The sequence below is a fragment of the Nelumbo nucifera genome, chromosome 2 (genome assembly GCF_055504915.1).
Source record: "Nelumbo nucifera cultivar China Antique chromosome 2, China Antique-T2T, whole genome shotgun sequence".
Lineage (NCBI taxonomy): Eukaryota > Viridiplantae > Streptophyta > Magnoliopsida > Proteales > Nelumbonaceae > Nelumbo > Nelumbo nucifera.
Window position 1 is genome coordinate 5,521,087 of NC_142650.1, and position 71,477 is coordinate 5,592,563.

Consider the following 71,477-nt stretch of genomic DNA (forward strand, 5'->3'; position numbering starts at 1 on the left):
TATTTAAATCTTACGTTTTTTTTTATAGATGAACAAAATAAAAAAGATACACAAAAAAGAAAAAACGCTACAAAAAAAATAATTTAGCCAAGTAGATAGGTCTCTCAATTATACTTGAAAATTCATAACTTAATATGATTATCACATATTTGAATGAAGTGTTTGTGTAATTAAATTTGGATTTTACAATTTGCATCTTATTAGTAATTAAAAACAAAAAATAAAAAATATTTAAAATTTATAAAAAATTTTGAATATATTATTACTATCATTATCAACATCTAAATTTCTACGTAAAAATCAAATACACGCTTACCAGTATATCTGATGGGCAAACCTTTGACAACCCGAAACGGTTAACCCGAACCCAACCAAATTGAGGTTTACCCGAAGGCCCGAAGCTAGCCGATCCAAGCCCAGTGTGAAGCCCGGGAATCGAAATTCGAAGCCCACCTCGTACAAAACCACGGGTTACACGCACTGGGCAACGGATGATGGTGGACACATAGAGCCTTTTTGGTCTTGGGCCACTATAGACCCATAGAAGTCCGCTTCTAACAACCGTTTGATCACATCACGATACATAGATTGATCAACTATCCTGAATGCCACCGATCGATGCAAGCGAGTATATTATAAGGCGTAGGGGAGCATGGAATAATCGTGTCCAGCGTAACATAGAATATAGAACCTGGGACTGGTCGCGCTCCCGAGAAGCTCAACAAAAGAGAAAAAGAACAGCGAAGATTTTTCATTTTTTCTGGTATCAATCGACATTGATTTACAGTGGACGTACACACTGCATCTCGCACCAGCACCGGCACAGGCTTCTTTAATGGCGACGACCGAGATGCCGAAACCAAAAGGGAAAGAACTCACGAAAAAAACCCTAGAAACAGTTCCTAACAAGGCACCGCTCACTGCACGTCTCGACGAGTCTCCTAATTCTCCCGCTCGGTCTTCTGATCCAGTACCAGATGCACCTAAACGCGAAGGAGAAGAGTCGAAAGAAAACATCTCTGTGAACGCTGAAGCTCCACTATCTTCTCCCACGGCCGCCGCCGGTCCAGTTTCCGATCTTCAGAAGAAGATCCGCCGCGCAGAGCGTTTCGGGATGCCCGTTCAGCTATCAGAGGAAGAAAAACGAAGTTCTCGAGCTGAAAGGTGCATTTATTTATTTTACTTACTGGCTTCATTTCAAGGTGCATTTGTTTGTGTATCGTTTGTTACTCTTCGTATACTCCATTCGCGGCGTTTCGGTGAACGAGGGCTTAGGGTATTCATGGTATATATTAGGGTTATTTCAGTTTTAAACCTCTGTTATGCTTGCCTTAGTGCACCCTCCGAGATATTGAAACCATATGGACTTGTGACAAGTTCTCATTTTGTTGTTTGATTATCTTGGGTGTCATGGGCATAATTAACGTGATTAATGTTACTTTATTATTGGCACCTGGTAGAATTTCCCCCTCATTTTAGATTTCTGAAAGCTCGGTATCTCCAAAATGTCGAAATGACTGGTTGAGTTTGTATATTTGGCAAAAAGATTGCCAGTGGGAAAGTATTGTTGCATACCGAGGACGGACGTTGGCAGATTGTTTAAAGATTGATGATAGCCTGGAGGTAGAGGATGTTCACTTAGGCAGAGTAGATTCAGAGTTTGGGTTAGGAAGTAGGATGTTCGAGGTTTGTGCAATTCATTCATGGGATTGCAATAATTGCATCCTGTTTACTTACACCTTCCTAAAGGATCATTGGTTCATGTGGAGATGCTGCTGCTAAATCGCTCTAAAGAGGCTGTGTTGATGATTCTATTAGAGTGAATTTCATCCCTTTTATCCCTCACCCGTAAATATAATTAATATGATACTTGATTTGTTTGATTCATCATAGTAGATGGGGCATAATTTTATTATCTCCGCTGTAGTAGATCCAGAGTCTAGGATTAGAAGTAGGATGTTTGAGGTTTGTGCACTTCAACTATGGGATTGCATCATGTGTACTTGCAACTTCCTAAAGGATCTTTGGTTCATGTGCAGGCTATGCTGCCAAATCCCTCTAAAGAGGTTATGCTGATGGTTTTATTAGAGCGAACCCCATCCTTCACCCTCACTCCCAAATATGATCAATAAGATAATTGAATTGTATGATTCATCATACTAGTTGGAACATAACTTTATTGACTGGTTTTCTTCATGAACAAAATCCTTATTATTCAGATTGTTCTTTGTTTTTAGTCATAGTGCTAGGGTATGTGATATCATTGCAGTGTAGTCCAGCCTACTTGTTTTGACCTCCCTAGACAAAGTATTGAAGAGTTGGTGCCTAGGCAATGAAGTTGATTGGATCATATTCTGGTCTCCCCTGTATTCTCCTTTTTCTTGTATATTTGTTTTGATTGGTAACTCATGCTCATATTTGAAAAAGAATAGGAAATATATATAAAACAGTTAACAGTTACAATGAGAGCCCAGCACTCCCTCCCATCCCTTTAGATTATCCTGATAGCCTACCTCTTTGTTGATCCCTCATCTACATTACAGGCACTAAGGGTGCAAGTTGGGTATCTTATTTACACTGCATCGACCTCTGTTGGGCCCATTCAAATTTTGACAAGTGTTCAACCTGAGCCTGCCCAAATTGCCTCTCCAACATGTTTCATTCCATGTCTCTGTCCGTGACCCCTCTCCAACAATTGATCTTCCCATTCAAAATTTTTTGAGGTAAAGTGATTAAAAGGCCCACATGAGATAAGCGAACTAAGTATTTACTTAAGGACTTCTCTTGGTCATTGCTAGTCATACCTCTTTGACCAGCTTGTGTGCACTGTTTGGCTGGTTGTCTAGTTGGGTATCAAGGTCCTTGCATGTGTAGAAGTGCATCAATTGCTTCTGAAAATCCTAATAGCAGTGCAGAAGTTATGACTACTAGTCATTTTTGGTTTCTCTAGTTGATGCAGTGACTATTCTGTGCTTAGGTGCTGGCTAGATGACCAGAGAAAAGGTGTGTTCTGAATTCAAGATATTGATTCTGTCTCATAAATAAATTAATATGGGTTGTAAATATGGAACAAAAGAATGATACTAAACATTTAATTTACAGTTATTGTTTTGCAAACAGACGAATAAAGTCAGGCTGGATAGGCTACTATAGGGAGTTAATCCTTTGTTTTTTCAAAGAAATAGTGCAGCCTTTGTCCATGTGATGTACCCCTTGTTTGTGGCAATTCCTTATCAGCACACCATTGATTGGAAGAAAACTTAAAAAACCCAACCTCCACTTTTATCTTTATGCCTTATTTCTATTTTATAAACCGTCAGCCAACCATATTCACAAATACTTGATGCAATATCATGCATATAGACAATGAAAACATATTCTTTTAAATAATTAGGGATAAAAACAAAGATACCTTGAAAGTAACTTTGTGATCAATCAACCTAGTTGATGTTTAGTCATCCTAGGCAACTTTATCATAAGTAGTGACTGACTATTAGTGATGCAATTGGTCTGACCCTCAATTCACTATTGACACTTTGACAAAACTGCCTAATAGATTAAAATTATATACATTATACTGAATTACAGGTTTTTGTGAGGTGCCTCTAGCAATGGGAAATCTTGACCTGACATTGAAGAATAAGAGGTCTTCATAGATATAACAATGTTAGTGGATGAACTGAATCCAAAATTCTGGGTGGAATTCATACTATAACTCTTTGCAAAGTTGATATATAGAAAGAGTTGCAATTGAATTTCTAGTTAAAATTCAAAAAAGATGTTTCATTTGTATTTAAAGGTATCTCTTAGATTAGTCTAAGAAGGCAACTTTGTTGCTATGCTTTTAAGGTGCTTCAGTTGATAATAGATCATTCCCTATGTTTCTGAGTGTTATGGGGATCTATCCCTTTGGGGTTGGCTGGGTTGGTTGCTACTTGCTAGGATTAGCATAATCTTTGAAGAGAGTTATCAACCATGTTACTTGGATACAGAAAATACAAATCAAACATCAAAGCCTTGCACACAGGCTAGAAAACTGGGGCCCCGTTTGCTTCAGAATCGGAATGGGCTATTCCGATTCCAACCGTTTGGTTGGGTGAAATCGGAATCCCGTTCCCATTCCTGCTGGAATGGCATTCCCCCATTTGAGTTAATGGCCATTCCCTATCCCTCCCTTGGGAATGAAATTCCATTCCTGCTGATTCCAATTTTCATTCCCATTCCTGTCTGAACCAAACGGACTATGGGAATAGACCATTCCGATTCCGATTCCGGCTGTGAACCGAACGAACCCTGGATTGAATTGACTTATCATATCGAAGGATTAAAATATCGATACGATACACTCGATATTGTTGTACCCAAATACGTTTGGATACACTGATACAAAGTTTTGTTTTTTTTTTTTTTTTGTTTTTAACGTTTAAACCATCCCAGCCCTCTTCCCCAACCACTTAATCATTATAACATAAAAAAAAGAAAAAAAAGATGAGTAACACATAGTTGTCAAGGCGATGACTAGGCGACAAGGCGCCCTTGGAGGCTTGCCTCGCCCAGTCGCCAAGCAGTTTTGTATACTGTCTTATAAAATACTTTTGTCTTGTTAATTTTTGATATTATAATTACAAAATAGACGTTATTAAACAAAAACATTCATTTTTTTTGTGTTTATAAACTAACTTCTTTTTATTATTTTCTTATTTGCTAGGGTTTAGTCAACACAAACACTGCTAACTGCTGTATTGAATCCTCAAAGACTTCAAAATCTGAATCAATAAGTAAGGGAAGAACTTAAAATTTTGTTAAATCAACACATTTCTTCTTCCACATCTTCTTCTTCTTCTTCTTCCACCTTTTCTTTTCTTCTTTTCCTATAACAAAAATAGGGGTTCAGCCCCTATATTTTTTTTTTATTTTTCTTTTCTTTCTTCGTTTTCTTCTCATAAATATGTTGATTTTCTAGACTTAAACATGAAGTTTATAATTTTCTTATGAAAATTATGGATGGTTATTAAGGAAAGATGGTTATGGAACCTAGGGAACTATCCTAGGATATGTGGTTTTTACTTAAAAAAAACATTGCCTAGGCGACAAGGCGCCCCCTTGTTGCCTAGCCTCATCTTGGCGCCTTGAAAACCATGGAGTAATTAATGGCCATATGGGTAACGGGCATATCGATATTTTAATCTTTGTTCATATCCAATTGGTCTAGAAAATACAAGGAAGCCAATTCGAAGTTGAAAGACACATGGAAGGATGTGTCTTATTGTTATTTGTGTCATAAATGTTCTCCTGTGCTGCCAAAGGTTAGGGTTTTTTGCTGGGAAGTAGCTCTTCAAAAGATCAGTACTATGGATGTACTTCAAAGAAAAAGGCCAGATTGGAGCCTTTCCCCACATGTCTGTTACCTTTGCTTAAGAGATGGACGGCGATTCATCTTTTGATTTCTTGTCCTTTTGCTTATTATTTGTGGGATTGGTTCTCTTCTTTGTTTGGTTATAGATGGAACCCCCCCCCCCTTCGGGTGTGCTGAACCTTTTTGACTCTAACTTCTTCTAACAACTAAGGAAAAGGGGCAGGGCAATGTGGAGAATAACAAGAGTTGCCATTCTATGGTCAATTTGGGAAGAGAGAAACAATAGGATTGTTAAAATGAGCCGAATAGGGGTAGTTTAGTCATCTTATGTTTGTTAAGTGGTTTGCTTATGTGGCAGTTTTATTAGAGACACTCTGCCCCACACTTAAGTAAGGGTAGTTTAGTCTTTGTAAGTGTCATTAGAATCTAATAACTATTAAGGGGGTTGACTGAATGGGATGACCATGAGATTTTGACAGACCCTTCTTTTCCTTATCTTCCTGGTTCGGGTTATTGTAGCAGCATTCGAAACATGGTATCAGAGCCATGTTCCTGACCTACTTCAGTTCGTAAAGCATCTCAGCAGTGTTCGTGACCCTTCTTCCTTCGTTTCTGGTCAGTCAATGGAGAGAATTGGTTCGCCCTAGGTCTGAAATATCACAGCTTGTCTCTCTCTGTTGCGCATAATCTTCTTCATCAAGAAAAGTGACTTCAGCAGTGAATGGTTGGTTGAGACTCTCAAAGGAAGGTCGATTATCTGGTATTTCTGGGTAGAAACCCTTCAAGAATCTGTTAGTACTGATGAGCCTAGAGAACTAGGTTCATTGTTGCCCTAGAACGGGCTGTGTGTACAGTAGCCGAATGGTGTAGGGGCTGCTGTAAGTGGCCGAGTGGTGTAAGGTGTAATGCATTGACCTAGCCGAGCTCTTTGTGGTTGTGTAATGCCCTCTTAAAAGGGTTAAACTAGTTTGAACTGGGTGTAACAGGTTTGCTTATGTGGTTCGTGGTGTTGTGAAATCAACAGTAGTGTGAATAAGAACAAGGCGTGTGTACCCACTGTTGTGTTTAGGGGCTGCTATAGGTGCTGGAACATCAAACTTTGAATAACAACAGTCAGCTTGTAGCTGAGAATTCAGGTTAGAGGCAACTGTGAAAGAGTACAATGGCAGCAATAGGAGATGGGTATAATGATCAGAAACCTAGTGTGGTGGTTTCCCCTGACTACCTAGGTGTACAGATGACCTCAATTAAACTGAATGGGGAGAACTATGTTCCATGGGCTAAATTAGTTGAAGTTTTCCTCAAGGCAAAGAGGAAAGTGAAGCATGTAAAAGATGATAAACCACCGGCTGACTCTCCAGGGTTTGATGATTGGGAACAAGAAGATGCTCAAATCATGACTTGGCTATGGAACCCAAAATTAGTGCCAACTTCATGTTTCTTGATATAGCTAAGGATATATGGGAACATGCTAAGAAGTTGTATTCTAGACAAGATAATACAACAAAAGTATATCAACTTTATCAGGAGTACTTTGATTTGCAACAAGGAAACAAAACACTAGAAGAGTACTATGCCTGCATGAAGAATATAAGGAATGAATTCAATGTCTATCATCCCCTCACTCCAGATATTAAAGTTCAGTAACAACAAAGGGAACAACTAGATGTTACAAGATTCTTGGTGGGGCTGGAATCGAAGTATGAACCAGTTAGAGCCCAAATATTAGGGAGCTCTACCCTTCCTACACTTGAGGAAGTATTCTCACGGCTTCGTAGAATTTCTTTGGGACAGACAGGCAATCCCACACAGTCTGATAGATCAGCACTTGTGACAGCTAGAGGAGGTGGACACAGTACAAGAGGGGGAGGACATGCCTCCCGAGGAGACCGTGGCAGTTCCATGATTGGTTGGGGTGGTCGTGACTCAGGGGGAGGCCGTGGTAGAGGGAAGAATAACTCTGCAAGAAAGTGTACTTATTGTGGCAGGGAAGGACACACAATAAATTTCTGTTATGACCTACATGGCCCTCCCTTTAAATGGGCTAATCATGCTGTAGCAGGTGAGGTTGATATCAGTGACGGTAAATAGGCAGACCGAACTCCTCCCACATCTACATCTACTTCTGGGAGGGAGATGGTGAGTGTACCGCGTGATGAGTATGAACGGTTCCTTCAAACCACTTCACAACATACCACTGCCACACTTGCCCACTCAGGTATTGCTTGCATTCCATCTAAAACCTCTCACTGGATTATTGACTCTGGAGCCTCTGATCACATGACTGGGACTCCAAGTGTGTTCTCTTCTCTTTCTGAAACTTCCACATCACAAACTGTTACACTTGCCAATGGGTCCTCATTTCCCATCTGTGGTGTTGGTAATGTTGACATGACTTCTCTGTCTTATCATCTGTTTTATATGTACCTAAGTTTCCATTCAATCTTATGTCTGTTAGTAAAATAACCAAATCTCTTAACTGTTCTGTTACATTCTTTCTTTCCACTTGTGTTTTCAGGATCTCACGATAGGGAAGAAGATTGGTGGGGGGCATGAAGCTGGTGGATTGTATTATCTTGACGGTGGTGGATCTTCAATTGCTCTTCAGACTTCACTTACTCCTCTACAATGGCATTGCCGACTGGGACATCCATCTCTCAAGGCTCTCAAGATATTTGTTCCATCTTTGAGTCATTGTCAGTTTTGCAATGCGAGTCATGTCAGTTTGGGAAACATCGTCGTGTGTCCTTCAGTTTAAGAGTTGAGAGTCGTATGTTGAGTCATTTTTCTTTGGTTCATTCAGATGTTTGGGGTCCAATCAAAATAGAGTCTTATAATGGGTACAAGTATTTTGTCTTCTTTATTGATGATTGTTCAAGAATGACATGGATTTACTTAATGAAAGAAGTGAATTATTTTCCATTTTTCAAAAATTCCATGCTGAAATACGCACACAATTTGGTGTTCCAATCAAAGTTCTCCGTTCAGATAATGGTCGTGAATACTTTCTTACTTCATTTCAACAGTATTTAGAACAACATGGCATTATTCATCAGACCTCATGTGCATTCACTCCTCAACAAAATGGGGTAGCTGAACGGAAGAACCATCAACTTCTTGAAACTGCTCGGTCTATTCTTCATCACATGAATGTTCCTAAACGGTTTTGGAGTGATGCTGTACTCACTGCATGTTTTCTCATTAATTGGATGCCCTCTTTCATTCTTCATGGTCGGTCCCCCTTCTCTATCTTGTTTCCCACTTTATCTCCATTTCCATTAATTTCTCGTGTCTTTGGTTGTGTGTGCTTTGTCCATAATCTGAGTCCTGGAATAGACAAGCTAGATGCATGCTCAATTAAATGTGTCTTCCTTGGCTACTCTCGGACTCAAAAAGGGTACAAGTGTTATAATCCCATTACCCGAAAGTGCTATGTCTGCCCTGATGTCACCTTTTTTGAGTCTGTCCCCTTCTTCTCAAGACCTGAAACACTTTCGTTTCCACCCTTACTTCCTCTTCCTCTTCCTATCAGTGATCCAGTTCCAGATGCTATTGTTGGAGTAGACTCATTACCTCATCCAGTGCAGATCACCACCGAACGACCACCGATCTGGCAAGTGTATACACGTCGAACGGCACCGGCCCCTCCTCCAGCTTCTACCTCATCTGCGGATCCTATCATGGCTCCTATTGCTGAACCTTCAGACCTTGACCTACCCATTGCCTTACGGAAAGGTAAACGCAGTTCTACCCTCCATCCCATTTCCAATTTTGTTTCATTATCTCGTCTTTCTATCTCACATCGCCAGTTTGTTTCACTTTTGTCCTCTATTTCCATACCTAACAATGTCCAAGAAGCTCATAGTTCACCTGGATGGCGGCAAGCAATGGAGGAGGAACTTTCTGCTCTTCAACATACTCAAACGTGGGAACTTACTACTCTCCCACCTGGTAAGCATGTTGTGGAGCGTCTGAAGGCTAGACTTGTTGCTAAAGGTTACTTGCATTTGTACGGAGTGGACTACATGGAGACATTCTCTCTGGTGGCTAAGATTGGCTTTGTTCGTGTACTAATTTCCCTGGCAGTTATGTATGATTGGCCTCTATTTCAGCTTGACATAAAAAATGCCTTCCTCCATGGTGATCTGGTGGAGGGGGTATTTATGGAGCAACCACCTGGGTTTGTTGCTCAGGGGGAGGATGGTAAGGTGTGCAGACTGAAGAAGGCAATTTATGGGTTGAAACAATCACCACGTGCTTGATTCGGGAAGTTCAGCGAAGTGGTGAAGAGTTTTGGAATGAAGCAATGCCAGGTTGATCACTTAGTGTTCAGCTATGACTCAAAAGTTGGGAAAATCTTATTAGTGGTCTATGTGGATGATATTGTCATTACTGGCAGTGATAAATTGGGGATTGGCAAACTAAAGGTATTTCTGCAAAATCATTTTCAAACAAAAGACCTTGGAACATTAAAGTATTTATTGGGAATAGAAGTTGCCAGGTCAAAACAAGGTGTAAATCTGTGCCAAAGAAATATGTTCTTGATCTACTGGAAGAAACAAGACTGTTAGGTGCAAAACCGACTGAGACCCCTATGGAACCAAATGTTAAGTTGAGCAGTGATACAGGAGAAGTATTTGAAGATCCCGGAAGGTATAGACGACTAGTGGGGAAATTGAACTATCTGACTATCACGAGACCCGACATCTCCTTTGCAGTCAGTGTGGTGAGCCAATTCATGCAGAACCCTCGTATACCTCACTGGGATGCAGTTCTTAGAATTGTAAGATATCTGAAAGGAGCTCCAGGCCGTGGACTATTGTATAAACCAGGAGGAAAACTTGAAGTAGTTGGGTATACAGATGCAGACTGGGCAGGCTCAGTGAATGACAAAAGATCTACTACAGGCTATTGCACATTTCTTGGAGGAAATCTTGTGATGTGGAAGAATAAAAAGCAGACGGTTGTGGCCAGGAGCAGTGCTGAAGCCGAGTATAGGGCCATGGCACACACTACCTGTGAATTAGTGTGGTTGAGGAATCTCCTACAAGAAATTGGGTTTCACATGGATAAACCTGAGTTGTACTGTGACAATCAAGCTGCACTCCATATCTCATTCAATTCTGTCTTTCATGAGATAACAAAGCACATAGAGGTTGATTGCCACTTTGTGAGGGAGAAGGTTCTTGCTGGAGAGATAAACACAGAACATGTGGGCTCGAATGATCAGTGGGCAGATTTGTTTACAAAAGCTCTAAGCTCAGGGAAAGTGAACTATCTATGTAACAAGCTGGGATTATATGACATATATTCTCCAGCTTGAGAGGGAGTGTTAAAGTGAGCCGAATAGGGGTAGTTTAGTCATCTTATGTTTGTTAAGTGGTTTGCTTATGTGGCAGTTTTATTAGAGACACTCTGCCCCACACTTAAGTAAGGGCAGTTTAGTCTTTGTAAATGTCATTAGAATCTAATAACTATTAAGGGGGTCGACTGAATGGGATGACCATGAGATTTTGATAGACCCTTCTTTTCCTTCTTCTTCTTCTTCTCTTCTTCTTCCTCTTCTTCTTCCTTCTCTTCCTGGTTCGGGTTATTGTAGCAGCATTTGAAACAAGGATCTTCCTAGAGCAAGAAAAATCCAGGGAAGCACTTGTGGAGGCTGTCACCATCAAGGTTATGCACTAGTTGAAAGTACATCATCTCTTCAAGGATTTCTCCTCAGCGGACTTAATTAGAAATTAGAGTGCTATAGCTATTTCCTCGCCTTCCTCCCCCGTGGTACAAGATTGTTGGGTACCACCGCCTCAGTTCAGGGTGAAGCTAAACTTTGATGGAAGCTCCTTGGGTAATCCAGGTTAGTCGGGAGTTGGGGGTGTGTACAGAAACGAGGAAGGAAAAGTCTTGGCCTTTTTACTCGGGCCCAATTGTGGTGGGAGATTCATTAAGGGCAGAAGTAATGGCCTTACTTCAAGGTTTGAAACTGGCGAAACAATGGGGAATGCAACAATTAGAAGTGGAAGGAGACTCCAAGAGAGATTATTAGCTGGGAGTGTGGTCTCTTAGACAGCCTCTAAGAGAGATTATTAGCTTAGCAAGGGAGATTGGGGTGTAGTTTAATTGGGTAAGAAGGTCAGCAAATGGAATGGTTGACACTTTAGCTAAGCAAGGAGTTACTAGGGAGGCTTTGTTTTGGGCCTGTTTGTAAGTTTTTGATTTTCTTTTCCATCCATTTTGTGGGTGGTAAGCCTGTAATCTTTTCAATTATCTAATGAAAGTTACCGTTTCCTATAAAAAAACTATAATAAGTTATATTGTTGATGAAAAGTTATAATAATTTATATTTTTGATGGGTAACAGTTGATGAATTTATTACATGGTGAAAAAAGAATGGAAAGTACATAGTAATGTGCCAAGAACCCTATTAGTTTGCCTGGTTGCTCTTTTCACCCACCTTTACACCCCCCCCCTCCACACACACACACAATTGATTCCTATCAACCCCATCATTTGCTAGGCCATCAACCAAAAAGTTGGCTGACCAAGGAATGCTTCTTGTCAATTATATTGTTCTTCATTTTATTACTTGGCATTGGCTGCAACCTTAGACAGATGCTTTGGAACCCAATTACGATTCATCTTTCAAAAAGAGGTGTTGGCTCCAAGATCTGTTATGTGTGCTATGTGGGCAAGAGTTGGAGGACAGTAGCCAGTCCACCTGTTTCTCTACTGTTCTGTCTCGACAAAGATCTGGAAGCTTTACTTTTCAGCTCTGGGTCTTAGCTGGGTTATGCCAGTGATGTAGGACCAGCTCAGTTCTAGTCCTTAGAGAATGTTGAATGGTCTTCTTAATCGGTTTTATGACTGTTGATGGCTGTAATGGCTTTTTGAAGGAATAAGAGAGAAAATACCTGGAATCACTCACAAGGTGCCTAGAATCACTCTAGGGCATGGGAATCACTCACCATAGCTTGCATAAGCTGAAGAAAACTCAATAAACTTCATTGCCTTTTGTGTAAAACGTCCATACATATTTATAGATTCTAAACTCATAATAATCCTAGGAGTCAAACTGTTAGACTCATAATAGTCTTAGGAGTTAAAACTGTTAGACTCATATTAGTCTTAGGAGTCAAACTGTTAGACAACTTGACTCAATAATCCTCCAACTAAACTGTCATTATCCTACTTCAATTCAAAGAAAACTCAATAACTCTAATCCTACTTATGCAATGACTCTGAAATTTTAAACATAAACAAACTATAACTAGACAAATTAAACCCCATAATTGGGCCCCACAGAAAATTGCAAATTGACAAAAATACCCCTACTGTGCAAAAATATAGAAATACATAAAATTCCAAATTTTACTCTTCAGCTCCTGCATCAGCCAGGCACTGTGAAGGATTTGCTGAGTTGTTGGGAGTTGCAGGGATTGTCAAAGCTTGCTAGAAGCCTGTGGGGGTGGGGGTCTATTCCACCTGCTATAATCAGCACTATTTGGACAGAGAGAAACAAAAGAATTTTCCGCAACAATTCCAAAGACACTGAAGATTTGATTGCATTTTCTTTTGAAAAATTACTGTCTTGGGTCTCAGCTGTAAAGGGGTATCAGGTCTCCCAACTCTCGTATTGGGGCTAGGCTGTACTCTAGGAATTTCTGGAGTTTGTAATGGTGTTCGATATCTTTGGTCCTTTTCCAAGAGCTGTTTTTGGGGGATCCTCTTGTATGATTGTTCCTGTTTTAATACAATCTTACCTTACCTTTTACAAAAAAAAAAATTGGTATGTTATAGGAGCACGGATATTCATACATGTATGTTATTGGTGAAGCCCATACAGTTGAAGGGCAGAGATTGAGGAAATTGGAAATTGTAAACACAAGAGTGGAGGTGAGCAAGATGTTAGGCTTGTTATTTTTTGGGGGTGAAGAGTTTGCAAGGAAGGTGTTCAAAGAATCGGAGAAAGATAAACTAGAGCCAGAAGTGGATGTCTTTAATTTAGGGGTAGAAGAAGCTCTAGAGAAGGAGAGAGAATCTAAAGTCGATGGGGTGCTGATAAAGGAAGTGAAGAGATGGATGCAATTCAGACCTTTGAGAAGAATGTGATGTTGGAGTTAGAAAGGATCAATGCTAACTCTAAGATTTTGATGGTTTTTCAGATGATTCTCAATGTAGTAAGACGTTTTAGAAGACAAATATTATTAGGCAATTTAGTATTGAAATTTGAAAGTATTTGTCAGATTGGGAGGAGGATTATTTGGGGTTGGATCTAATTAAAAGGCATAGAAAACAAAGACAACTATTAGGAGAAGTAAAGAGGTTCTAGTTTAAGCCAATTTTTTAAACTTGTCGTTGATTAGGAGGGTTGAACCGTTTGAACTGTCACCCGTTCCCATTTTGGGTCCAGTTTTCCTAAAACCAAAAAATTGGCCAAAAGCCATTCGATTTGGGTGGTTGAACCATTGACCCATTTGGCCCGGTCACCGGGTCAAGAGTTGTAACTTGTAATATACTATGTATTGAAAACTTCCAGAGGCCATATCTTTGTGCTCGGTTGTTCAATTGGGGTGATCTATTTCTGATTTTGGGTAACTTTTCAAGATCTATGCATTCCAAGGCACCAAAGGTGCTTGCCCTGCTATTTTTTTTCCAAAAAATCCCTTTTATGTCCTCAAATCCTAATTTTTAGCATTTTTTATAAATAAAAATTAAAAACTGAAATAAAAAATAAATTAGACATAAAAATACACATACACATATATTACATGTAGAATGCAATTATACATTATTTAAATGATATAATACATACACCTGGCTGGTTGAAGTACCTGTGACCCAGAGGCAAAAATGGTTCGGCCTCTGGGTCAGTTTTTAAAGCACTGTTTCAGTCCATTGAAGAAGCTGAGCTATTGGGTATAGTATGTGTGGTTTAAAAGTTGGAGTCTAGCATTGTTATGATGTTGGGGTGGTATTTGTTTATTGGGTTTTTTATAGAAGAGTAAAAAGAAAAATATTCATTGTGTTGTTATTTTAGGGAGGTTGTCTGTCTTTTGAGCTGGTGGGTTGAGGTCAAAAATGGCTTTGTAACTATCTCCAGGAGGTTAGGTCTTTGGTGTCTAGAGTGTCTTGTTCATATGTGTCTTAAGGTCAGTAAACACACTAGTGGATGCTCTTGCAGTCTTGCTAGAGGGAAGTATTGGGTTAGTTCAGTGTTTGAAAGTGAGAGGTGCAACAAATGCGAGGGGCTTCCAAGGGCTGAACTTTATGCTGTGCTTTATGGACTACAGAGAGCGAAAGAAATGAACCTCACTAATTTAGTTATAGAAGTAACTCTAAGGTCATAACTGAGTGGACAAAAAATAGTGAGAAAGCAGTATGGGGCTAAAGAAATGAACTAAAACAGATTGAATGGTTGGCAAGGAGCATGAATATAATAAAGACACAATGGGTACAGAGATCTGCAAATGGGTTGGCTGATGCTTTAGCTAAGCAAGGGGTTAACAGAAATCAATTGTATTGGGCTTGCTTGTAATTTGTATGATTCTGCTATGGTAGGGTAGTAATTGCTACCCTACCCAAGGGATTATTGTAATGCCTTGTACATTTCTGATATATCTTAATAAAATGTTTTTTTTTGATAAATATATCTTAATAAAATGTTCAGTTACTTATCAAAAAACAAAAAACAAAAAAGTGCAGGGGCTTCTAAATGCCTGAGGTACAAGCTGAGGCAAGTGACTGAATGAAGAGAGACCAACTTTTGAGTAAATGAAATAAAAACTTGACATTTAAGAATATGCAAATCTGGATTCTATATTAAAAATTACCTTTGCTGATAAAAAAGGTCTGGATTCTATATCAAATAAAAACATGTAAACTTCCATGATGGCTTGATGTAATTATCCATAATCATATTTGAATAAAAATATAGATAATTCTATATCTATAAAATGCTATAATTCAAATCCATTAAGGCATTAATAAGGTCAAAATCAAAGTTACTTCATAACCATAGATTATAGAATAAGTAAATCACAAAGGAGGAGCTGGGTGGACCCCTATTTCTGGGAGGAAATAGCGGCAAAGCCCTACTTTATGGATAGTTTAGTGAAGAAATAAAGAAGAAAAATTTATATGTACCTATTATAGATGTGGATTGCACAGGGCTTCTAGCATTCAACAATTCAAGCCTGTGAACTTGCAATGCGTTTGTCTGTTTCATAGTTGCATAACTTTAGGTATCCAAGGCTTCAGGTATTTAAAAGATCTCTATTTTTGGTTTGTTTTTTAAGTTAATAGACAAGTAGTGTACAAGCAACAATAAAATGTTATTTAGAAATCAATAGACCATCACAAAGGTGTTCTTTTGAAATTGGCCTTGCCTGGATTCAAGTAAGGTGCATGCCTCAAAGTGCCATTCAGCTCAAGGTTCAAAATATTGATACACCCTGATTCATATGACGAAAGGGATGTATCAAGACTTTACTTTGAACCTTCCGCTTTCTTTTGATTTTTCAAAATTGCATAGAATAGTATTATATTATATACTTATTAAAACACAAGATTTCTCAAAACTCCTTTTAAATAGGTGTATTGACACCTAAAAGATACGATACGATATGCCCGTTACAGGGTGTATTGTATCAAAATTTTGAACCTTGATTCAGCTATTAAGGAGCTCATAACTTGCTTAATGATTTATTTTCTAAAAGACAAAAGCAATTAAATCATTCAATAGCCACTTCAGCCATTATCAAATTGCCACTTAAATAAATTACTTATTGAGTTGGAGATCCAGATAAGCAAACAACATTCCTCATGCATTAGCAAGACAAGAGGTAAGGTAACAATGGAGAATCTGTTATTGGGGAAACCAGTTCTGGAGGTCATTCAAAAAAGAACCAGTTCTGGAGGTCAATTTGTGACAGGTGGCTGTCTGATTTTATGCGATGCCAGTCTATGGCTGTGCATATATCTTTTAATTAAGTGCTTCTCTTGACACATCAATAAAATGTTATTTTCAGTTTTTTTGATCAATAACAGAACCAATTTTATTAAAAGAAGAAATTTAGTACAAAGAAGGGGGAGGGCTAAAATGTTATTTTCAGTTGATGGTTAAAAAAGAGAAACTGGTGGAAAAGAAAAAGGAGGCAAAAGGAAGTCTTAGCTGTTCTGACTTCTGAGTATGGGTTTGTAAGGGGAGGGTTGGGTCTTAGTCGAGTTGGTTGTTTATTTACTGGTTTGTAAGATTATTCTGTGTGTGTGTGTGGTGGGGAAGGTTTTTCTGCATAGGATTGGATGTATGGCCTTTATGATTGCTGTTCTTTGACTTATCCTCTTTTTTTGGATTTGGATTTCAGCCATTTTGGCATTTTCCCCTTGTACATTTTTTTTTTCACTTTTCATTAGTAGTGAAGGAATTTGAGGTGAGCAATTTGTTGGGATGGGGAACTGGGGATTTTCATAGACTTTAATCATGTAATTCCATTTCCATGGGACAGTTGTTGATGCAGAATCTGAGGTTTGAAAAATGTATTATGAGATGAATGTTGTACCTTATTTCTGCTTTTCCTTTTACTCATCCATTGTTATTATTCATCAGTACTTTTTTGGTGATAATCATTATTACCTTTCAGGTTATATCTTCTAAGATATAATTGTCTAACTCTTTCTTCACTACCTTTATTCATGCCCTTTGACCTTTTGCTTGCATACAGGTCACACAATCTTACTAGTGTCATCATTGGCCCCCCATTTCATGTGTGACAGTCCATCTTAGTTCCTTTGCCTGTATATTGTCACCTATTGGCTATCCTTACTTTCCTTTTATGCTAGTACGGTTTTTTATTTTTTTATCAGTATTCTGAACTAGTAGAGTTTCTGTCAGGAAAATTCTTGCTGAAAAAGAAACTAGTAGAATTTCTTGGAAAATAAAAAATGGTTCTGTGAAAGAGTGGTCTACTTATGCAAGGAAAAAGAAAAGAAAAGAAAAGGGACCTGCTGATATAAGTTCTATCAATGTGAAGAGTTTGAAATAAGTCAATGACTAACACTTGCCACCTTAATCTGTCTGTTTCAATATGTAATTTGCAGGTTCGTACAATGCATATTTTGATGCATTAAACAGAATGGAATGGCAAAACAGGATTAATGTAGCCAACCCATATAGTTGGGATAAGGCTTGGATGACGATGATGATGTTTTGATGGTAACATGGTTGATTATTTTATTAATGAGAGAAGATTCAAAAAGAATGTGCAAAGCCATCATCCCCTTTAAGTGGCTGGACACACACACACACACATATATTATATATAATATATATCCATTTGATGGTAGTTCTCTTGGTAACTGTGGTCCATTAGGATTGAGAGGCCTATTATAATGCCTCTGTTTTGGTATTTTTATAGTCCAATTAGAGATTTTTATGCCATTAAAGCTGAAGTGTTGGTATCGGCTTACTGGGTTTAGGATTGGAGAACAGTCTCAACCTAATGTGCTGAATGCAAGGAGTAACTTGGCAAATGCTAGTTGGTAGGCTAATGGAGCTGGTTCAGTCCCATGGACCCTGACACATTATCTCAATGAGATTATATATTTTAAGCTCCTTTCTGATTGTTTTGCAATAGATTCCCAGAGATCTCAATGCCAAAGTAGATAATTTAGCAAGTAGGAGCATGGAAAAGGATTCTTTGTACAAGTAATTGCATTAATTCTCTATTAATGAATCTTTTCTCTTTACTCATAAAAAAAAGGATTCTTTGTACAATGGCAGCTCTTTTCGTACCTAGGGATTGTATTTGCTCTTTCTGTAAAGCTGTTATATTTCTTTTTGTTCTTAACAAAATAGTCACCTTCAATAAATAAATAAACAAGCACAAGGTAAAAAAACCAGCAGAGAACACAAAACCCTCAGGCTTCTAAATTGAGTTACCAGCCCAGTGTCCTATAGTATATCTGTCTGTCTCTCTCTCTCTCACCTCTATTACCTGAGGGGACCTGATTTTCCGGTAAATATCCATTGCAGTTTAATTTGATAGCTTAAGGGGTGGGGATCCATAGTGGGGGAGGAATGTCTCTAGAGTTGGAGGCTGGATGACCTTTCCTGATGTCTTCTGTAGATTATCAAGTGATAAATAGTCCTCCAAATCGTCAATGTGTTTTAGGAGGAATCTTTTTGATTGGGAGTTAGAAGAGATTGTGGAGCTGATGGCTCTTCTTCAGAAACAGAAGATAGACTTGCTCTCGGAAGACAAATGGTGCTGGAAATGGAATCCAGATGGTGAATTTACTGTTAAATCCCTTGCCTCCAAGCTTTGCAGATTGGGCCTCACTGATTTCCCAACTACACAGATCTGGAATTCTACAAGTCCTTCAAAGTCCAATTTTCTGATTTGGACGATGGCCCTTGACAAATGCCTTTCCAGATCTAATCTTGTGAGGCAGGGCATCCAAATTTTGGATTTATCTTGTGGTCTTTGTGGGTTCCTTACTGAATCGACAGATCATTTGTGTATTCATTGTCCATTCTCCTCTCAGGTTTGGGAACACTTTCTCAAATCCATGGATATCAGTTGGGTTATGCCTAGGTCGGTTAAGGAGCTTCTCTGCTGCTGGAATGTTAAAGGCCTAAGCAAGAAAGGGAAGTTGGTGTGGAGGACTATTCCTGCTGCTGTCTTGTGGCCCATTTGGGCTGAAAGGAATAGTAGGATTTTCTGTAATAGAGCTAAGAGCCCTGAAGATATAATACAGAGAGCAGTGGGCAAGCTGATCTCTTGGGTTTCTGTTTCTGAGGAGTTCAGAAGTCTGAATTTGTCTTTTTTACTTCGTTCTAATTCCTGGTGGAGATTGTAATTGCTGCAGTTTTCAGACTGCCTTTCTGGGTCTGAATCCAGCTTCTATGTGTTTTTGTTTTTGAATAAAATTACCTTACCTCTTTCCAAAAAAAAAAAATAAATAGTCCTTCAATGAGCTTTTGTAGTGGAGGCACACAAAGGGACCAGATGAATTCTATTACTAAGCTTGTCTAGAGTTCATTGATTTAAATGGCATAAAGCAACTGATTTTGCATGGAAATCCAATGCTCTTTGGGAATTTAGAAATTGACTTGTGAAAATTGCAGTATATTTGTTTTTGCTATGATTCGAACCAAATCCCATATATACCCAATGTTGATTTTTGAAGCAGATGAACCCTCATAAGCCAATGCAGAAGCAAGAGATCCATTTGCTGGTTTTTCTTGTTTGTTATTTTTTCCTCTCAATGAAGGCACCAGCTAGCTTGCTGGTAAAGTCTCTAGCTTCTTGTAGCAAAGACCTGGGATCAGTGGTTGAATCCCACCTTCACCAGGGTTAGTGGAGGTTAAGGGATTTGGGTGGGGGTCCTGGGGGATCTTTCATAACAAAGTTTTAAAAACTGACCTGGAAAAGAAACCGCTTTGGTCACCGGTTTCCAAGTCAGCGGTTCAACCATTTGGGTTGAATGGTCTGACATGTGATGCCATAAATATACTAATAAAAATATAAACTATTTATAAATAATGCAATATACCATAAAAAATTAAATATGTTGAAAACATCAAAATGGAAAAAACTAAAAAACCTAAATAGTGAAAAAATAAAAAACTAAAAAAATACTTTACCTTTTGTCAAAAAAAAACTAAAAACCAGAAAAATACAGAGCATTATGATTTACATGTTATAGAGCATTTGCACATATTTATTTGTAAAAAGGAGCTGATATTTAGCAGATCACTTGATTGCACAGATTATAGAACAAGTTTCAATTTTCAAAGAAAATAGAAAACTTGGTTAAGAGATAAGAGATAATAGATAGAGGGAGTTGCAGTACATACTACATACTTAACAGATCCCTGAATTGCCACTGCAATCCCTGGGTTGCTGCTGCAATTCCTGGGTTGCCGGTTGTTGGCACATAAAAATAAGAAATGGAAGGAGATGGTTGCAGCTGCAAGCCCAAGTCTTGGGTGACCCATCGCTAGCTCAAAAAAATAAGAAATGGAATGAGATGGTTGCTGCTGTAATTCCTAGGTCGTTGGTTGTTGACGCAAGAAGATAAGAAGTGGAAGGAAATGGTTGCCGTTGCAAATGGCGGTCACCAATGCAAGGTTGCCAAGGTATAAGAGATAGACTTGAGAGTGGTGACAGGGGGTTGATGGTCTCTTTTGTTGCCAAGACGTGGGTTGCTGTTGAGTCTCTTCTCTCTTCAGTCTTGAGAAAGAAGACTGTATTCAGTAAACCCTAAAAACCATCAAATGAGATTTGGTATTAAAACGTCCCTTATTTATTTATTTTTTATTCTTTTATATTAATTTAAATTAACTGTGTTGGGATAATGCATGGTCAATGATGATGATGATAATTTTAAATGCGACACAAACAGCTGCCCAGGTTGAATAGTTTGCCAGTTAAGCTGTCCAGTTCAGTGTTTTTTGACTTTTTCAATGTTTTTGCTTTTTTAAAAAGCAGCCCAGGGCATAACTGGAGGGTTGAATGTCTAACTGTCCAGGTCAACACCGTTTTAAAAACATTATTTTATAATGTGGTCCCATGCCCAGTGAGTATGTTGAACATCCCATTAAATGTTTGATTTGCTCCAAAAGTCAAACAAGCTAACTGAAGAAAATGAGAAAGGGGGAAGACATGAAAGAAGAAGAAAGAGAGGGAAAGGGGAAAAATAAGGAGAAATTTTAGAGCATGTTGGTTTTCTTCAGGCTTGAAGCCTAGTTTTTGTTTTCTGTCACTAATAGAATTCAATACTTTAAGAATGACAGAATCTTGAAGGTGAAGATGATCATTGGTCTCTTGTAAATCCTCCGGCATCTTGCTTTAGTCTTTGAGTTTTTATGTTCTATTGACTAATAAAACTAGCAGAAGCAAGTGGGATGTTTGAAATTTGGTTTGAATGGTTTCTACTCCACACTACAAAGTGTCTTTGATTCATGCCAAACATCCATGGGCCATGAAGTAATAAAATCCTAATGTGTCTGTTTTGACAAGTTTGGGACACTGAAACTCCTCAAGGAAGATGTTTATATTTTACTAATAACAGCGAAGAGAAATTATTGAGGTTAGTGATGGACTCGTGTCCCCTGTGATATGGCGGTTCTCTCCGCCAAGTTTCTCTATTGTTGTGGCAGATTAATATGAACAAAAAGGCTCGATGAATGTCATCTGTCACACAAGTAATTTAGGAAGGATTCTGGATATCCTGTTCTCCTGTATGATCCCTGTATGGGTTAGTTGCTGCCTTTTCTGTTGTAAATTCACGTCTTATTGCTCTTTTTCATAGTTTTAACTATGAAAGATGGACTTGTATCTCATATGATGTAACAGATTGTTAGGTTTTGATTATTGCCATCCTCCTTTTGGCCATGGCCAGGTGCTGAGCTCTCAGCTTACCTTTTTTTTGGGCCAAGTTCTTCAAGTAACTGCACATCCTAAAGGGTGCCATCCATTTATACATTGGGATCATTTATGGGAAGGACAGATTGTCTTATTGTACATCACATAGCTTCATAATATTTATATAGTTCACTTGCAATTTTTGCAGTTAGTTAAAATATTATTGCACCCAAATCTATCTACTTGATTTTAACAATCTGAATGAATATTATACAAGAGGTTGTTTGGTAAGCGGCCAGTGGTCAATCATGTTACTGATAAAGAAAAGTTGGCAGTTGTGATGCATTTCTTGAAAAATAAATGACCTTTTAATTTTGCGTTTGGCAACAGTGTTTTGCATGTTTATTTAATGCTATTTTAGCATCCCGTTAGAGAAAGCTCTCATTTTTTTGGAAGTTATCTTTCCCTGCTTTGAAAAATGGGGGTGCTTCTCAAAGCAACTCTCTTCTATTTTGAAATGAAAAAGAAAAAGAGATGATGGTTGGCAACTGGCTATTTCGTGAAAAATACCTGAGATTAGGTTTTTTCCAGTCCACCTCTCCCACAACCCGGGATACCTGGGAACAGCATTGGGTAATGACTCTTAAATGGCTTCACCATTTTTTGTTCATGTAGCATGGACAGAAAACAAGGGAACCAAAGTGAGCTAATCTGCTGAACATCCCCTAGTTTTTTTTTCCCAAAAATATTAGTTTTGAAATTGTTCTTTCTTCTAATTGCTGATTGAACTAATCATATACGGGTTTATCTTATGGTAGGTTTGGCACTGGTCCTACTTTGCATGGATTAGATGAATTGAAGAAATCAGAGGAACAGAAGAGAAAGGCCAGGGCAGAGAGGTTTCCCTTCCGTCTAATCTTTCTTCACTATTAAACTGTAAAGCTGCTAACGTTGAAATCATTAAAACCACTAATTAATCTGTCTTAAGGGCAGATTGTTGATAAACCTACTAGATTGACTTTGAGCTCTTTATGTTGTTTCTCAGGTTTGGCCTTCCAGCACAGTCTGCAGCTGATGAGGAGGCAAAGAAGAAAGCTCGATTAGCCAGATTTGCACCAGTTTCCAAGAATGATACTTTGGAAGAAGATAAAAAGAAGGCAAGGGCAATCAGGTCAGCATCACAACGATCTTTATTTTGCAGTAAGGATTGTGTGCCTTTAGTCAGCTTTAAAGCTGAATGCTTTTTCTGTTCTCAGGTTTGCCCAACCTCCATCTGCTACTCCGTCACAAGTTAATGGAAAGGCCAACTCTGAGCAGGTAGGCTCTAGATGTTGGGGATAGTTATGTTGCATGGAAGAGCATATCTCACAGTTAGCTTCACTGATTTTGTGTTGATTGATGTCAGAAGACGGTTACTGTGGGTAAGGCTCATGGAGGAACCTGATTGTTGATGCATTGCTTTTAACAGTAAGTTCTAAGTTGGTTTCAAGTTTGCTTGCAGTGAATTGCCTGGACAACTATATTGTTCTGTCTTCCATCTTACATCCTGCTTTGTCATTTCCTTTTTGTATGATGCTACTATTTGATCGTCTTTCTTGCTTGGCAGATCTTATCTAACATTTTCTGCTCTCCCAGAGGATTTGTAGCCCATTTTTTACCATTGCACATGTGATGTGAATACTCCCGGATGACTTGAGATTGCAACACTGCCTGCCAAATGTTCAGAGGAAAGTTTTTGTGGCACGGAGATATTTTATTGGGGATGCACTTGAGAATTGAGATGTATTTGTGGACGTTGGGGGAATGAAACAAAAGGAACTGATGAATACGGTGCTGAATTACAGGATTGTTTAACATGGATCATGGATGTGATTTCGTTTACTTCTAGGCCCATCTCCAATTGTCTACTTTGCAAATATCCAACTTCCTGAAGTAAACATGCCAAGGGGGAAAGATGGAAAACGTTGGAATATGTTTTTAGTGTATTTTCCAACTCATATTCTTTCCTTTTGGATGGATTGAAATGGTGTAGCTTCCATCGTTCTAGTTTGGGGAAAAGAGAAGAGGCAAAGCGTTTGCCTTTTACCGGCGTGTTCAAAAATCACTGGACGTCTCGGGTTTGTCCTGCGATGGTGGTTGCAGGACACGTATGCTGCATTTGGAAGTGATGTAAATCAAGAATCGATGTAAAATTTACATCGGTTTGGTTTTGTAGGCGTTTGGAAGGAACGTGTAATTATGATCAATGTAAAATTTCACTCCAGTTCAGTTTTGCGTGCATTTGGATGGAGTGGAGTTTTACGTCGATAATTGATGGAAAATTTCATCAAACATAAGTTTTTATATCGATAATTGATGTAAAAACTACATTGATTTTATCGATGTGAAACTTTACACTTTTCCACCCATTACGTTTTTTCAAAAAGCAACAGTTACTTTCACAGTTCACTTTTTACACTGATTCCAAATGCAGTTGTAATCTTGATAATTAGAGTTATTCCTTAAATGGTAATGGCTGAGAGCTTGCAATCAGGCCCCTCTTGGATCTGGATGTTACAGCCTTACAGGGATAGCAACGATATGAAAAGGTTGGTAGGTACAGGATTATCTCGTTATTCCTTTCCTCGACACTTTGAGCGCAGTATAGCCAAAAGCGTTCATCCGTCTGAATATTGCTTTTGGACTAATTAAGCCCAAACAAATGGGATTTAAGGAAGCCTTACATCCGCCAAGGGCTTTTGATTAAAAACAGAAACGACTGTGTTAAGAGAAGGGGATCATCTGTTCCTGTTTTTCACTTCTCTGGTGCTATCAAGTGATGAAGCTGCATCTGATTTTCGCCAGTATGCAGTGAAGCACAATCTGGTAAGGAACGTGAGTGCTTCCCTCACGTAGAGTAAAGACCCAAGTGAAGTGCACTTGACCTTGTGCCTTCTTTCCAAGGTGAAGATCGACGCACTTTCATCTCCTCAACGTGCCATAGAAGCGCAACATGAAGTTTAACACAAAAGATGATAAAGACTCACCTTGAACCATGTACTGTCTCGTTTGCCTTTGCCTTTGGAAGTTGGAACCATGTTGTACTACAATTTCTGTGGCGGGTGTACTGGCCTACTGGGTTGGGTGGTTGTTCACCTACCTACGCTGTGTTATTATCATAACATAGTCAATTAGGTACGCTCAGCCCTGCGTTTGTTTTGCTAATAAAATCTGGGAAGAGCATTTGCATTATTGCACATCAATTTTAAGGTAATAATAATATTCAGCCTGTGTTGGCCCGAATTCCGTGGCATTGTAGCTTGCCAATCCTATGATTTTAATTCTCATGTAGTATTAATTCATTAAGAAATTGCAATCCTGTGCAATTAAACAAAGTCAGAATTTTGAGTAACATGAGTTAGCTCCCCATCTGAGTACTATTTCTTAGCAACCAACCTCTAGATGACGTTAATTTTGATGAAAATTAAGTAAAAATGTTGCAAGGCAAGCTTCATCTCTTTCTCTGCATCCCCATTGCGCATTGATCTGATTATTATCCTGGTTTTGACTCTCTTATCCAGAGGTACCACTTTCTGATTACTTCCACAAGCCAAACCACAATTGCTGAACTGAAAAGTATCTTTTAAATTTCATTTCTGATTTCTAGGCACTTTTTACAATGGTAACTTTTCTTCACAAGGCATTTCCCAACTTGAACACCAACTCTATCAGCTCCTCTGAGAGCAATGGTGAAGAAACATTTTGGGAAGCCTTAATATACATAATTTTTTTCCTTATTTCTCGATATAAATGAGGAGATAGGAGGTTTGCAAGACAGAGAACTAAACTCGTTGACTAGGAGTTTTAGCATGTGCAGGCACTCCCCCTGCTCCTCTAATCGAAAAGGGTACACCACGGCTGGAGCTCCTACTGATTAGATGGTAGTCTAAAAATAAAACTATAACCGTGATATCGTCATGAAAATGCCTCCTCACTCCTCGATCAATCTTTTTCAGGTCTGAGTATCTCATTTCTCTCTTTTTTGCAGCTTCCCGGAGTGCAGTTTTGATTAATCTTTTAGCAATTCCCTGAACAATTATGAAGAGAGGTTAATAAAGATGGTCAATACTTCTACTATGAAACGCAAGTTCAGAGATCGGAATCTTACATTGCGTGGATAGTTGTGAACAATGTCAACAGCCTCCTGATTACTAAGGTGCTCCCATAGACCATCGGATGCAAATATAAGAAACTGATCTTCAGGGCTGAGTTTCTGCACCAATATTGATGGCTCAGCACTAAGGATGGGCTTATGAAAGGGTTTGGGAAGTCTAAACTTTGCTAGCAAAGGTTCTTTGTTGAACTCTGCCTTCTTCAAGTAGGCATCACCAATGGATCTTGAAACCTGCAATGGTACAGATAGTTCCATTAACAAAGAGCCTCATCCTAACAACACTTTTTATGCAGTGCCCCTGAGTTTTTCTTTTGGATATGCAGAAGTTAGACTTACTGTAAAAATAAAAATGTAGTAGTTATCTAAGAACTATTGTGCACTTATAAAAGGGAAAAGAAGCTTAGGGAAATTTAATGCAAAGATCACCTGTATAAGACCCTTCACACGCCAAACCTTGTGCTTCAAAACCACTATCTGTGAATCGTCAGGATGCAATTTGCGTAGCTCTTCTCTTACAGACTCATTACTTGCGTTGTGCTCTGTCGATAACTGAACAGCTGTAACATCTCTGATGGCCCTCTCAGATCTCCCTAAAACTACTCGAGAATCTCCAGCATTCGCAATATATAGCACTCCACTACATATGATCCCCACCAAACAACATGACCCAACTGATGCAATCTGTGGCTTATTCAACCATTGCTTCTTTACAAGAGAGAGGAATTCCTCTTCTGTTGCTGAGAATGCTTTGCTGATAACATCGACTGATATCCCCTGACGCTCCGATGTGAATTCTGCACCATATATAACCGTCAAGTCAGCACCTACATGCATTAGCTATACATATTATCTATATTAAGGGAGAAATGCACATTTAAACAAGAAAATGCATAGTTTGGTAATAAGGTGCATTATAGGGAGTCGGTATCATGCTTGAAATTTGATTCATTTAGTGGTTTACTGGCCATGAAAACAAAGACATTTGATCCAAGACGTGGTTAAACTCAACTCAAGTAAACCTTGTCCCGACTATATGGAGTCGGTTACACGAATCCTGTTCCACCATACTGCTCTGTTCAGTGCTACATCCATTGTTATGGACCCTTAAATCATTTCTCACTATTTCAACCCCTGCCCCTCTTGATCCAGGATGTGAATGCCCTCCCAGAAATGCATACATGGACCATTAACATTTAAGCTCAGTTTGGAAGGAATACAAATACAAAAATGTAGAGTGCAAACTCTTGTATTTTGTATTATTTTTAATGTATTTGCACTGTACATATTTGTATTTGTACTCTTTCCAAACTGAGCCTTAGGAAAAGAATGCTTGCACATAGATGCAAAATTTCCTATAAAACAAGTCAAATTGCTCTTCTTGGTAAGCAAAACAAATAAGAGTATGCGATTATTCTCTATTTGTCTAACAATGTTAACTCTTTATAGGTCTGAAATTCACTCTCTCTCATGAGGGCAATTCCCATTGCTCAGCTAACTATATATCTTAATTTATCAAATAGTAAAGAAGCTTGCTACAATCATTTTATTTTACCTGGAATACTTGGGGCAATTTGAGATGATCAACATAGTGGAAAAATCTTCAAGAGAATCAGAATGGAGAAAATTTATGACCCAATTCCAATCACTCCACAAGATCAGAGAGATAAAAACACAACATTGGTATTTAACTAAATAATTTGAAGAGAGTCAGCTGAGGAACAACATACTCTTGAGATTTTGGAACAGTCGGTCGTTTATGAACCTGGACGTCTCCGGACCGCCATGGCCATCATAAATTCCAACGAACGTCCCTTGTGGGCCTGAATCAAGAGAGCTCAATGGTCCCGACTCGAGTTGGCTCTGATCTTCCAATAAGTTGTTGGCTTGAATTACAGCCATGGAGAATTCCCCGTTAACATGGTGCCCTGAATCCTTATACCACAGCAACCCATCGACCCGTCCACTTGCATCTCCGCTTTTACTGTCCTCAACAGAAGGCTTCCAACAGGGCGTGACGATCTTCATGAACCCAGATGATACCATATCTCACTCACATGTCTCATCCAAACCATCCAGCAATTGAAATGTTTATCAATGCTAGATCCAAACCAAGACCGAAACCCAGTTTTAATTCAAGTTTCTGCTTATGTTCCAAACCAACGACCCAATTTCTGGAAACTGAAGACCCACCCGGGAACCCAGACACCATTAACATATATATAGATCTCCAGGAGGAAAAAAATAAAAAGAAATGGGTATTGGAAGAAACTGGAGTAGATGAGTCCAGGCCAAGAAAGCTACACTTTTTAATAGAATTCACAAAATTAAAAGGGATATTTGCCTATCATACCTTGAATCTGGTTGTCGGGGTTTTGACAGCCCATGTGTATGGTGACTTCAACAGCAATCTTAGCTGGAAAATCCCATTTAGATTTATGGTGACAGCGTCCGATCAGAGATCAGAAAAATCGTAAATAGATAAAGGGAATGGGGGGCAGAGTGAGATTTGGATTTTTTTTTTCTTTGACAGGAAATCTTCAATTGTGGCTGTACTAGATGGGTAGATGTCGGGGTGGAGATGGGGGAGAAGAAGCCTTTGCGTTGTTCTTGATCGTTTTAAGGTGGGGTGGGGTTAGTTTATTGTTTAGGTAATTTTAGAAACCTCTCGTTTTCTTTTCCTCTCTCATGAACTAATGAACTTAACCTTCCTCATTTTTCTAATCTTTTCACTCATTTCCGAGGGTTTGTTTCCTATAGTTCATTGGCTGAGGTTTTGACCTCGACGAGCAACAACCCATTTCTTTAGGCAACTTTTGCTCACCTCTCCTAATTTTTGTTTTGTCGTTTCAGAATGATCTCTCTATCTTTCATTCACTTCACTCTCAGTTTTGAGCAATGTAGATTTTGTGGCTCTCAATCAATCAATGTCATCCATTTCTTTGACGTAATGAATTAAATAATTCCTGCAATTCCATTTATAACCAAGGGCTATGACCCAGTTTCGGCCCCAGCCATTTAACTCTTAACAGGGGTGGACTGGATATCATTAGGACTTAACATTCTGTCATTTTGTTTTTTCTTTCACATAAATAACTAAAACAACCCCATTTGAAGTGTGAAACTGTGGATGTAAAAACCCTTGAGTTTCTGCAAATTGGTAGGGACTAGGGAGGAGCTTGGTCTGATGATCTTGTTATTTAGTAGTAGTATCTGCATTGTTCAATTATCAAACCGTGTATTGACTGTCAATCAGATTCAGAGTTTTTGTCTAATTTAATGGGCTTTGTTAACATTGCTGGCATGGTCCCCTGCGGTTGCAAAATTGGGCTAAAGCCTAAAAGGTCAATAACCCAAGTGCCAATGGTGGACCATACAGTCAAATGAATCCAACTCATGACATTTCATCAGCGATTGGATGACAACTGGCACTGAGTTTATTGCGTGTACACGTGGCCACGCAAAGCACACTGACCATGCATCTAATGCTGGACCCTACAGTGATGACCCCAGATCCACGGTGTTCAAAACAGTTGTAGTTTCAACGGTTAGGCCCAGCCACAACAAAGCTTTTTCGTCGACCCATCTGGGAAAAGGACAACCGCATAACATGTGGCTCTTCTCAACTGCGACCAATTTGACGTTGAGGTAATGCTGCTATTATTATTGTAAACGTTGATCTCTTCTTGGCTTATTGTTTTGTCTTTTGGTGAATAAGCCATTAAGCTCCAAAAGCTGGATGGGTGGTACGTAACATTTCAGTAGTTCAACCGTTTGTTTGATAACTGCTCCTAGGCTTCTAGCATTAATTCGTGGCCTTGTATCAACTATATATCAACTACTTTTCTTTTGCTTTTTATGAAACAAGAGTCTGGAGTTGGAATGCGACTCTCAACATTCAATATCCTTCTGGCATGGTGGGTCTTGTGAAAAGACTTGTCCATGTTTATCTTGCATGGAGTTCAGGAGTTCTATGCTCATCATTTACCTCTGTTTCTCTTTGCTTCTAAGGGTGAAATCAACCCATTCATCACTAGTATTTCTCATTTCTCTCTCTTTGTTCAAAATCACTGTGTGAACTGAAGGGATACATAAGATATACAGGATATAGATGGATATATACTTGGATAGATCATACAAGCCTCTTTTCAACATTCTGAACCTCTTTTGTGAGAAGAAATTAAAGAAAAAAATTTCACAATAATCTATTTTTGTGTATAAGGGGAATGATGAGGAAACTCCAGTAGCCACCCCTGTACTGTACTGTATATTACAGTACTGAGGAATGGAAACGAACAATGCCATTAGCAACTCTCTGAATCTGAATTCAGCACCCTACAGACATCAACAGGAACCTGTGAGAAGACACAGCACAAAATACAAAATAAAGCTGGACATGTCGTCAGGGTCCCATTGAATTGGAATAAATTTAAAGCAACTAACAACTACGTCGCTGTTTAATTTGATTGACGCGTCTATCTCCCACAAGGAGGAAGAAAATCAAATCCCAGTTTACAGCAGAAGCCAGCCCAACTGAAACTGACGGGAAATCAGGATTCTTCATTTCACTATTTCACAACTCTTCAGCAATATCGCCAAAGAAAACGTATCTTCATTCTTCAAAGACCCAAAATAACCAGGGTTCGTGGGGTTGTGGTTTGTGGATGGATGATATTGACTATTGAGTGTTGAGAACTTTACCTATAAAGAAACAATGGTCCACCATGACAATCTGATAATTTTTTCCCCTCGGAGAGATTCTGGTGCAAGTGAAACATGCTGCTAATAATATCACCAGAAATTCTGTGGTCCTACGCAATGCTTTGAAAACTGAACTTAGAAGACTGGATTCGTGCTTTAATTTAATAACTTGTTGTCAACCAGTCGGACTGTTAGACGGAACTGGAGTCCCCTTCCATTCCCAGTTTTACAGATTCAACAATTGTCGGTGCTCTCAGTTTCTTGTTATGTTGACTTGCTTCTGAGTTTTGACATCACTAAGAAGGGTATCTGATTATGACCAAATAAGTGACAGAATGAAAGTATTCTTCTTACTCTTCTATCAACATCTAGCATTACAGCAGGGGTTTGAGTTTTCCCACTGTACTGAATGGCTGAATGCAAGTAGTGCACTGAATTCATAGTAAATTAATGAGGTTTCTCATTTAATTAATTTCCACTTGCAACTGACAACTTCGGCTACATGTCCATGGGATTTTCTCATGGTGATTACATTAGTCCATGTATACAGCATTGTCATTGTTGCATGGAATTAGTATGTGCTTAATTTTAAAGATCCAATTTTGCCTTATTTTCTGTAATAAAGTAAATGCACACCGTTCCAATTAAGTACAGAGTTCAGTCTATTAGGAACTATATATTTTCTTGTTCACAAGACAATATTAATAAAACATACCATAGAGATATGTAGCTTGGAATTACAGACCATGGAAAACTATAGGAAGTATTATCAAAAGGTATGAGCTTGTACTAGACAAAATGTGGGATGGATGAAATGGCAGATAACGATTGTGGTTTTCTTTGAGGCTTCAAAAAATTGTGGTTTTCTTTGATCAGTAGAGTATAGATTGTGGTTGCCCAAGATATTTTGTAGATCACTGGTTTGAACTTTGAATGATATGGACACAGCCCCCCTCTCTCTGTCTATACCAATGATGATGTGTGTGAATTCTGGCCACTGGGAGGCATGGATGAGCTTGGTCATCTACTTCCTACTATAGGCAAACTACCTAGTCCTTAACCTAGGTTTAGGTTACACTTTTTAAATATAGCAGGCTCTTAGAAAGCAATGTAAGGTTGTTATTTGTGAAGGATAACGTTCATGAGTTGGGAAATCCCGAATGTGTTTGGATTTTTGCTCTGATACTTTCTTGAGTTAGATCTTAACATTGATCTCTTGTGATCTTATTATCATCATCACATCTGTAACTCGATCAATAGGTCTCACAGTTGAGCTGTACCCATTTACTTTCAGTTCAAACTCTCAGTCTTGGCGGTGCTCAGCCCGGCAGCCCGATGTCTCTATATATGCCCAGAACAGCAAGGAGCCTTGCGAGATGAGTTTGATTGATGTGTTGCAAAGGAATGGACCCCTGTCCCTTGCAAGTGGGTTCTCACACAGAGGAGACACTCTTATGGGTCTTTAGCTCGCCACAAGGCCCATTAATGGAGAAGGGCTTTACCCAACAGTATGGACTTGATTATATTGATCGTACATTTAGCCTTGTTGTCAAACCCATTACCATATCTCTCCATTGCTATATCTAAGAATTGGCCCATTCACTAACTTGATGTGGCATTCTAGATGAAGACATACATGGCCTAGCGGCTTTGATTCGTTGGATTACTAATTCATACAAAACAATTCAAGAAATATGGCTTTATACCTCACCTTGTACATCGTTAAGGCCATGTTTGGTATCAAGGTTTTTAAAACCGAATTGGACAACGAACCATTCAGGGGTCCAGTTCCCATGTCGAATGGTCCGACCATTCGAACCAAACAGGCGGCCCGTTCTGACAAAAAATAAAAAATTAAAAACGACCAAAAACCATTGGACGGTATGAATGGTTCAATTGCCTAGGTCAGCAGTTTGCTGACCAAATCAACCATGGTTTTTAAAAACGAACCGGTGATCGAACCGATTAGGGGTCCGATTACCGGTTCGAATGGTTAACCGGTTGGTTCAGCCGTTTGCAAACCAAAATCAACGGTTTTGGAGGAAAATGGAACTGGTCAGGTCCCGGTTTTGGAAACCATGAAATCAATATTTTTTTATCCAAAAGACGGTTCTAGGGTAAAACAGAACGTGATCACTTCCCAATTTTCCGGTCCGATCGTCCGATCCAGTCCGATTTTGAAAACATTGTTTGGTATCAATGCAGTTTTCTCATAAATAGCCTTAGAATTCTATAAAGAAATCTAGGTACTCTGCACATTCTTTAAAGTTATTTGGTGGCAATTAGGCGCCACATAGGCAAAAAGGATAAAATGTTTTCTCCTGCACAAAATCCCAAGGAATACTTGAAAGTTTGAAAATACTTGAAAAGTCTACATTGTCTATTGGATAATCATTCTCATTTTCTGATATAAGCATAACTAGTGGCTAAAGAGTAAAAAGGACACAAGTCATTGTATAATTTTAGTCAAGAGAGATGAGGGGTAATTTAGTCCTTCAATCATATCACGACACGTGGCATTGCAGAATAGTAGAGTGACACCTTGGCACCACGTAACCAGACCCTAGGAGGACCTCAGGTCGGCGTAAGAAGCGACCTACTTTCACCGATCTGACATGACTCTGGTTAATGACCAGATTGACGTGTTGAGCGACCTCCCCCTTAAGTGGACTATCGCCTCCGAATTCCCCGGGATCACGACGCCACGTTGGAAGAGCTGGTTATCACCCCGCCCGCTTCAGGTGAGACTGGATAAACATTAACTGCTTACACGGAGTCCACTTCCATGCATGAAGCCACCTCCGAACAGGCGGACCGGAGATCCTGGACACGTTTCGTGAGGCTTACGACAGCTTGCCTATATAAGGGCCTCTCCTCGAACCTCATAAGGTATGTGTGATTTAGCACTCAAGCTCTCTATCTCTCTCTTGCTTTCTAGCTCTCAGAAAACTCTAGTTCGCTAACTTAAGCATCAAAGTGCCCATACTGGGTAAAGTAGCCCAGGTACTTTAATATTTTCTCTCTTTCCTCAACCAAGCAACCTATCTAGTCCGGCGTCCGAGCTATCCACCAGTAGGGAGCTACCAAATTACGCACCATCAAAGAGAATAATGGAAGAATGATATTCATATACTATCGTGTTTCTAATCCATGCTCATTTAGGTGGTGTTTGGAACCACGGGCGTTTATTCAATAAACGTTGCCACATAAGCATCATTCCATGATACCCTACGTATATATACAAAGTATTCTTATAACTTTTTGACTTCTAACTCTATAGCTTTAAAGTTTAAGATTTATTTATATGTGGTTTTTTATTTATTTTATTTTTTTTAATGAGAAAAGTGACATCTTAGATTCTATAAAACAATTTTCTAACTTAAATTAATAGATTTTAGGTCTTCAAAACGTGTTAAAAAATACAATTGAAATGCTATGGGTTAGGTCGAGTCAGTATTGGGTTAGACCCTATAGGGTTGTGTCGGGTTTGGAAACCATGCATTTTAAGTTGGGTCGGGTTCAGGTTGAGGTAACGTAGGGTCAGATTAGGGTTGAGGCAAACCCGTGCATCATGTCCACACATTCTGCCATCTTTGAAGTTGGTGAAATGAGGATTCCCTTTACAGGTTGGTAATTAAAATGAAATTTATCCAAAATTTCCAAATGGCAAGAGCTAATATGTAGGGGTGGCAACGAGCCGAGCTTTTCACGAGCTGCTCGAGCTTGGCTTGGCTCGGTTTCAACCGAGCTCAAGCCCAATTCACTGTCTCGATTGTTAAACGAGCTGAGCTCGAGCCTACTGGAGCTTGGTTCATGAGGCTCGCGAACAAATGTGGCTCCTATTCACGCGTTACGATATATATGTTTGATATTTAATATATATAATAAAAATATTATATTTATTAATTATTATAATTCTTAATTTTTTAAATATCAAATAAAAATATTTATATATATAATTTTTTATTTTTATAAAGTATTTTTTCTCAAAATTGAGCTTGAGCTGAGTCAAGTTCGAGCGTATGAAATTTTTATTCGAGCTCGAGCCTTGTAGAACAGTCTCGAGCCGAGCTCGAGCCTGGTAGTATTCGGCTTGACTAGGCTTGAATCCACCCCTACTAATATGTAACAACTACTACTAAGAGCAATAGTACAACTGGTGGTGTCAACTAATTAATGTTTAAAAAATAGACCCGGTGCTAAACCGTTTTTGCCTCTACAGGTCATCGGTACGATTGGTGTAGTCGAATGGTTTAGACCATGCCATGTCAGCGCTTATATGTGGTTAAATTTACATTATGGAATCAATATTATTAAATTTATATTTATTAATATTTTAAATAATTATTAAAATTTCAAGAAATATTTATTTAAAAAAATATCTTTTCAATAATTATTAGAATATGGATAGTTTTCTAGGGTTAATGATTAACTGAGATTGATAGAATGTAGGCAGAAGTGGTTGTGGATAACCACTTTTGCATTTTTTTAGGAATGGATTGAAAATTGTGGTAGTGGGTTGTGGGCTTTAGTAGCGACTTCTAAAAAAATGCCACGTGTCTAGCTTTTCAGAAAAATGAGAAGGCCATGTGTTTGAATGGTGGGGAGGTGTAGCCTGGTAGTGGGTTGTGGGCTTTAGTAGGAGTTTCTCAAAAATTGCCACTATCCTAAATGTTTTTTAATAAAACTTATGTTTTTTTTCATTTTTGTATTTTTATGTTTTATTAATTTTTATTATTTATTTATGACAATAAATGTTAACACATTTGATCCAAAAGTTGAACTATTGATCTTTTCCAAATAGTAAAATAATTTTATTTTTTGTTAGTTATAAATTATGTATTTCATTTTCATAATCAATAAAAATAATTTTTGTTTATTACACTTTTTTTTTAATTTTATTAATAAAAATATCGTAAATGTGTCTAATTTTTCTACATTTTTATAAATTTCTATATTTATTTTTTAAAAATTTTATTACCTAACTATGACTTCATAGGTTGATCAATTTGATTCGAATGTTGAATTGCTTAACCACCACTTGAATAAAGCATGGTTTTGTTTTTGACTGAGTTCTATAAAATATGGGTTTACATTGTTAAAAATATTGATATAGATCTAATTAGTAGCATTTATTAATGAAAAACAACTTAAATATATAATTTAATAAGAGAAAATGAGAGTTAATACCTTTAAGTATAAGACTTAATGAAAGGGGATTAAATGAAGTGGAAAGCAATAATTGAGGTTATATTTTCAACCCTTACAATTAAAGATGGAACTAATAGATAAGTACGGGCATTTTAATAGCCATAAAAACTTCTATTAAAATTGTAATAAAATGACTTTTATACCCTTTCTCAAACAAAGAAATAGAGGGTAATTTTAATCCAGAAAACTTCCACTCCACATTTGCACTTTTATATATATATATATATATATATATATATATATATATATATATATATATATATATATTAGCAATAAATAATATATAAATATGTTTTAGATATGTTATATGTATTATTTTATGTTTAATTTATGTGTTTTAATTCAATTTTAAATTGTTTATGTATAAAAAATATTAAAATTTGCAATTTAAGGCCAAAAAGGGTTTTTTTCATGAGAATAGAAGGGCAAGGCGCTTATGGCACTTGTGTCGAATGGTTTTTGACCATCTAGCGGGTCTTGATTGAACCGGATTCGGAGTCCTGGTTGGGTAACAGTTCGATTGGCTGGGTCAATGGCGGTTTGGAAACATTGATGCCAACTTTCAAGTGACGTTAGCTTAATCACCATTATAGATATCCACACTAATCTCTTTACGTTTTTCGGTGGGCAAATCACAAATGAGAAGGCTCTACAGAATAGGAGGTAGCCTTTCTCATAAGCCAAAAATAGCAAGGCAAGTTACCCAAAATTAAAAAAAAAAAAGATCACCCCAATTGAATATTAGAGTGTAAAGTTGTGGCCTCCAAAAGTCTACATGTATTAAGTGTGCAACCCACAACCTAATGACTGAGTTAAATAGGTCAACGGTTGAACTGGTCGAGTCAAACAGTTTTTTACCAAGTCAACGTTTTTTGACTGATTGGTGAGTTTTAAGAGAACTAGACCCAGAATCCTAGCCGGGTGATGGTTTGAACGGTTCAACTGGTCAGGTCAACGACAAGTTGAAAAACACTAGGGATTGTATTCCCCTCCTTGTTCCCGTCCCCTAATCTTTGATGGGTTGGTGGTAGTGTTTTCAACCTGATGTTGACCCAATCGATTGAACCGCTCGAACCGTCACTGGTCAAGATTCTAGGACCAGTTCGAGTAAAACCCAAAGAAATGTCAAAAACCACTGACTTTGTCAAAAATTGTCTAACCTGGATGGTTGGACTGTTAACCTGATTGACCCGATGATGGGTCGCAAGTTGCATACTAACTATGTATGCAAACTTCAGAGGCCATAACTTTGCTCTCCAATGTCCAACTGAGGTGGTGATTTTGGGTAACTTTTCGAGATCTATGCGTCCCAAGGACCCTTAGGTGCCTTGCCCCACTATTTTCGTGCAAAAAACCCTTTTTTGGCCTCAAATGACAATTTATAATATTTTTATAAATAAAAATAAAAAACTGAATTTAAAAACATATATTAAATATATACATACATACATACACACACACACACATATATACACACACACACACTTAAAATATATAATGCTGATGTAGCATGGTCTAAACCGTTCAACCCGGCTGATTGAACCAATGACCCACGACCCGAAGGCAAAAACAGTTTGGCCTCCTGATTGGTTGGTGGTATTTGAAACCAATGCCATTTTTTTGAGAGACATTTTCTCAGAAAATGGTACTACATAAACATGCCATTTTCTCAAAAAAAATATTTTTTCTAGGTTTTCTATTGGTATCATTGTTGTTGCTGCCACATAGGCATTTTTAAATGTTGTTTCAGCATATTATTACTAACAATAGTAAGAAAAACAAGAAAACACCAAAAAAAAGCATTTTCTCAAATAATACTTTCCCCGGTTTTTAAGATATGGTGTGAACAAATGTTTTTTTTTTTTTTGAAAAATGACTAACCAAACATCAGGCATTTAAAAGTTAAAACAAAAACAAATTTCAGATATGGTATTGATGTGATACTGTTTTCCGAAGAATGACATTGATGCCAAACAACTACAAAATCAACCTCCATCCCCTATCACCATCAAAAGTAGATTCTCCAACGGACACCTGAATCTCTGAATTATTTTTTTAGTTACAATTTTCATCAAAATAATATGAAAATTGAAATTTGTCCACTATATGTAGTGATCATATTGTAATTAGGTCAGGGAGGAGATTTCATTCCCTATCTCCATCCCTGATCGGGTATCCGAATTATTTTACATGCATAAAACTTTCAAGAGGATCACAACCCATCACCCATATGCTGTTTGTAATTATGTGATGACCGCTTCCATCACATAAAATTCATCCTCCAGCTCTTTGAACATATTTCGGGGTCAATACTGCAAAATTAGGTGTGATATTTAGCAGAAACATGCATAGAACCCACCAAAACTTGTTGAGCCGTATAGTCCAAATGAAAATTTTAAATTATAGCTCAAAATATCTGAAAACCTGACTGGCATAAGAGAAAAATGGTGTAAATAACAACAAACATCAGCTGTTAGATAGCTTCTCCCAAAAGATAGAGCATTGGCAAGCAAAAACCTTGTCCAAAGCATGTTGTAGAACACTCATCAAATCAATCAGCCAAATTTTACCAATGTATACCATGCAAACAAATCTTCTTCCCTCAACCTTCTCTAAAACCCTGGGCAAGATGCAAAAAAAAAAAAAAAAAAAAAATTCTGGTGGGTTGGCAGTTCTACCACTACAAGAAACTACAATTTAAAATGGGCAACAATCTGCTCTCCAAAATCCTTTGGTGGTTTGGGAATAAGAAAATTCTCCTTGATGAACAAAGGTCTTATGCTAAAGTCAGTTTGGAAACTTCTAAATCCAAGGAGCAGTTTCTGGTCTCAACAACCGAAAGCAAAATATTTTCGGGAAAAATATTTCTTTGAGTTAAAGGCAAAAGCCTCAAACTCCCTTTGGTGGAAATGTATTATTAAATTAAAAAATAAACTAAAAAATCACTTTTTCTGGAAGATTGGAGATAGCAGATATATCTCAGCATTTATGGACCCATGGGTGCCTCAACTTGAGAGCAACATTCCGGCCAAAAGAACTAAAAATCTTGATTTCCTCCACAAGAAAGTTTGTGAGCTAATCACAGATCACCAGACCTGGAATGTTGATCTCCTCAACAACCTTTTTGAAGAAAGAAGTCTCAAAAGAACACTAAGTATCCCTCTGACGAACTTGCAACAGCCTGATAGACTTCTTTGGAAGAATACAAGCAATGGAGAATTTACAATAATCTCAACTTATCACTCACTCTTAGAAACTTCACTCCAAACACAAATAAGCCCTCTAAGTTGGCCCAAAATTTGGAAAAGCCCATGCTCCCATAGATGCCAAATCTTCATGTGGAAGTTTCTCCACAGAGCTATTCGAACTAAGACAGAAATATGGTGTTGTAGGAAAAAGGAAGAAATTGGGTGTACTTTCTATAAAGAAACTTCTGAAACCCACGAGCATCTTTTCTTGCAGTGCCCTTTCCCAAGGGCGATTTGGATTCAGGTCAGGTTGGTTTGGTTCCAGAACTCTATTTGAATTCTGGCCAAGTGGACCTAATCCAGTGGTGGTAGTAGCACAATTCCCACTTAGAAAATAAAGTGATAAAGTATAATTACATTGCAATGGTGTGTGCCATCTTCAGAAGCCTTTGGGATGTAAGAAATGATCAAATTTTTAACAATGTCAACCCAGACCCCCTTCAAATACTGAGAAAGGATGAAAGCTACTGTAGTTACAAAGAACCAAGGCTTAAACTCCTCAATCCACCAAATTCTCAATCAGAATGAGATTTACAACAAGTCTTCTCCTCAGACATTTCGATCATTCTAGTTGATGGCTCATGGAATCCATTCACATAGATTGCATCTATTGGTATATATATGTTCACTCACAAGTCTCATCTTATCCTTGCAGAAGGAGAATCATGCTTGGCAAGATTCCCAACAACAGTTGAGCTCTGGGCAGTGATTAGAGGACTAAGAAACTTTTTTTTTTTTTGTATGGGTTTTAAGACAGGTTTTTTGTTTTCAGATACCAAAGCAGTGCTAGCAAAACTCAAAGGGACACATAAGCAGATGCCATGGGACCAACAAGCACTTTATGATTATATTTTGAAACTTCTATCTTTTTTTGATAATATTAAAATCATGTATGTAAGCAGGAATGTCGTTCTGTCAGCGCATGATCTAGCAAAGAGAGATCGGTATATGAACTGTTTTGTAAATAGCTATGCCAGCTCGGTAAACCTAACTCCACTTTTTTGTGAACTCATGTAAAGGGATTCAAATGATCCCTTAATTTCCTCTTAATGATTCCAGTTTTCTATCTTTGCTGAAAAAAAGAAAAAAAAAAAAAAGTAGTCTCCATACCGATTGGGTCGGGGAGGCCGAAGGAGCGGCATGGAGGGAGAAAATTGTCATCCCTGTCTAAAGAATTTTCGAGGAAAAGCCCTTCTAGAGCCTTTCTAAATGTCTCATGTTCTTCCGAGATTTGAAGACCTTTGAAGCATTTCATCGAACATTTGATCGTTGATAAACCATTAGCGTACATGAGTAACGGGATCCTTCCCCCTTACTGGTGAAATCCAAACGCCAGCTGAGTCATTGCTTTTACTTCTCAAAGGTGTTTGATGGGATTTGTCCTCCCTGTGCGCCTTTTACGATCTCACCAAGAGGTAGGACAAAGATATGACCCCGCTTCTGATGACAATCAGACAATGTCTGCGTGTCACGAGCCGATCTGCATTTCCCAGCAAACAAGAACATCGAGGGCCGAGGAGAGGGACAACCCAAAAATAAATAAAGAAATAAGAAACTAACCAAAGTACTGCGTGCCCCTTATTGGCCGAACCTCGTGGGCAAATTGTAAGTGCTTAGAAAAAGCTACTTACTTTAAACTTGTTACAGAAGAAGCTAGAACTTGATCCAAATGACAGAAATACAACTTAATTTTATATTATGCTTCCCGATAAAATATAACTTCTGTCAAGTTTTCAAATCCACCGGCTTCAGCTTGGACACAGAGTTTAAGCTTTGTGGGTTTGTGGATCACACATCCTTCTGTGTGCAAAATATTCAAGTACATTGTTTGAGAGGATTCGGAAATCCAATTTGGTTACTGAGCCGTGGAGTGGGAGTGGAAATGAAAACTGAACTCCCCCCTAATTCAATGCCGTTGACGTCGATTGCACTTCCTAGTTCCTAGAAATTCTGAAATCCGCGAAAGGATAAAAGAATGCGAAATTGAAGGTTCAATTCTGTTTCTGGACTTTCTCCGCTACAGGATTGGACCTAAATGGAATCCACAAACTTGCCGAATCCCAATCCGCCCCTCTTTCTTTCTATCTGAAAACAATCTTGTCATGTCGTCTGGTGACTAAAAAGCACGGACCTTCTCTCCGTGCTTGGTTTTATTCAAAAATCCAAAAACCATTTCAAGCCCGAACGGTCCAAAAGTACTTTCCAGGTCCCAGCATCTCGACGCTTCTTTCCGTGCAATCTTCTTGCCAGTTGGCATGCAAATGCAATGACCGAAAACCTAAAAAATGTACGTGGTACCATCTTGTTGTCCAACTCATCACTCTTCTTACCTCATAACTGCTTCAACAAATGATGATTCTTGTACATAATTTGGAATCAAGATTCAAATGGAGATCAAACTGCCTCTATTCAAATTAGAGTTCGGTTTGGCTTTGGAAAAGAGAACAAAAACAAAAACAAAAACAAAAATTAAAGAGACAATCAACTGTAAGTACTTAATAGCTGAATTGCCCTAGGTGGGACACAGGAGTGTTAAAGAGACAATCAAATTAATGCTAAGTGTATTAGAAAGGCAATTTTAAGAGATGTATCGGGATATGCTTTGAATACGCATGTATATTGGAGAAAAATTAAGATACGTTTGGAAACATTATAAATATTTTGATAAATTATAAAAATACATCAACAATACTAAATATAAAACCTCATTGAGGTGTATATACACTAAATTAATATATTTTAATGATTTTATAAAAAATATAGTGTAGCTAATTATAACTTCATTAAAAATCCTATGCTTAACTGTAATTTATAAATTATAATTTTTCTTAAGTTTTAATGTTCTATATAATGGGAATGACCCAACTCTCCTATCCAGCCATAAAACATGTATTGGCACAACTTCTATGTGAAAATATAATTAATAATTATTTATTATTCCGAAAATTCTAAAAAATAAATAAACATTATATAATATATTCAAAAATAGTTATTAAAGAAGAAATTTCAATTGCTTTGTGGATATGATAGATCGTCAATAGAATTATAATATATTCAATCATTGTGATCAAATAATAAAATATAATTAATTAATTATTTATTTTTTAATTCTAAAAATAAAAAATAATAATAATTATTAAAGAAGAAATTTCAATTGGTTTGTGGATATGATAGATCATCCATAGAATTATAATATATTCAATTGTTGTGACCAAATGAAAAAATATAATTAATTATTATTTATTTTTTTAATTCTAAAAATATAAAAAATCAAAGAAAATTATTAAAGGAGAAATTTTAATTTCTCTATGGATATGATAGATAAATCCATACATCTAAAATATATTTAGCCTTTATAGGCAGAGAAAAAATTACATTTTTAAATTTTTTTGTTAATTTATATTTTCATGAAATTTCCATAAATCTACTGATAACACAAAAAAAAAATATGATTTTGAATGTAAGAAATGTAGATCAACATCAATTTAAACATTTAAGAAAAAAAAATCACAAGATATTATAAAAAATACCAATTTTTTTCATATTTTTTTTTTCAAAATTTGAAAAATCTTTTAAAAAATAACGGTTCACACTTGTTTCTTGCAAACTTTTGCAAATATAGCACTCTAGGAATGAAGTTTGGAGTTTTAGAGTCATTTGGGGGGTGAAAGAAGGCTTATTTCAGGGAAAAGAAGCTTGCTTTCCCCCTTTAATTTTTTTTTTTTAGTTTTTAGTCGTATCTTTTTCGTTGATACACTATCGATACACATGAAAAAAGATGAAACATCCAATTTTCATGTGTATCTCGTATCTATTCTTCAAAGATACGATACAAGCATATTGTATCAAAATTTTAAACCTTGATAATGCCCCATATCTGTATTGAATGATCGTAAACCCTATGTATTTTATGATTGGTGTGGATTATTATCGTTGGTATAATTTGTGTGCAGTTGGATTGTCGTGTTAAAAGCATATAGCACACTTTTGCTTAGTGTTGCAAATTGGATTGTTTGATTTGAATAATTTCAATCACTTTGGGCATGGATTAGGCATCTGTTTGGCATCGATGTTGTTGCTCCAGAAAACGGTGACACATCAGCGCCACATTAGAAAAAATGGTACTCCGGGAAACGCCTGTTTGTTTGGAACCATTTTTCCATAAAGTGGTGCTCCAAGCCACGCCTTGAAAATTGGGAAGGCATGGCTCGGAGCAATGCCAGATTTGGCGTTTGCTGGAGCTGTAGTTCGTTGCTGCCAATAGGGACATGAGGTGGCAGTGACGGGGACATGACATGGCATTGGATAATAGGTACCGGTGCTGAAAATGTTTCCTAAAACATTGGTACCTAACAGAGAACGTTGTTGTTGCTCCAAAAAACGTCCTACCTAGCAACAACATTTCCAAATTAAAAAAAAAAAAACATCATTTTCTCAGAAAACGATGCTTCCAACCCACACATCAGCATCGATACCATACATATACTAGAATTACACTTCACACCCATTTACAGTCTGAAAATTTCCCAACCCATCCAAGTTGCACCGTGATTCAGGATTTGTGTTTTTAAAAGGCAAGAGCACAAAGCCCAATTTGAAGCTTTGTGCTTTGGAATTTAGAAGTGTTTTTTGACTTTAGATTGTTATATTTTTACCAAATGCTCAAAATAATTTTGACACGTCAGTTTTGTTTTTCATAGTTCAAAGCTCAAAAATAATAATATACCAAATAACTGTGAAAAAGAGGTGGCTTGAACATTTACTGTGAAAAAGAGGAAGTATGTACTGCCATGATGGAGCGAAATAGAACTCGGTATCATGCATCAGATTGCTTTGTACAAGTTGCAGGCATTCATTCAACAGCCAAGAGTATGAGCTCCATCTAGTTCATATTTGAGAGGATCTTAAACTTTTCATGGTCATGGTTTTGAAAATAGTGGAAACTTGTTTTTCGTTGTCTGTTTTCGTTTTCAGGAATGGGTCCCATGTATTACATCGTAGATTCGTAATAGATGAGCAAAATAAATAAATAAAAGAGAAGCTCCACTCATCCACTGGACCACTGAGATTAAATGTTTCCAGATTTTGAAAACATTGCTGTTCGATAAGACTGAAAACACTGCTCCTAGCAGCAAAAGTTTCCAAAATTTTAAAATCAACTATCTCAAATGGCAAATGAAGACGGCCATAAAATAGTTAAGCCCCTGTTTGAGAGTGCTTAAGCGCTTATTGGAAAAGGCACTTATTTTAAGCCGGGACCACACCGATAAGGCGATATAAGTATTTAAATGTATTCGAGAAATAAGTCCCAATAATTGCTTTTTCAGGAAATAAGCTCATTTTGAATTAAGCTCAAAATTTTGACTTTTTATCAAAGCACTTCTGTGTTTCTGGCCAACTTGGCCTGCCTTATATTTTTCAAAATGCCTATAGTACCTCATTAAAAAAGCACTCCCAAACAGGGGAATGCAGAAGTAGAATTAGCTTTATTCAAACATGAATAAACATGTTTGGTTGGTTTATCCGATGCTAACCAAACTCCCGTTTGATCTGCAGTTGGAATCGAAATCGAAATGTTTTATTCCTAGTATGTTTGATTCTGATAAGAATCGGAATGGAAATTGGATTCATAAAAAAATGGGATTTCAAATCCGCCCAACCAAACAGTCGGAATTATAATGGCCCGATTCCAGATCCCTATTCCCGCGAACCAAATGGCAGTTTTATGTACTATTATCAATCTAAATCTATTAATACATCATCTTTTTTTTGGTGTGTGATACAGCTCTACCCTCTCCAAAAGAGACCAAGGCTTTGAATCTCTGCGTCCTGATCCTGAACCCAACTTCTACTGGTCATTATAAAATTAAAACACCTAGATATCAGCTTTACAGTTCAATGGATGGCCCAGGGCTCTTGAGTCTTGAGTGGGCTGTGGGCCACCGGCCCACATCCAGAGGATCATTCAACAATGGCCAAAGGAAAAGAGCAACAAGTTATTACTATTCTTTATTAATTAAACAAGGAAATTTCACCGAGTTACAAAAGAGCTGGTTTGGTTCCTGGCCTCTCTCTCTCTCTCTCCCCACTACCAAAATTAAGCAAGATTATAGAGAGAAGGAATTCTGTCTCTTACACTCTTCTACTAGAAACTACACACAGCAACTGAATGAGAATGAGTAATCAGTAATGTCTTCTCTTCTCCCCATTGAATTCTGAAGGTGCTCTCTGGCATGTTCTAGAGCAGCAAGAACATCGCCAACACTGACGTTAATGATATGTGAATCAGAGCTGACGACGTACTCACTGGAATTAATGCTAGTGTATCATCGACGATATCCGTAAATTGTCTGTCCAGCTCCTAGAAACAAACAGGAAACTGCTTTGAAATTTTTAGGACAGGCAAGGAAAAGACGAAGGCAGTAATTGGAATTCCCTTTGGCGTCTACAGCTTGCATTCAGGTACCTGGCATCGTCTGTCACCAACTCTTTTGAACTTATGGTTTCAATCTTGCAGGGTTGTCCTGGGGAAGGATCTCTGCTGCTGTTGTTGTTGCAAGAATGAACAATTTCTGCTGAATTCGAAATCCCTCCATGACCCAGCTTGGCAACTTTGTCTTCTGAAACATCATCACTTCTGGGACCTTCTGGAGTTGATGATGGACATTTGGCATTCCTTGTTTCTTCTTCTTCTTCTATGCAGCCACATTTTATGGGGTCAGGATCCTTGCGTCCAGATGAGGTTGTAGATGAACTACGCGAATCTTCACTCTTTTCTGATGAACTTGACCAGTCTAGAACATGCGGAAGTTTCAGAGATTCGAGCTTTTTGGTAAGTAGTTTCAGCTTTCTTTCGGCTCTGTTCCTAGATCTGATCTCTGCTCTTATTCGCCTCTCTAGTTCTATCAGCTGACGCATCCAAGACCAAGAGTTTGAAAATGAGGAGGAAATTAAAAAAAAAAAAAAAACATAGAGAGATGAACAAAATCTAGCAATCACAAGAATCTACAACCACACCCATTACAGAATAAAGTTATCAACATTTAAATGACTGAAAGAGTAACAGACCTTGTTCCCCATTAGCTCTGCTTCTTCTCTTGCCACCCTTGAGGCTACCCTCTCGGCAAGCAATCTTCCCCTTAAACACTCTATAGTCTTCAAACCATTGTCCCCTTTCATCATCTTTTCTCTGAAAAAGAACCCACAAAAGCTGGTGTGAAGACATCAAAATTCCAGAAGAACAGAAAAAAGAAATCAAACATCATGAACCGCACCTCCATATTCCGTCTGCACTACCAGCATTCAGCATTTTCTTGCCTTGGTGTCCTTGTTCCTCGTGTCTCCTCATCAGAACCAAGTCGGACTGCATCTTGAACCTGCTCCAGAACCAACAGTCAGGCTACCATAATTGCAGCAATGAACATTTTTAGCAACTGAAACACTTTTCCCCACCACTAAAATTGCTTTATTTTCCCCCAAAATCAGAGCTTCATCAGTGTGAGTGAGAGAAAGTTACTAATGGGAACCGTGAATTAGGTTTCAGCTTTAAAAAGAGGAACACTAACGCCTAGAGCGTCTTTGAGAAATCCAACGCCTCGATTTGGCCTCATTACCTCATCGGACAGATTAAATACAGAGACAGTATCACAGTACTCCTCTCTGTGGTGTGGCCCGTAGCAACTTTCCTTTACCCAACTATATGCACTGTTCTCATAATTATCACCTAATCCGATTATCACAGCCATTAGATCTTTCCTAAATTAAATATCTTGATCAGTTCAAATTTTAGGCTGTAGCAGCCTACAGCATAGGTTGTACTGTACCACGCGTAGGATAGTTTTGATTGCTCACAAATGGAGGTTGGGCTTCACGTGATCCAAGATCAGCCGTTTTGATCATCTCTTGATGATTGGACTGAGCACTTTTGATCTTGATCCTCGATTCAAGGGTCCAGATTGTTAGGTGTGGGGCATCAATTATGACTTATGAATAGTGTCGCACATGCAAATACAATTGAAGCAAATTTGAAATTTCAGTTTTTTCTGATGCCAAAGAGCTCGTTGATAAACATAAATTTATGCGGACATTTTCCGTATAATACAAAGATATTTTGACCTTGTAAAGTTTCGGTTCATAAGTAGAGGTAGGAATCATCTGATGCTGTAAATATTCTTTTTGCTTAGGAAATTAAAAAAGAAAGAGGGGGGATCGAGGGACCTTTTAGTCTTTTAATATTCTCTCGTCCTGATCTTCGGATCGGTTCAAAACTTCAAATTCAAGAACTGAAAAGCCCGGCATATTTATTTTTTTCTTAAAAAAGTTAAAAAGTTTTTAAAAATTCAAGACAAAAATGGATGGTCCAGTGAGTGTGTCCTTCTTGGCTGTTGTTCGCACGTGATCACCCTATCTTGTCCTCATTTGATTTTTTATTTGAAATTTTATGTATTTATGAGTTATGGCTGGCACGTGTATCTCTGATTGGTCACGTGTCTATTTTCGGTAGAAGAGAGGGGATACACGTGGGAAAATCTATAATGCCGAAAAACTTAAAAGCAAGGTGTCGTTTGGCAAAATTTTTTTTGAAAGATGTGACTGCCAAAAGACATAATCGGCTTTTATATAAAGATGTTAACATTCCATAAATTATTTGGTTGGAGGTAGGGGTGCTTACAGTTTGGTTAACTGAACCGTGGGGCTTTTTTTGAAACTAAATTGGTATTATTGATTTTTTGAAAATTGGTAACCAGAATTGAATTGAAGCCAATTGATTGATTGGTTCGATTAACCGTCGGTTCAGTTCATTGGTTTTTTTATTTTATAATATATTATAAAAATATATAAAACATTATATATTTTATATTGGTTCGATTAGTCAGCGGTCAATTCGGTTAATTGTTGGTTTTCTATATTCATTAACCGGAAACGAACTTGAACCTTTGGTTTTTTAAAAGGGTAAATTACAAAGACCCCCCTGTACTATGGGGTCTACGACAAAGACCCCCCTTGTACTATGACTATGAGACAAAGGCCCCCTTCCGTTAGTCTTCCATCCAAAAAGGCCGTTATCATATTTTTTTAATCCCCATATTACCCTTTCAATAACTATTCGGACAATGGAGAAAAACATTGTTCATCTTACCCGACCTCACGATACATGAACAACAGCGGCGGTTCATGCACTCCAATCCAATTCCCCCTGTAATGGGTTGCGAGAGCACACAGTGATGTCCTCGATCCCTGTTTCTTCCTCCAACTTTTGCTTCAATTCATACACTCCAATCCCCTTGAAAATGAACGAAGAACATTCAATGGTGTCGTCAACATTTCCATTTATCATCCATAACATGGAAGTAGATTGTCCGGCCATCGGGCTTTTGGTGGTGAATTTTCAAAAGATGTACTCAACTGAAAGAAATGAAATAAACAGAAAACCACTAAAAGAAACGAAATAAACAGAAAACCACTAATAAGTCAGTATCGATTGCAGAATGTACTTAATTGAGATGGATGAAGGCGAAGTTGGTTTGGAATTAGATGTATCATCAGACTAGGGAACAATCAGATAGGTTCTCATCAAAATTCATGGGTTTTGAACTAGTCAATTGGGCCAGGTTGATGTGGTTGTTGGATCAACGGCATGAAATAGAGTGGTTGATCCTAGAGAAGATCACCTCCATATTGGGATAATCATGGTCCGGCCTAGGCCGAGTTAGGCTTAATTCCAGTATATATAGGTATATAATTAGGGGTGAGCATTATTCGGTTAAAACTGAAATATCGAATCGAAAATTTCGGTTTCGGTTTTTTCGGTTTTTGGGTAATTTGGTTTTTACAGACTGTTAATGGATATATTTAAAGAGAGAGAGAGAGAGAGAGGGAGAGGGAGAGAGGGAGAGAGAGAGAGAGGGAGATAACATAAAAGAAATTCAAACTTTTCAAGTTCTATCCTAGTCTCTTCTATTTCTGAATCAAACTAACCATTTCAAGACTGCAACACAAAAGAGGCATACCAAATGGGATCAAAGAAAGAGAAGAGATACACTCCTCAAAATAGGATAGAGAGAAATGATAAGAATAAAAAATAACAATATATATAAAATTTGTATTTAGGCTTCGTCGCTCGAATTGAATCAATCAGTGAATAGGTTAAATAGGTTTTAAGAGAAAAGGGGCAAAAAAAGAAAATAGAAAAAATTTAGTGAGGTATTTTGGTAATTTAACGCATTCCATCATCTGACCTAACGGTCAAGGGGGCCTTTGTCTCACGGTGATAGTACAGGGGGTCTTTGTCGCAAAATAAAGTATAGGGGGGTCTTTGTCATAGACCCCGTAATACAGAGGATCTTTGTAATTTACCCTTTAAAAAAAATGAATTGACCAATTTGGTTAACCAATTTTTCAATTCGGTTTCGGTCGGTTCAGTTTTTTGGATTTTTTTGCTCACCCCTAGTCGGAGGCGTGCCTTTCCGTGCAAAGACGATATGAAAAAAGTTGAAAAAAAAAACACATCTTTTAGGGGTGGAATCTTTTGATTGCTAAATCTTCCTCCAATCAAACGGGAAAATACGAAAATACAAGTTGCTAGACTTCTAAACAACCGACAATTTGTAAAATAGACACACCAAACAGGGCCCCAATTAATCAGTATAAACAATCAGATAGGTTCTCATCAAAATTCATGGGTTTTAAACTAGTCAATTAGGCCAGGTTGATGTGGTTGTTGGATCAACGACATGAAATAGAGTGGTTGATCCAAGAGAAGATCACCTACATATTGGGATAACCATGGTCCGACCCAGGCCGAGTTAGGCTTAATTCCTGTATATATAGGCCTATAATTAGGGGTGAGCATTATTCAGTTAAAACCGAAATACCGAGTTGAAATTTTTGGTTTTTGGGTAATTTGGTTCGGTTAATTCGATTTTTAGTTTTGATTTTTAACACCCCACTTGGCGTTCCAAGACGAACCATTGCGGTCTTGGGATACTGATTCCTCGTCTTCCTCGGCGAACAGGTACTTCTCGTGGTGGTTCCGAAAACAAACAGCCTTGGCTTTGTGGAAAATTTCCATTGCTCCACTCTGATACCAACAGAAAAAAGGAATTATTAGAATAGAGTGTGAATAAGAGAGAGAGGGAGAGATGGAGAGAGAGAGAGAGAGGGAAATAACATAAAAGAAATTCAAACTTTTCAAGTTCTATCCTGGTCTCTTCAATTTCTGAATCAAACTAACCATTTCAAGACTGCAACACAGAAGAGGCATACCAAATGGGATCAAAGAAAGAGAAGAGATACACTCCTCAAAATAGGATAGACAGAAATGATAAGAATAAAATATAACAATATATATAAAATCTGTATCTAGGCTTTGTCGCTTGAACCGAATCAATCAGTGAATAGGTTAAATAGGTTTTAAGAGAAAAAGGGCAAAAAAAGAAAATAGAAAAAATTTAGTGGGGTATTTTGGTAATTTAACGCATTCCATAATTTGAGTTAACGGTCAAGGGGGTCTTTGTCGCAAAATAAAGTACAGGGGGGTCTTTGTCATAGACCCCGTAATACAAGGAGTCTTTGTAATTTACCCTTTTAAAAAAATGAACCGACCAGTTTAGTTAACTAATTTTTCAATTCGGTTTCGGTCGGTCCAGTTTTTTGTTTTTTTTTTTTTTGCTCACCCCTAGTCGGAGGCGTGCCTTTCCACGCAAAGACAATATGGAAAATTTCCAAAATGGGTTTCTCACATCTTTTTGGGGTTGAATCTTTTGATTACTAAATCTTCCTCCAATCAAACAGGAAAATATGAAAATACAAGCTGCTAGACTTCTAAACAACCAACAACTTGTAAAATAGACACACCAAACGGGGCCCCAATTAATCAGTATAAACAATCAGATAGGTTCTCATCAAAATCCATGGGTTTTGAACTAGTCAATTGGGCCAGGTTGATGTGGTTGTTGGATCAACGACATGAAATAGAGTGGTTGATCCTAGAGAAGATCACCTCCATATTGGGATAATCATGGTCCGGCCTAGGCCGAGTTAGGCTTAATTCTAGTATATATAGGCCTATAATTAGGGGTGAGCATTATTCGGTTAAAACTGAAATAACGAACCGAAAATTTTGGTTTTGGTTTTTTCGGTTTTTGGGTAATTTGGTTCGGTTAATTCGGTTTTTAGGAAGTCCGGCTTTCGGTTTCGATTTTCAAATTTAGAAATTCATTTAACTAAAAAAACTGAATTAACTAGAATTCATTATATAATATATAATATATAATATATAATATATACTATACAATATATAACATTTAATATATAATATGCTATATATTTATATATTAATATATTATATATAATGTATTATAATAAAATTCAATTTCATAATATATATATATATTAAATTCAGTTTTTAACCGAATTGAAAAATTCAGTTCGGTTATTTCGGTTTTATTGTAATTTGGTTTCGGTTCGATTTTCATTCTTTATTTCGGTTTTAATAAATTTTGATTTATTCGGTTTGGTTTTTAACCGAATAAATCAAATGCTCACCCCTACCTATAATCAAGCCTTGGCCTATGTATCAAGCCATGGAAACCTAGGTGGGCTTTGGTGCAGGTTATATCCCTTGCATATGTGCAAAGCCAGTAGCACATGATCACCTTAGGCTGAGTTTGGAAAGAGTACAAATGCAAATATGTACTGTGCAAATACATAAAAAATAATGCAAAATATAAGGTTTTAAACTCTACATATTTGCATTTGTGCTCCTTCCAAACTGAGGCTCAGTTCGGAAAGAGTACAATTGCAAATATGTACAGTGCAAATACATATAAAATAATGCAAAATATAAGGTTTTGCACTCTACATATTTGCATTTGTACTCATTCCAAACTGAGCTTTAGGATTTAGGATCCATCCACATGGTGTGTGATTAGTGCAAAATGGTATCAGAAAAGTAGTAACCAATCTGGTGGTATCTATCAAAGTTTTCAAAGAGGGCCTGAAAATTTTTGGACTAGGCTACAAATGACCATCCCTAGTGACAACCTATAATTATATAATTAACTAGTTTATTTGGCCCATAGCTCTGGAGAGGAAACGGCCTTACGGCCCTTCTCTCTCATCATATCATCTATTGTCTATTAGGAGTCTTTGGAATGTGGAAGATAGAAAGCTTTGATCCAATGGATGATAGCAATGTTTTAAAAAATGACTTAGAACCATAACTATTTTGGCCACTAGTTTTTTGGGTCAATGGTTCGATCGTCTAGTTCAAATGGATGGCCCATTCTGACAAAAAAATAAAAATAATTAAAAACAAAAGGCAAAAAAACCATTGAACGAGTTGAATTGGTCAACAATTCAACCGCTTAAGTCAATGAATCATTAACCGATTCGACAATTTTTTGCCATGAACCGGATTTAGAATAAAATGGAACTGATTATTTGAACAATTCCCAGGCTGAATGGTATGACTGTTTGGATCAACTACGGTTCGAAAACCATGGATGATAGTTGTGAATCAAATCTAATGGTATTTTTATGTTGATGATGTGAAGGATTGAACCATTTGACTCCAATGCTCAAACCATCATTACATAGAAAGAAAACTAGGTAGTGATCATCAAATACCAACTTTCAAAACAAACACACACTTGGCTTCCAGTGCAATCAAAGCCAATGGAAAGGGGGAAAGGGATATGTCCTATTCCATTTGAATTTTAGGGGTTGTTTGGTTTCAGCTGAAATGCATGAATTGAATGACTTTTACTAAATAATTTAGCATTTAAGGACACAGTAGTCAAATCCAACTCCAGCTTAAGCCATTACGAAATCTGCAACCTCCTAAATAACTTGCTGAATTCAACTATTCCAGCTGTTATCAAACGGCACCTTAGTAGAAAAAATAGCCAAAAAGAATTAAATGTGTAGTAATAAATAGAACATGTCATGCAGTTATAAAGGCTCAGTATGGAAGGAGTATAAATACAAATATGTACAGTACAAATACATATAAAATAATAGAAAATATAAGATTTTGCACTCTACATATTTGTATTTATACTCCTTTCAAACTGAGTCTAAGACTTGGACTCATTTTGCAAATGTGTACAGTATAAATACATACAAAATATAAAGTTTTGCACTCTATATATTTGTATTTGTACTATTTTCAAACTGAGTATAAAGCTCCAATCCAGAAATAATGCAAATATAAACATGCTTGGTCTCGAGTTTATTTCAATATCATGTGAAAATTTACGTTCTCTGACTTCTCTCCATCCATTTGTTTTCTTCTCCCCAGTCCCCACACTATTACTTTCATGATTTCTTCTTTTTAAAGGAGAATCCTATTAAGCAGAACCACGCTTTTTCAGAAGTCAATCAAGCTGTGAACTGTATGGCAAACCAAGTTATTTCATTTCTTCTTATCACTCTCAGTTTTTGCTCTTTCTATATCCCTAAGAATTTAATTTCTATTTATTTTGTGATATTTGTGGCTATTTCTAACAAAAAAACCCCATATAAGGCATTACAAGGCCATTGGAATCAGGGAGGGAATTAAAGGCCCGAAGTCACGGACGATAAAGCTAATTTAGCCCAGCCCATGGGCTGTCGCATTATGGGCTCTTTCTGACGAAAGAATAATGAACCGAATCAAACCTTCAAACCCAGCTGCAAGCCTCTTGATGTCCTCCGAACCGCTACCCCAAATCCAAGCTATCTTGAGATTTTCTCATGAAAGGCTATCCGAGGTCCGATTACACATGTGCAAAATCTTGGAGTTAGGCTTTCGTTGGAGTATGGATATTAATGGATCGGGTTAAATGGCAAATCTGGCTTGACCAAAACTATAGAATCGAATCAGGGTCAGGCTCACTCGGGTTTAGATCGGTTTAAACGGCCCGCCAATTTTCGGGCCTGATATGGACCTGGACTGGACACAAAACCTCCCGAATTTTTGCTGGCCGAACCGGGCCGAGTCGAGTTAGGTCATATAAAGATATTTAACAATCAACCCTTTGCTCCCGCCCTTTTTCATTTCTTTCGGAGTGTCCGAGGGAACCGTGGTGGCTCGTGTCGCGGAAACCCTAAAAAGTTCATAAACAGTTTAACACCAACGGACAGAGAAGTGCAGAAACCAAAAGACAGAGGAAGGTAGAGTTGCAATCTTGCAGACGCCCTACAGAGAGAGAGAGAGAGAGAGAGAGAGGGGGGGGGGATCTGCGTAATCCTTGGCCCAAGGAGAACCTAGAAATTGGTCCTCTTTAGAAATGGTTAATTTGAAGATCCCTAGAGTGAGCCAAGTATCTCTTCGTTCATCTCATCCCCTGTCTGTCTTTGATCTAAGCGCCAATGAAGGCAGTTTCAGGGTCGCTAGTCTCTTACAAGCCGATGTCCCCCTCGAAAGCAGCTTCAGTTCTATCCAGTTTTACTTCAGTTGATACCGGAGAGTCGCAAACCGTTTCTGCCTACCTGAGACGCGCTTGCGCTTCCTTCAACGAGCTGGTTCGGTTCTACAGAGAACTGAAAACTGGAAGATAGAGAAGGAAGAGACGGCGTAGAAATTGATGAGGAGAAGAGAAAGGATAAAAAGAAGAGGAAGAATGTGAAGGTTGAACATGGAGGACTGGATGATTCAGTAGAGAGACATTGCAGGTTGAAAAAGAAGAAGAGGAAACACGAAGTCGATGATCTGTTACGGGTATAAATGTTGATGTTTTCTCTTTTGGGAGTAATGATAGTAGGTTGTGCTCTACGGAGTGGAGGCAATTTATTCACTTTTACTTTCAAGTAAATGTGCTTCTTATTGGTTAACTGTCATCTTTGAATATAACTTGCATACAATTTTTTAATATCCGATTCGTTTAAAATCTAAATATAACGTGTATCCTTCATCTTTGAATTTAGTTTAATGGCATTCTCTAAATTGAGTGCAATCTCTCATCCTGTGGATGGATTGACAATCAAAAAGTTGGTGCAGTTAGTATTAAATGAATCTAGTTTTGAAAGCATTCACTGCATTGGTCTGGGTCCCTGAAAATAGATCTTGTTGTGGACTGTTTTTAGTTAAAATAACGCCATTCGTTTAAGGAAGCTCATCTTTATAATTTTTTAGGTTGGCAGTGTCTAACATTGTAATCGAAAGGCTAGTTGGGTCCCTTGTCTGCAGCTTAATCCCCTGGGTATGCCTAATTGAAGGGGACGAGGAGGTTGGAGTTGGACAGGGGCCATTACTTGGTGTAATGGTAAAATTCTCAGGTTGGCATTACTTGGAGTAATGCCTATTCTGTTAAGGGTATAAAAGTTAGGACTGTATCCAGTCCACCCCTCCCAAGACCCCAGATAGCTGGGACCAACGTTGGGTAATGGCCTCGTAGCTTGGAGTGGGACAGCAGCTCCTGCTCAAATTGTATAGGGCTATGCTTCTTGGCTCTCTAGGGTGACTGTTTTGAATATCATGTAATTGAAGGATTGAACTCTGCTGCCAAGGGTATCTCAATTGTAACCTTATATGCTGAAACAAAAACATAATGTAAATCTGAACTTTCCAGTGTTGCAATTTTAGGTTGGAATACTCCTGTCAGATTAATTGATAATTTGAGAACCCCTTTTTCTGGTTTCTTTGTTACATTTTCTAATTTTGCAATTTGCACACATGCTTCCTATTTGTTTATTCCGACTTCCAGCCAGATTGACACTTGTTTTTGTTTCACCTTTTCACTGGATGTGTATTATCTCCTGTTATTGTTTCACCTTTTCACTGTACTTATTTATTGCAGCTCTGTTGATAGTTAACTACATCTTAATAGGAATTAAGGGACTAAGAAAAAGCAGGTGCCACTTACAAGTGATAAATACACTTTTATTTTTCAATTTTCATAGTAAGCAGTAACAACTTAATTGAATTAGAAGGAGGATATACCAGAGATAAACGAGGTCATGTTATCTTGTGCCAAAAGGCAAACTTGAAACATACAATGTGCATAGCCCAAGTTTGTTTTAGGATTCTTACTAGATCTATTGGATATTGGGTTGATGCTTTAATGGTTGCAATTCTGTTCTTTCCTGTAAATTTACATAATTTCAGGGTGATCCTCATACCATAAACAGAACGTTTGAAGTTTTGCTAGGTAAACATGCTTTATAATCTACAAACTCTCTCCCCACCCCCGTGGAGCCTGAGTTCTATTTTAGTTTTTAGGAAGGACAGATGGTAAATCGCTGATATGGATTTTATGGCCACCATACATTGGATGATTAAAGAGGCAGAGAACTAATGCCATCCTTTCTCTAGTCTGGAGTTTTAATCATCCCAATGGGGCAACCTTGAGTTTGAGTTTTGTTTTAGATTTTAGGAAAGACAGATGGTAAGTCACTGATGGATTTTATGGGTTCTATATATTGGATGATTACATCCTGAAATTGGTTTAGTCATTTTATTTACCTATCATCCTGAACTAGTTATGACTTCTTATTAGAAAGGCTAAAGTTGGTCAGTCTTGGGGGAATTAATTATGTATCGGACCATTGGGATTTTGATCTAATGTCCTGTTTTTCTTATCCGTGAGTAGTTTTAAGATTTCCTTGTTATAGGTCTTTTATAATATTAATGGGGGTGGGGAGGATACTAGGATAGCAGAACCCACTGAAACCAAGTGATAACCAGCTTGTAAACAAAAGCTCAGTTTTCATTATGGAATTTAATTTGGTAAACGTTTCTACTGATAAGATATTAACATTGCCAAGTAGCACTTAAGGGTGATCTTAAGAATGACCTCATTCACATAAACAACACCACGAAGCAATTGTAGTCTGTAGAATAGCAAGCAGGAATAGTTAGTACTGAAAGTAGATTCAAATATGGGTTGCCCACAAATCTATTTTTCTCCTACATAACATTTAGTGCCCTTAACTGTTAAACTAGAATGTACATTCTTTTGTAATCACATACAAGGAAAGCAAAAGAACTCAACCTTTGCTCGCTAGATGGTAGGTGCCTATTAATTTGTTTATCATGTGTTGCTCTTGATTTCCAAGTTGTCTAAATCCTGTTCATTTGTCAAACTAGAATCTACATTCCCACACCTTTTTTTATTTGTCATTATCATCTTTATTGTTTCATTAACAAGTTGATCTCCATTCTCATGTCCTCCTGTGTTATTAGGGCCTCTGTGTTCACTAATGGTTTCGTTGAATAGCCTTCTCAAATGTCAACCTTTAATTATTTGTTTATTTATTTATTTTTATAGGCACAAATATTTATTTATGTAAGCCTCAAATTTTGAATTGATCCTCTTACATTTTATTTTGAGGGGAGAGGTCTCTTCCTGGTTTAATTACATATTTTATGCTTTTAACATCATAGAACATGATTCGTTTGGTATTTTTGAATTATCTGTGGAGGGAGAGGAGTTAAGCTTTGAATTTAAATCGGAATTGTTTGTAGATGCATGCAAAATTTTCTGTTTATCTGCTTCAGCCAGGCAAATTCATATTTAGTAATCCCTTGCGACAATTCAAGTTTACGGCTTTAAAGCATGAGACAAAGTCGTTTTAGGTTGGGTTGGGTTTATGCTATCTAAGGCTTCAAATTTATTTTAACAGAATTTGCCCAAGCCCAGCTCAAAGCCTAAAAATAAATATCCAGGTCCAGATTAAAAGGTGAAACAGCTATTGGTAGGCGTACTGGAGTAGCAGCCTAAGTGTTAGATTGAATTTACTGAAAATCTGAAATGAAATTGATGAAACGTATTGCTCCACTGCAAACTAAAACGGCAAGGCTGCATTTGGTTGGAGTGCAAATAGGCTGAGTGTAAATTTTTGTTTAATTTTATTTCAGATTATACTTCGTTTTATTTGTTTGTGAGAAAGTAAAATGATATGGGCCTTACTTTATATGAAAAAAGAAGCAGATAGGAGGGATGTTTGTTTGGAAGTGAGGTAAGAAGTAAGATGATATGGTTCTCACTTCTCACTCCGACTCCCACTTCGTATGAAAAAGAATTGATGTAGGAGGAATGTGATGCAAAATTCGCAGTCTCAGTAAGAACAACTGAGACAAATGGTAGAAATCCAAATTTTGTATCAGGTAGGATGGAACCCAAATCATTGAATTCCTAAATGAACTGGGTGCGAAACCTGATTCAGATTTGCACCGCAAACACATCCTTAATTTGAACTAATTGTGTAGGTAAACCTAGCTAAAATCCGTAAGGTGAGTCCGTCCATTGATCATATTCGCATCACAAAATTGAAATGTTCCACTCCAACCTCTTGAGTCTCAGAACTCAGAAGGGGTCAGCTCAGCTGGTTTCCCCGAGGCTTTACTTGTTTCTCCGTGAAACGGAACGGAAAAATTCAGGCTGACTGAAATGTTTCAGCTACGTTTTTGGCAGGGAAACGTTGAAAGTGTTGTGTAACTAACTAACCACTACTGATTCAATGTCGATTCCTTCCCGAGTAACCGGCGGAGCTTTGACGAATTGCCAACTGATACGGTCATAGGGATTATTTATGGGGTGAATTACAGAGTTACAAGATTTATCTTCTGAATCCACACGTACAATACAACTACTTACAATCACAAAACATTCCACTCGATCCTACTGATTAATTTCCAGATTTAGGGGAAAATAAAGAGAAAATCCCAGAACTATACTGTATTATATACATCTGATTTACTCCTTAACCAGTGTCAGTTTTGTTCGATTGATAATTGTATTGATGACCAATTTCATTTCTTTCATTTCAGATAATAAAATCAATCGCCACAAGAATTCCTTGGGCTACGACCTATTCTGAGAAGAACACCCCAGAGTCTCTCGATCTCTCCCAACACATCGTCGGTCGGAAGCCGGAGTCTACAGCAGGGGCAAGTATTCCTCTTCGCAAGCCATGGCAGTATACACATCCAGTGAAACATGTGACCACAAGGCAGCTCGCACACGTCTCTCCCTCCCCCCATCGCCTCTTTACATATCGCACACTCTGTCCCCGTCCCACATAACTCCACCGACGGCAACGCCACCACCGCCGCCGCCGACGTTGCCACCTCCCTCTCCACCTTTCCACCACCTCCTCCACAGCCTGCTGCATCAAGAAACCTCCTGCATCTCGTCGCCACGTCAATAAACGGACTCAAAACTATTGCACCACTTGGAACTCCCACGCCGGCCATTGCCAACATGTTACTGACCACGTACTCGTTGAGGATGTGGCGCCACTCGGCCGGAGGTCTCTCTAAGGCCTGCTTGTCGTGTTGGTGGACTTCACACAGGAGCATGAGAAGCAACGTGGCGTCAAGGTCCCGGAGTCGAACGGCGACGGAGGTATTGGGCGTTTCGGCTTCCCAGAAACGGGTGAGTTGTTTCAGCGTGGTTAGGAAATAGCGCGCGATTAGGAGGGTCTTTTGGTGGAGGGAGAGGGCCTCCAGGTGTCGAAGAGTTTGGGAGAAACGGGTGGTGGAGCGAAGGAGGGAGCAGAGGCGGTGGTGCTGACGACGGAGATCCGACGACAAGGAATGTCTCAGGTCAGAGAATTGGCAAGGGGTTAGGGTGAAGAGTGCAGCCATGATCGTTTCACTGGAGTCGTGCTGCAGCTGAAGCTCGTCCATGGTGATATCGGGGAACGACGATGGTGTTGGCGTGGGGGTGAGTGAGTTTGTGGAACGTGTGGCCTTAAAAAGAATCCCTTGACCGATTTAGACATGGAAATCTCATCGTAATGACTATTGTATCCCGTGCCGTCTGATGGTATGGCCATGGTTGGCTGGTAATTGCTATTTGCTACTTCTCTTCAATTATCGTCCTCCTCATCTCATGTCCCTCCCTGACCCTGAGCTCGCGCTTTGTCGTTCTCGTTCGTCCGTCCGAAATGTCAAATATGCCCCTTCTAATTGAATCGAATAATTGGTTGCGAGCTTACCGATACTGAGCTAGGAAATTGGGCAGCTAGTGCTAGTAGAGTCGATTCAGTGAATTGTTTTGTTCGAGTCTAAACCCGCCACCGCCGGCCTCTTTCTCTCCGGCTTCAGCAGCCACACATCTCAAAGGGCCAAAGCTGCTTCGGTTAAATAAATGGATCATATTGGGATGGGGGTGATGGATCAGACTCACAAGTACCGAATGAGCTGCAATTTTAAGGCTGAAGTGAAAGATATCGTTTGGACTCTGGAGGGCCCTTTTTATTATGGGCATATAATTCATGTGCCTTGATTCGAAGAGATATGGTGGGTTTTGGCTCATTTCTCGCAACTCGCAACCAACTAATCACCTCTTCTTCCCCTACCAACCCAGTCTGTTTGTTTGTTTGTTTCCATCTTGTCTGTAAGTTAAAAGCTAATAGTGTGAGCAATCCATGGTTGTAGATATGGTGTAAAAGACAAGAGTATCATTGTATGGAAAGCATTGCTCTCTACAAGTTGCTTTGCTTTTATAATCAATGGTGATGGGCAATTGTGTCACATGAATTATATATAACTGCCATTGGCTTTGTTTTGGAAGCTTGTCCCATTCTCACAATTCACAAAGCTAATAGCCTAATACTGTACTCTTCTATACCTTTGCTCAGCACTCACTGCCTTATGTCAATTCCATCGGTCATATCCTGTCCCTATGTCTTTTGCTTTCAGCCTTTTATCCCACTTGTTTACCTCTCTCTCTAAACTGCATTGCCATACCCATTAGTCATTAGATAATTACCAAACTGCAATGTGCCTGTTCTGTTCTGACCACGCTGCTTCTTTCTCCTGTGATTTTCTTCCGATCCATACTGCTCAAATGTACAGCAGCCCTGACAAACAACTCGATTCTTTCTTTAGTAGACTAGAAAACAAATTAAATACCAAAAATATCCACACGTGGTCACTATACATGATCAAATTTAATAGTCGGAAATAACCCGATTGACAGGGATAAATCGGTGAAAGCAATCGTGAGGGCCAAATCTGGTATTGGGTGAAGAATCAAGGACAGCTAGTGATAGATAAGAGGAGTGGAGGAGAGGTGGTTTGGTTTTGTCCGCAAGCACCCGTCTAAATGCGACCACGTTTGGCATTCCTTCGTCCATTTGTTGCTTTTTGTTATCATAAATGTTTTTCAGTTCTCGTTCGTTATCTTCCTTTCTCTCTGCTTCTAGTTGGGTTTTGTATTGTAGCGTGGAGTGTCTAGCGAGGAGTGGAAGAGACAGCGAGATGGCGCGAAAAAACTCGGGTGGAAATCTACCTTTCACACCCCCCCGGCCCCCACTAATAATACACCTCAACTACAACTCCACTGCGCTTAATCAGGTCTCTTGGATCTCGAGTCCTGACTAGATAGATGGCTGTGTTGGGGAGGGTTAACCAATAATAATGCCCCACATCAGCCGAGACCGGATCTGCTCTTCACACCTGGTGCCTCATATGTACATCCTATCATGCATTGGGAATATCTCAAGATGTTCTCAATGCATGGTGGATGTACATGTGAGGCGCCCATTCATGAGGAGCAGATCCCGTCTCATGTCAGCCATCCATGTGATGTGAGAGAGTGTTTGTGAGTTCAGATCTGCTTCCAACAAATACTCACCACACTTTTTCAATGTACATCACCAATATATCTCCATGGAGTTCACATCTGTACCCCATAGATTACACCCACATAAACATCTCAGCATATTTGTCATTGGGAGATATTTTCAATACATGGTTGGGTGGGTTGTGTTATGGGGCACCCTTCTATGGGGACTGGGGTGCCAATGTGATCTCTCCATGAATGATAAGGGGGATGTTTATAATGTAATGCAGTGGCTTGCTTGTTGGGACAATGTTGAGAGCATTTTATTGATAACAGATCACTACCCAATGGCTGTAGGTTATATATATTTGATAGCTGATGTGGAATATTATCATTGGTTAAACAGCTCTTTAACTCGAGTTCACATCTCTGCCCAAGGGGCCGCCCCACAGCACACCCCCACTATGTATTGGGAACATCTTCCAATGATAATACCAGTTCTAATGATGCCATCATCGGGAGATGTTCCCAATACATGGCGGGAATGTGCTGTGGGGCAGCCCTTTATGGGGTGGAGATGTGATCTCCTTTTAACTCTACCTTCAAGTGCATCTAATTCAGACGACTCCACCTCACACTCCATTGACATAATCTGTATTCACTTCACTGAATGCTTTAGCTGTTTAACAGGTGCAGAACCATTAATAATACTCCGCGTCAGTAATAAAATACATAGGACCCAGGATGATGGATTCAAAAAGTTATTCTTTTTGGTTCATTGATATAAATCCAATGATTATATAGTTCATCACAGGGGAGTTTTTATGTGGTGCACAAAGAGATCTTTCTTGTTTCATAGCCTTTTTAGCAGCTGTTACGTTCAGCTAAACCTATCCCCGGTTCACAATCCTCCTCTTAGGTCTTAATCTCGTGTATAATACATTTTATCTCAGATTCAGCAATTTCAGGTTGGAGTTGGATGGATGTAAGGTGAGATCACATCGGCGCCCTACAGCACCTCCCACCCGTATATTGGGAACAATTCCACATGATAAGTAGAAAAATGTTTTCAGTGCACAGTGAGATATGCATGTGGAGCGCCCTCTGTGGGGGTGCCAATGTGATCTCATGTAGGGCACTCTCCCTTGGTCCCATGCCTCCTCCCTAAAGCAAGGTATATTAAAAAGGTTATAAAAAAAAAAAGGAAAAGAAATAAGAAGTTGTTTGGACCTTAGAATAACGTGGCTCTGGTTTTAGGGGCATAACTGTCATTTTAAAGGGAGACATGATATCTTTTGGGCATCCAAACAGGGGTCGGGAATTCCACCGTCGATCGCTTTAACCCGAAGCGATTTGATTAGCAAAAAGGAAAAGTTTACTTAATAAAGGATTCCAAATTTCCAATCGCTGCTTTTTCCCAAAATAAATTTAAAGAAAAGCCAAGAAATCATTACACTAGCTAGAGGGGAAAAAAATGAAGAATTATAAAAATTGATCATATGGAACGGTTTAGATCATTTTAAGCAGCAGGAGACTGCAGCTTCACGAGGCTGCACTGTAGTAATTAATGACTTCTGACAGTTAAAACATTCCAACAGAATGTCGTAAAACTCTTAAAAGATTATTAGCCCAAAGAAGTCCACAACAACGGCCATTCTACAAATCAAATAACCCTGCGATGGAGTTCTCCCTTTGTTCGTTTCTGCTTCAATCATGTATGCTTTGGCTCTCCCAATTCTATCTTTGGCTTGACAAGGGAGAAACAGAAATATGAGGGAATGAGCACTTCACAATTTTTCTTAAGAACTTCCTCTCAACTTTCTATTTCTCTCTTATTTCTATCAAACCAAAACCAAAGATGGCCTGAGGGTGCAATGAGCATTGGAACGTCACCAAAATTTGGGACTCCCAAGTAGATTCTTCCCTCAATTTACTGTTCACTGCAAATGAATGACTTAATTTTGATTTTTCATTAACACCCCCTTAATATGATTTTTATTTTAATTATCCAATGCTCTTCTAGTCAAGGTTCAAAATTTTGCCACGTATCACGATCAGTCAAGCATATCACATCGGACCCACTATGATATGTGAAATCTTAAGGTTATTTTAATATTTTCAGGGGGCAGTCATCGCTAAGATCAGCCCCCTGTAAATTTTTGGGGAAAAAACTAAAGAAAGAAGGGGTCATGCTGTTCAAACCCCTCAATACATCCCAATACATGGATATTTTGAACCTTGCTTCTAATTTATTCCTTTCCTGGCAGTGGCACTGAATTATTTTAATTGGATATAAAGCTCTCCACATTTGATTCATTCATATTTGAATTCAAATAGAATATTAACCATCAGATTTAGATCTTTGAATACCCTTAATAAATGGAATAAAAGAAGATGAAAATAGTATATATCTTACTATATAATGTGATACTTGCCCCCGACATCGCACGTCAATATGACCACCACACCAATAGTTTAAGTACATTTACCTCTATGCCACTCTACTCATCTCCGCCAATTAACTAGTTATCAATAAAATAAACTAGAAAAATGACTTTATTGTTTATCATGAACAAAATGAATCGAAAATAGCGCCTATGAAATTGAAACTAATGACTCTTCAATAAGCATACAAAATTCAAACAACTTTTCTCAATTTTATGTTGATTACATTCAAACGGTATAAGGGTGGGTACATTTGGATCCAATTTAGACAAGCAGATATAATTTGCGGCACTAATTGACTAGAGAGAGCAAGAGTGAGGATAAAGAATATTCAAAATAAAGGAAGAAAAATTAGAACAGAGAATGAAAGAGATGACGACCTCAGTAGAATGAGCTTGTAACCCAAGCGGGTCATTAGAGTGGCCTAACATTGGCTTGAGCCCAATGGGTAGGCTCTATCAAGGCTTGATCTGGTTCGCCCATTCCATGTAGGGAGTTGGACCACATGACCCAAGCGGGTCATTACAGTGGAGGGCACTGCATCAGGCTGGTTTCACAGAGCAGCGACAGCCGACAGCGAGAGCCTCCCTCAACCACTCTCGTTGCCGTTGGTGGAAGGATAATAAATCGGTGCCCCACGGTCCCACTGATGCCTTAGGATCCGAGTTCAACCCGACGGCCACTTTCTTAAATCTTAACCTATCAAAAAATGAGAAAATGGAAGAGATCAATAAGATCAGCTTCTTTCTCTTTTTTCATTTTAGGGCTCGTTAGGGAGGGCTGAGCTGAAGATTCAGCTAAGCTGTGTAGCAGCTTTGAAGCACTCAGGATAAGCTATTCAAAGAGGGTGAAGTAAATAGCCATTAAAATGATTGGCAGACAATTGATTTGGGCTTTGGGGGTTCCTCACCAAACATAACTCATAGATTGTCCAATATATAGGCCCACCTCGGAAAGCCAAAACCTACTACACTTCGCGGCCCTCCCAAACAGGCACTTATTAGCAACCACATAAAGCACTAAAATCAGATAAAAGATGAAAATATTCGGTTTTCTGAAGTTCTACTGTAGCTTGATGCCCCTCCACGAGTCCACGACCCCACAAATCTTTCCGAGAGAGAGAGAGAGAGAGAGAGATCAACTACAATAATTTGTAAGTTGTAACTTTGCAATTGCATTAGATCTTGGAAGACACTGACTAAAAATTATTAAAAAGGATCTCTTAAGAGATCGTCTAAAAACCTGTCCATTCATTTGTTGTTTTTATGTTTAAATTCTCACTAACAGAGTTCCTATAAATGATTCCTACATAACCTAATTTGCCACTATCAAATTAATTGAAGAAAAAACAAAAACTTGCCGGTACCAAAAGCATTTCTCCAGTTGGAGTTTGACAGAAGCAGCGCAAGGTTACATTCCTTTCAAATCCCTATTGCGTAAAAGACTTAAAAACACTTTCTTACCAAGAAAATCAGTATTAAACCTGAAACACCATAGAGTTAATGAAGAGACCTGCAAATGAGTTATGCTGTAGGCATCTAAAATTACTTACACAAATTAAGTGATGTATTTCCCAGCTTGTCCCTGTTAAGACAATTGAACCTAAGGCTTCAAGACTATATACTGCATCTTTCCATCAGCCCTAACCATCTTTTACCGACAAAGTAATATAATGAATGATAATAAGACCTACTTCCTTCCTCCAAGAAAACTTCAACTGAAGCCAATCCAAAATCATAACGTAAGCATCTTCCCTTCATCTACTTATCTCAAAAAGTTCAATTTCCATAGTTGGGAGGTATCAATCACTAGATGGGGGCATTTAAAGAAACCAAATAAGAACCCAAATCCCAAAAGTCTAGCATCATCAACCCCGAATACCCCCTTCTTCCAAACTCAGGTGAAGCAAGAGAAACCAACTACTTCAGCAATATTCTCCATATTTTCCTCATGTACACAGCCAATGACCAGACGGCAAGACCAGCTGAGATGTAAAGCAAAACAACACCAGATGCAACTAAAGTACCTAGCCCTGATAGACTGAACATTCACAAAAAAAAAAAAAAAAGCGGAGACAGATTAAAAATCCTTTAGGGAATAAAATTTAATTATTTTCCTCTTCAGATTAGAATTTAACGTAGTACTATCAATATGTTCAGTCACTGAAATCACAAACCTGCTGTCTCGTGTAACCAGAAGGATGGTTAATGCAGTCATTTGTGTGGCTGTTTTCCACTTCCCTAGATTATTTACAGCAACAGCCTGATGACAGGAACATTCATCACAATTCAGACTTTCAGAGTAAGGATATACATCTGATGATTTTAAAATAAGATACGAAACAGGTGGTGGAAAGTTATGTGGGAAATAGAACCTCAAGAACTTTACTATTCTGAGATGCAGCCCATTCTCTAACTGCTGACATTGTTATCTACAGAAAAAGGTTGAGTCATTCCAAGTGCTAAAACCAAAAGAAAAAAATAACCAAGAAACACAAGAAAAGAATGAGCATGGCACACCAAGTCAACAGCTCGCCAAAAATATAAGCTCTACTGCATATTAGGAAAAAACAAAGCAGAAGGAAAAGGTGTTCGACCTGGTTATGTAGTTATACCTAAGAGCCAGACATAGGCACTTGGGCCATTACCCAATGTCTGATCCTGGCTATCTGGGTGCTTGGGAGGGTGGACTGGGTACAGTCCTAACCTTTGGCATTTTTCACACAAAGGGGCTGCTCTCAGACCGAACCCATGTTCTCATGCTTGACAGCCCAAAATTTTACCATTACACCAAGTAATGAGACAAAGGCACTGGCCACACATGATTTGCAGAATAGCTCTAGAAGAATTGTCAAATTGAACCACATATTGTTAATCTTACCAGATTAAAAGGAAAATAAAGAACAAAATGTGCTTGATAACATAACATCAAACTAGAAAAAAAAAAGGATGAAACATTTTTCAGAAAAAGAAGAATGTGGGATATCTAGATGAAAAATTTTAGATCGGAATAAGTTTGAAAATGGCTGGTTAGCCAAACCGAGAAAGAAAAGTAGTACTTTGGAAGAAACATGTAGTTGGATGCACTATTGCAGTACTGCTCCTACATTATGCATGATTCTTTTTCTTTTAAACAATAACATAAAATTTGATTAATAAGACAGGGAACCCCAATGACTCTTTGAATCCTGATATAAGGGAAGCAAGGCAGGTAGAATCAACAGAGACGCAGCAGGTAGACGGATCAATGTGTTAAGAGGCTTTCTAAGGAACTGGGTGATACCAAGATTATTCACAGTTGAAATCTAGGTGGTGCATGAGGGTATTTCGTTACACTGCACGTTAAGTTTGACAGAATATCAATTAGTCTAGTGCAGGACTATGAAGTTCAGGTTGCATATTTTGAAAACCTAGTAAGGGATGCTAAAAGTAGGTTGTTTTCTGCAATCAGTCAAATTAATATACTTTTGATATTTTACTAAAAATGGTAAAAGGGAATGATAGTGGGAACAGCAAAGAAAATGCCCATCCAAGTCATGAAGATTATGGAGGGCTCTCAAAACATAAAGCAAAGTTATATAACTTCATACTGATCTCAATATAATGGAGATGCTTGTACTGTGAGTGACAGGTTGGTACAGAGATATTCCCTTCTATGTAGCAAAGCCATGGTTTCACTAGGGTTGCACTCGGGTTGGCCCCGGATTAGCATTTTATACTGCTTTGGGCTTGACCTATTCAAATTTTGACAAAAGCTCAACCCAAGCCTGCTGAAGTTGCACCCAGTTTCAGCTCTAAACAGATCCCACTCATCAATTGATTAATAGAGAAAATGAAATTGTGCATAGACTGTTCCTGGAAAGCCTGCCTAAAGCTCAAATAACTGGGTCACCAAGGAGTTGGCAGCACTACGAAAAACTTAATGGTGGTTAAATTAAAGAGCCCAACCCGCCCAACTTGCACCCCTATAGGAGTGCGACTTGGGCGGGCCCAACACGAGCCCAAACCAGCCCAGCCCAAAAATTTTATATGGGTTGGGCTTGGAATTTCGGACCTCGAGCTGGGCTCGGGCCCAAGAAATCGGTCCTTAGGCTGGAATCAGGCCCGGCCTAGCCCTTAGGTAGCCCGAACCCAGCCCAACTATACACATGTATATGTTATTTTTGCATACATATTTACATATATATACATACATATTTGTGTATATATATACATTTGTATACATATTTACCTATTTACATATATATGTATAATTTTAGAGTGGATTCATTGACCAACCCAAGCCCGGCCCAGGCCAGAGCCCAACCCGAGTTCATCAAATTACAATGCAGGCTGGGCTCGGGTTGGGAAAATTGGGCTTGACTTCGGGCTCAGGCCTTAAGTCCAAATTTTAGGGCCGGGCCCGGTTGATCATAAACCCGGCCTAACACGCCCAACTTGCACCCCCCCCCCCATCCAGTATCATAGAAAGTGCCTAAATTAAAAGATAGAGGTTTCTGAATAACAAATCAGTATGTTTTTTCTTTGAAGAAAGAAGCCATGAATATCTGCTTTTTCATTGCCACATTGCCAGGGATATTTGGAGTTTTTCCAAACGCATCTTCTAGGTGAAGTATGTGCATCCCTCTAAAGCTGTATGAAGCACTAGCTTGGCCACCGGTGCTATTTGGTTTTCAGGGCCAAACTTCAAAGAATGGTTCCCTTGGCTATGAAGTTGGGATTATGCAAGAAGCAAGACAAAAGGGTATTTGATGGGGTCTGTAAACCTACTCCAAAGATATTGCAACAAAATACTTTCATTCATCACAGATATGGCTCTTGTGTTTAATGAATTTGAAGACATAAGGATGGTAAATTTTAACAGAGACCGATAAAGGAAAGTTTTCAGACAATCACCTAGTATGTGGATGACATGTAGAATTGATGACAATCTTACAATAGATTGCCATCTCAATCATATAAAGAGTCTATATTTACCTTCTTCTAGCCATTGAATCTTCTAGAAAATTATTGATCAAAAAAATCTTCTAGGAAGTCTGAAATCTAACCTCAAATACAAGCTCCTTTATTTTATTATGTAAAAAATATGGAAATAATGTACAAGACGAATGTGCCTGACACCCCTCCAGATTTAGGCTAGCCCAAACTACCCAACCCCATTGTATAATTTTACAAAAGGTAGTGACCCCCAATACAATTGATTTCTAATTATTCCATGCCTTGCCATGTGCCTGGACTGTTATTTTAAAGTGAGCCTTTCTCTCTCACAATACATGAACTAATCTAATCTCCTACATCATTTTGAGGATTGCAAACACCTGATGAACATGTCTCCTTCCACTAGCAACCTATCTGATGGAGCGCAATCCGGCCGGTCCTAGCTATCAACGATCTTGCCTCTGGCTGGAGCAAAAGGTGCCTGAAACGGAGGAGAAAGCGAGTAATCTGCGGGGAAGAACCCAGTGAGAGTGCTCCGAAGCTCAAGTTAGTATTTCCTCAAAGGCAAGATAAAAAACCAAATGGCGCAAAGTTATCACATACCTCCTTCTTGGGGGGGAAGGGAGCCTTTTATAACCACTTCGCACACTCACTCCCAAGCTCCTGTCAGGTCGGGAATCATTACCTCTGCACTTCTGCCAGTTTGGGTGTCATCACCTCTGTTAGGGCAGACAACCGCCACTGCTCTCTTTGTCGGAGCCGTCTCTGTGACTGGAGGTGGTGGTGGCAGGTGGCCGTTGAAGTGCGGCTGTCAAGTGTCAAATCCTAAGTCAGTCAAGTGCGCCGCCTCAGGATACGGACTCCTTTGGTGTCAGGTCAGGTACGGTTGTTCAGTTCGGCGTCCTGGAGACGAAGTGCTGGAGTGGTGTGCGAGGTGAAGTCTTGAGTTCGGATAGAGGTGTGGCCCGAACTATCCTGGGGCGGGCCAGTTCGGGTTGTTGCCCTTTGCGCTCCTCGTAAGGCTCGGGGTCAAAGGGAGAGTTCGGGCTCCTTTTGGGGAGCTCGGACCGCTGGTTCCTCCTTTCGGAGCTCGCGCCTTGGGCGTACTGTCGTGCCGAGTTGTTGCCTCTGCCACGTGTTGAGTGGTCACGAGGTCGGGCCAAATCTTCCTTCATCACTATCCAACCCAAGCTTGTGAGAGAGCCTAAGGCCATCTACTAAAGATGCACTTTCAACTGTAGCCAAATCAGAAAAGTTTTCACTAATATAAAATTAAAAAAAAAAAAAGATCTACAAGGATCAATAGATTTGATGTTTTGTTAAGGAAATAAACAGAAGCATCAGTAGTTCCAACTTCTAAAACTACATCAGCTATTAAGCTCGCTTATGTCTTTTGTAAGAATTTGAGGAAAACAGAAATTTTGAACACGAATCTTGTTCCATGTTCACTCTAACTCTACCAAGGGCTATATCTTCTGTCATTTCATAGACCTTCAAGTATTTCTCACTTCTTTAACCCATTTCCACCTATTGAAGCTGACATTAAATTCCCTCTAGCACACTAATTTTCAATTCTAGGCATCCGAGCCTTGCAACTCATTTATCTCAGCATCCTCATCTAAATATTTATCGATGTTTTATTTCTTATAGTACAATAGCCTCTAAAAGCACCTCTCCACTTCACCCACCCTATTATAATTCAATGTTTTAAAAGGCATGTCTCAGGTGAACTTACGCTTACAGGCAAGGTTCATTTCATGGTGTGTGCCTCACCTGAAGAATGACCCTGTACTCACATCCCAGAGAAAACTTTGAAGCCACAGACAGCCAAACTACCACCCTGAACAACCCCTTAATGAGCAGGAGATCAAACCACAACCCCCCAATAAAAAACCCTCCATCTCTACACCCAAGCCAACCAAACAACCAACACCATACATGATGAGAAATTAATAGGATTTACCCCATTTTCTATCTCTTATCCTGTCTTGAATAGATACTGTCAAGAGCCCTAAGAGCCCCATTTGGGAGGGCCTAAGCCTTGATTGAGCTGCTTTCACGGAGCCAATTTGAAGAAGCTTAACCATAATTCCAATTTTCTAGCTGAATGACAGCATAATTGGGCTTCCCAGATTTTTCACCAAACATAACTTATAGGCTGTCTGTGTGGAGCCCACCTCACAAAGCCAGAAGACACTGTGTCAAAGCCCTCCCAAACTGCCACTAAATACAATCAAACCAAGCTAGTGAAAATGCATGCTTTGGAGTATCATCGGTCATGAATCTTATTTCTACCCCTTCTCTATTATTATTGCTAAGTTACACAGTATATGTTATTTACTCCTGCTTATCTTAAAATCACTTGATCATAAAGCATATCTTTATATCTTAAACTTTGCATTTGCCCCCTCTCTGGTTTTATGAAACAAGAGTACAAGACTAAATATCATCAGCAAACAACTTACACCACATGACCTCCTTGAGTAGAATATTCATTATACAAACAAGACGAAAATACGCCATATCTTCTATCATAGAATGCCAATATCAATGTGCATGAAGTATGTAG

At 38.5% G+C, this 71,477-nt stretch overlaps 5 protein-coding genes across 12 annotated transcripts in view; 1 reads left to right on the top strand and 4 right to left on the bottom strand.

Annotated features, from left to right (window-relative positions):
• The first annotated feature begins 679 nt into the window (after positions 1-679).
• LOC104594708 (retrovirus-related Pol polyprotein from transposon TNT 1-94) lies at positions 680-23,988 on the top strand. 5 transcript variants are annotated; one of them, XM_010255135.3, is made up of 6 exons: positions 680-1,164; positions 22,539-22,619; positions 22,766-22,891; positions 22,977-23,037; positions 23,129-23,187; positions 23,327-23,988. In XM_010255135.3, exons 1-5 carry the CDS (start codon positions 836-838, stop codon positions 23,162-23,164), a joined length of 633 nt encoding a protein of 210 aa, XP_010253437.1. In that variant the 5' UTR covers positions 680-835; the 3' UTR covers positions 23,165-23,187; positions 23,327-23,988. The 5 variants fall into 5 exon arrangements, with proteins under 5 accessions (XP_010253437.1, XP_010253438.1, XP_010253436.1 ...); XM_010255136.3 differs by having other exon boundaries at positions 23,356-23,988; XM_010255134.3 differs by having other exon boundaries at positions 681-1,164; positions 23,126-23,187; positions 23,356-23,988.
• A 1,336-nt stretch (positions 23,989-25,324) lies between these two features.
• LOC104594709 (putative protein phosphatase 2C 38) lies at positions 25,325-28,725 on the bottom strand. Of its 2 annotated transcripts, none has more exons than XM_010255138.3 (5): positions 28,224-28,725; positions 27,601-28,051; positions 26,300-26,667; positions 25,868-26,104; positions 25,325-25,787 (listed from the first exon to the last, which is right to left on the bottom strand). In XM_010255138.3, exons 2-5 carry the CDS (start codon positions 27,914-27,916, stop codon positions 25,542-25,544), a joined length of 1,167 nt encoding a protein of 388 aa, XP_010253440.1. In that variant the 5' UTR covers positions 27,917-28,051; positions 28,224-28,725; the 3' UTR covers positions 25,325-25,541. The 2 variants fall into 2 exon arrangements, with proteins under 2 accessions (XP_010253440.1, XP_088754279.1); XM_088898153.1 differs by having other exon boundaries at positions 27,601-28,098.
• A 16,291-nt stretch (positions 28,726-45,016) lies between these two features.
• On the bottom strand, positions 45,017-46,696 carry LOC104594710 (uncharacterized). 3 transcript variants are annotated; one of them, XM_010255139.3, is made up of 4 exons: positions 46,483-46,696; positions 46,305-46,406; positions 46,099-46,219; positions 45,017-45,939 (listed from the first exon to the last, which is right to left on the bottom strand). In XM_010255139.3, the coding sequence occupies exons 2-4, from the start codon at positions 46,397-46,399 to the stop codon at positions 45,424-45,426; spliced, it is 732 nt and encodes a 243-aa protein (XP_010253441.1). In that variant the 5' UTR covers positions 46,400-46,406; positions 46,483-46,696; the 3' UTR covers positions 45,017-45,423. The 3 variants fall into 3 exon arrangements, with proteins under 3 accessions (XP_010253441.1, XP_010253442.1, XP_088753043.1); XM_010255140.3 differs by having other exon boundaries at positions 46,547-46,685; XM_088896917.1 differs by having other exon boundaries at positions 46,596-46,614.
• A 12,012-nt stretch (positions 46,697-58,708) lies between these two features.
• LOC104594712 (E3 ubiquitin-protein ligase SGR9, amyloplastic) lies at positions 58,709-60,459 on the bottom strand. Its single transcript, XM_010255142.3, has one exon. The coding sequence runs from the start codon at positions 59,642-59,644 to the stop codon at positions 58,793-58,795; it is 852 nt and encodes a 283-aa protein (XP_010253444.1). The 5' UTR covers positions 59,645-60,459; the 3' UTR covers positions 58,709-58,792.
• A 4,967-nt stretch (positions 60,460-65,426) lies between these two features.
• The window catches only part of LOC104594713 (CDP-diacylglycerol--glycerol-3-phosphate 3-phosphatidyltransferase 2-like), a 10,397-nt gene continuing 4,346 nt past the window's right edge, over positions 65,427-71,477 (bottom strand). Inside the window, exons 5-7 of the mRNA XM_010255143.3 lie at positions 66,346-66,402; positions 66,148-66,233; positions 65,427-66,011 (exon numbers count right to left, since the gene is read on the bottom strand). Of these exons, the coding sequence (XP_010253445.1) occupies positions 65,891-66,011; positions 66,148-66,233; positions 66,346-66,402 (264 nt within the window). The 3' untranslated portion in view covers positions 65,427-65,890. The remainder of the gene's footprint in view (positions 66,012-66,147; positions 66,234-66,345; positions 66,403-71,477) is intronic.

What these genes read in the sequence shown, in the direction of transcription:
- LOC104594708 (XM_088898152.1), top strand. Translation starts at nt 8,242, where the DNA reads ATGGATTTACTTAATGAAAGAAGTGAATTATTTTCCATTTTTCAAAAA.
- LOC104594709 (XM_010255138.3), bottom strand. Translation starts at nt 27,916, where the DNA reads ATGGTATCATCTGGGTTCATGAAGATCGTCACGCCCTGTTGGAAGCCT. An exon ending in GTGTGAAGGGTCTTATACAG is followed by an intron (nt 26,105 to 26,299) that starts GTGATCTTTGCA and finishes GTACCATTGCAG; the next exon opens with GTTTCAAGATCCATTGGTGA. An exon ending in TTCACAACTATCCACGCAAT is followed by an intron (nt 25,788 to 25,867) that starts GTAAGATTCCGA and finishes ATAATTGTTCAG; the next exon opens with GGAATTGCTAAAAGATTAAT.
- LOC104594710 (XM_010255139.3), bottom strand. Translation starts at nt 46,399, where the DNA reads ATGCAGTCCGACTTGGTTCTGATGAGGAGACACGAGGAACAAGGACAC. An exon ending in AGTGCAGACGGAATATGGAG is followed by an intron (nt 46,220 to 46,304) that starts GTGCGGTTCATG and finishes GTTCTTTTTCAG; the next exon opens with AGAAAAGATGATGAAAGGGG. An exon ending in CAGAGCTAATGGGGAACAAG is followed by an intron (nt 45,940 to 46,098) that starts GTCTGTTACTCT and finishes TGGATGCGTCAG; the next exon opens with CTGATAGAACTAGAGAGGCG.
- LOC104594712 (XM_010255142.3), bottom strand. Translation starts at nt 59,644, where the DNA reads ATGGACGAGCTTCAGCTGCAGCACGACTCCAGTGAAACGATCATGGCT.